Source organism: Sesamum indicum, linkage group LG7, assembly GCF_026168435.1.
Source record: "Sesamum indicum cultivar Baizhima isolate 11 linkage group LG7, ASM2616843v1, whole genome shotgun sequence".
NCBI lineage: Eukaryota > Viridiplantae > Streptophyta > Magnoliopsida > Lamiales > Pedaliaceae > Sesamum > Sesamum indicum.
In genome coordinates this window covers 3,722,625-3,788,934 of record NC_142663.1, presented here as the reverse complement: position 1 = coordinate 3,788,934, position 66,310 = coordinate 3,722,625, and the positions used below count along the sequence as shown (strand labels likewise).

At 35.9% G+C, this 66,310-nt stretch overlaps 2 long non-coding RNA genes across 2 annotated transcripts; both read right to left on the bottom strand.

Annotated features, from left to right (window-relative positions):
• Positions 1–17,880: 17,880 nt before the first annotated feature.
• On the bottom strand, positions 17,881–19,562 carry LOC148787477 (uncharacterized). The gene is made up of 3 exons (XR_016066463.1): positions 19,508–19,562; positions 18,933–18,997; positions 17,881–18,133 (listed from the first exon to the last, which is right to left on the bottom strand). It is a non-coding gene; the product is annotated as an uncharacterized LOC148787477 (long non-coding RNA).
• Positions 19,563–51,043: 31,481 nt separating this feature from the next.
• LOC148787476 (uncharacterized) lies at positions 51,044–52,479 on the bottom strand. Its single transcript, XR_016066454.1, has 2 exons — positions 51,886–52,479; positions 51,044–51,713 (listed from the first exon to the last, which is right to left on the bottom strand). It is a non-coding gene; the product is annotated as an uncharacterized LOC148787476 (long non-coding RNA).
• Positions 52,480–66,310: the final 13,831 nt, after the last annotated feature.

Genomic DNA, 66,310 nt, shown 5'->3' with positions numbered 1-66,310 from the left:
GGCATTTATTTTGTTTAAATATCTTGGAATGCTTGTTGGAACACAATTTAAACCTTTTATTGGAATATACTTTGGAACGACTGTATCTTTTTATTTGGAATACAGTTTGGAAATATTGTATGATTTTTTTTGGATCGAATCGTTCGATATTTAGTCATTAAATTTGGAACGATTTTTATTTTGTTTAAATATATTCATAAACCGTTAATAATCTCATTCCTAAATTATTACAAATTATTTTTTTTAAGTTTGAAATAATAATTTGATAATTATATAATTATTAAAATTAATTATTTTGCTTTATTTTGATTAATTAAATAAATATTGAATAATAGAATGCAATTAACATTAGAATATAAAGAATTACCGAAAATATTATATTAATATAAAATTGTACATTTACAAATTAGAAAAAAAAACTTATTATTATAGACATGCATTTTAATCGACAAAAATAGAAAAAAAATATAATTAGTTAATAAGTACTGCATGTATTTTAATTGATCAAAAGGGTTCAAGTTGTTACACGATCAAAATAGTTTCAAAGATCAAAGAAAGTTCGAGAGATATTGAGGAAAAAAAGAGAGAGAGTGTAAGAATGCAAGAGAGATTAAGAATAAATAATGTGAAAGCAACATATTATAAGAAAAAATTGGAATGAGAATGGAAATGGTGTTTGAAAATTCAAAAATAGTCGTTAGAATATAGCCGTTGCACCACACTTAGGAACGAGTATTGGAATATGTGTGGGAACAACAAATTAGCCATTGTAATGTAACAGGTATCGTAATACAACATTTTTTAATCTAGTAAAATCCATGCCAAATTATAATTCACTTTGGAACGGTACTTCCTATTTTCCACGTATACCATATTTAGGAATAGGTATTGTAATACAAGTGTTTTTAAGTACTTAAATCGTCTCAAATTGTATCTCATTTTGAAATAGATTTTCAACTGTCCCATATTTCAATGGACTTTAGACCGCAATTTCAAACGGTACACATCTCCAATTGGCAGGCTGTTGCGATTATTATAAAACTGTTCCAAAATGTGTTATAATATTTTTTCGTTCCGACTTTGGCATGATAATAGGAACACAACTTATAATATTTTTCGTTATCCCATAATCAGAAATTTCCATCACGATGGGTGCCCATCTAACAACAGTCCATGACATTAAAAATTAGGTGAATGTTGAAATGAACATTTAGGCTCCTAAATACCGGTACAGTCCTTCTGTCAACTGTATGTAGTTTTAGCTTAGGGCATAGAATTAGGGTGTCAGTTTTTATCCTGAATTAGGTATCTATGCTCAATACTCGAGATCATGTTTGCTCCATTGATTGACATAGAAAACTATTTTCTATTCAATCAATCACTGTGGCCCTAGATTCTAAGAGCTTGAATGCATCTCAGACCGCTTAGGAGATACTATTGTCTCATGCTTATAGGGGACGGATCCTCATCTTAAAACCAATATGTCGATTGCACTAGATAGCTTATAATGACCATGTCCAAGATACAGTCACCTCTCGCCAAATTCAAAATATAGTCATCACACGCATGTGACTGCCATGGTTCCTTAATTCTAAATATTAATCTCGTACTATTAGAGTTCGGGAATTTCATCCATACTGACAAAACCTCCAAGACTTTAATGCAACGATTCCCTGCGAGTTAGGTAAGTAGGTTCAACAATCTTGTCAACCAACCCACTAAAATTGCATAGACGTCCCATATTTGTCGCCGATGAAAATATTTAGTGCAAGTCTCTATAGAACATTCGATATCCTGTCTCGAGATCCTCGACTTAGAACGTTTCAGACTCAACCTTCAGAAATTGATTTCATAATTGTAATCCAATTTGCAACTCAACTACACGGGTGGTTAATTTGGTCCGTAAATTTTGTTGTGATGTTAAGATAATTCAACATGTATAAGTACAATAAAAATTATTAAATACCACGAACGAATACTTATTTTATTCATTAATATAATATTACATTACATTACGTTCAAAATTATCAAAATAGATACATAAAAACCAATTTAATTAGCTTTCTAATCACCTATTCTACCAGGTCCAACACCCTGATACATGAAACCATAGCCTCGAGTTGATTTGCCTCTTTCACAAAGGTATTTTTTAGATTCAGTTCTAAATTAAAATTATTAATTTATTTCGTTTTAAACAACATGAAACAAAAAGTAGTTGTTCCTTAGCTGATTTGCCTCTTTGCCAAATATTTTTCCAAACCCTCATAATATTGGTCATTTTTGGCGCATATATTCCAAAGAACTCATTCTCTCAGTTTTTTGAAACAAACAATTTTAATTTTAGCACTTTGATAAACTCATTTTGATGCATATGGGAAATTAGCTAATTCGCAAAACTTTATTTCAAAGTTTTAAAAACAAATAAGGGATTTTGATGGGTAGAATATTATTTTATTCGAACCCCTAAATTAATTTAAGATTCAGATTCAGACTCAATGAATAGTATTAGACTCAGATCCAAATGAGTTTGGGTAGGGTCTCTACCCATCCATACCTATGATTTTAAATACCCAATTTGGACCTAGAAAATATTTTTTTCCCAATTCAATTAAATCATTATTTTTCAATTCATGTACATTCAAGTGAACAAATCTAAAAAAATTAAGATATTATAATATTATTTATGATATAATTCTTTAACTATGTATATCTTTTAATTAATAAATAATTGAAGAAAAAAATTTGGATCTAGATCCTACCAAAACCCAAAACATTGGGGCATTGGGTTTAGAGACCACAGGATCTTGAGGGAATAGGTAAGATCTGAATACTCATTATTTAAAAAAATATAAGTCTTTTATGAATATGAATTTGAGTAAGATAAGACCCTATTCATTGATATCCCGAATTTGTACCGAGCAATCAAATAAGTCAAACCACCGCTTAGTCACAAAAAGGTTCTTGGTTGAACTGCGAAATAAAAAAATACTAAAAATCCGTTATTTTTTGGAAAAAATTGGTAAAAACCGCACTTGAACTGATAAACCGGTTGAACCATTCATGGGTCATCAAAATCGGTCGGTTTTAATCATTACGTTTAATTAAAATAATTAAACGCTTATTTTTTCACTATCATTCTTCTCAAACTTATTTTTATATTCCTCACTTTCCCCAGCGACCTAACCCTTCTCATCGCTTCATATTAGAAATTCCAGTCATGGTATCTCTTAATTTTATTCCCCCATTTTTTACATTATATATTAATTTTCTACCTTCTAATATCTTTGGGTGAATACCACTTTATCCCACTGTGATATTGAAAATGAGCACATTATCCCCCTATAAAAAAAATATAACAATTTATCCCCCTGTACTTTTTAAAAGTCATAAGGGGATAAATTGTTATATATTTAAAAATACAATGAGGTAAATTGCTATAATTTGCTCATTTACGATATCATGAGGGGATTGTTTGTATTTTTTCCTAATATCTTTTATTACTTGAAATTGATTTTAGGAACAATTGTTTAATTTAAAAATTATCTTTTGAAATTTAAATTTATCAAATTTTCATTTCTAAAAAACCATAACTTATAAGATGTATTCATTTTCAAAACAACAAAAGAAATATTGCTTTTCCTATGGGTAATTATCATAGTTAAAAGAAAAAATTATGATAAATATTAATTAATTGTGTTGCGCACGAATATTACCCATTGTTTTTGCAAGTGATATCAAACGTTTGTTACAATTAAAATCTATGACAAATACTTGGTTCATAAATAAAGTCATAACAAATATTGGTTAACCTGATAAAAATTTAAATCTTGACATTGCTTCTCTCTGACCGTCGTAAATAATATCAATAATATCAAATACACTAAGTCTAACCGACACCTACTATTACAGTAGAAACAACATCCTCAGTTTCGCCGACTGAACTAGGTCTTATTAGCTATTCATTGTGTTGTCTTAGTGAACTAACTTACTTTAGTTCTAATTTAAATGCATCAAAACGTACATTTTATCCTCGGAGTTTTGATATATTTTACATTTTATAACTAATTGGTCATTATTGATATCATTAATGTATTTTAAATATTTTTTTATTATTTTTTCAAAAATGCTCGGCTCGCATAGCTGTCTTGCCGGTCTACATTTTAAAACATTGTTTTATTTCTGTTGATGCCAATGGGACTGAGGAATTGAAGAACATTTGACACCTCTCCATTCACAAGGGTAAGAAGAAATTGATATTTTTAACTTTTAATTATTTATTTGAGGAATAATATTATGAGTTGATGGTTACTTTATTGACAACAATGAAATTTTCAGCTCTGGAAACTGCAAATATCAAGTCCATATTGTTAGAAAACTAGCATTGGAAAGACATATTTGATTATGGATTTTAAGGGTTCTTCAATAACAAAAAAGTCATAGGTAAAAGCTCTTAAAATTAAACTATTTTTGAAGATATTCTAATAATAATATAGAATATATTTGTTTTCATCTTGACAAATAAAAACTATTTTAACAAGTAAACCTTAAAATTGTGAAATAAACTTATATTTCAGCCACTCTAATCGTTGCACGGCCGTATCTGCAACGGTTATTTGATATTAATCATAACAATTAGTTATAATTACATGTTATATATTTTGTAGTGCTCGATGGCCCAACTCGACACAAAAGGGACGGGCGTGCACGTGCGTGTGGCTTCTCACCAAAATCCATCTCCCCACACGTTTTAAGTGAAATGCAAGAGGAGACTAATATGAAAGTAACGTGGGATATAAAAATATTTTTTTTTTTCTAATTAGTCATTCCTTACACTCCCAATATCTAATTTCTAAATTTTATAAAGTCATTTTCTAGAAATAAAATATAAAATACTTTATAATATTTATAAGATTCAAACACCATATAAAGTGTTCTGAACAAATAAATACCCAACTCAATTTACTAACCGAACAAAGGCAATTAAATAAGTAAATACATCTATACTATCTTCAATACTGTGTACTGGTTATATGAATGATTTTTACGTAACTTCATTTTGTCTTCAACTAGATATTGTAGCACACTATTGCTTTGTGTATTTAATAAATAACTATTTATATTTTAAAATATATTATAAATAAAAATAAAATATATCTATTTAAAAAAAAAAAATAAATAAAATAAAACTAATTTAGAGATATTATTGACACAAATATTTTTTGGTGTGAGTAAAATTTTCGTATTATAGTATAGATAGTGTAGATCATATAGATGAGAAGAATAATTTGAATAGAGGGTGGTCAAAAATACACACAAGCTTTTGTGGCACGTTGTTTATACGTGCATATAATAAATAGCTTTTTACACTTTAAAATATATTATAAATAAGAGTAAAAATAACTTAGTTATTTTATCATGAATGACATTTTTGACTTCACAAAGAAATGGTGCGGTGGTGTCATTAACCACCGTTTGTGAGTGTGGAGGGGCTTTTCTTTTTATATTAGTACAGATACCATGTACTCCCATGTGATATGTGAAATAAGCAAATACCCCATGTGACAAAAAAATAGCAAATTACCCCTCCCCCCCCTCCATGTTGCAAAAATAAATCAAATTACCCCGTTCATAAAAAATATCTCAGCAAACTATGACCTATCAATGGTTTAGATAAGGGGTAATTTGCTTCTTTTTCCTAAATAAGGGGATAATTTGCTATTTTATTTTTTATTGAATTTTTTTTGCTCGTTTCTCATATCACAAGAAGGTAAACTGTAATTTTTCCTTTTGTCTTTCTATGTAGTATAGATATTGTGTACTGGTTATATAGATGGTTTTCACGTAACTTCATTTTATAGCATGTAGGGTGCGAAGCCAAGCAAGAAAGGAGAGGAAAAAATGTACACGGAATCATGTTAGGTTAAAGCTTAAAAGAAACAAAGGCCGATGAAGACACACGTGGAAATACTTATCAAGAGAAAGAAGGGGATGTGGATGTGTATATCACTTTATCCCATCGACGGAGCTGAGAGGCTTTGCTGGTACACATCCACAACATGGTTACAACCCAACCATTCCAAATCAGACAGCCTCCCCAAACGTGGAAATTGACTCTTTTGTTGGAATTTGACACCACCGTTTCCGGATCTTTCTGCAGTTGACAACTCTATTATTAGCACGCCATGGCATAATAATTTGGGTCCAGATTACTTGGTTTTTAAATTGGGATGTTGATTGCTTATTGGACTTATTTCATTATCAATTGAGAAAATGAACAATACTAAGTTTATCTTATTGTCTATATTCTATATTGTTAAGGAAAAAATGCCTGTTATATTGTAAATGAGAAATTGTCATGCTATAAAAAAATAGGAATTTACTTTTTAAAGTATAAAAACTTATCCCTCTGTATTGTGTAAAAATGAATCAAATTTATCTATTTAAATAGGGAGGTAAATTGTTTTATTTAAAAAGTATAGGAGGGTAAATTGATATTTTAGTATAATTGAGAAATAATTTACTCATTTATAATATTATAAAAGGATAAATTGCATTAAGCCACGTATGTAGATATAAAAGTGCCAATTCTATTGAGAGTTTTTTTTTTTTTTTTTAATTTTTCCGAATTAATTACCTTATCATATTAATTGTTTGGGTGATTGTGTAAACGGTGTTACTTATTAATTCATATTAATTGATTTTTATGTTACAGTATTTGCTTTTATTAATCATTGTTTTTATATTATAATATTTAGTCTTATTAATTATTGTTTTTACATTGCAGTACCTGCTAGAGTGAAAAAGTACTTCATAGTAATTGAATTCGAAAAGATTACAAAAAAATAACCAAAAATTGATGAAACTTGTGTAAGTTTGATAGGACTTGTCTAATTGACTGATTTGATTTTCTCCAAGACATGCACTGAAATGATAATTATGAGTATGATGCTATTAAAATTAGGGATAAAGAAAATTTTATTCCTTTATCTTTGTCACGGATTAATTTTGGTCCTCTAACTTTGTCAGTATTAGATTCAGTCCTTTATCTTTAAATTTGGCGTAAATCTGGTCCTTCAGCATGTTTTATGACCATTTTTCCCTTTCAAAGGAAATAGCTAGATAATCCATTTTCATGCTCTTAAAACGGCCCAACATGCTTCCGAAATAAATTAAGACCCCATAAATTCATACATTGCTTTTACCGCTCTATTTCTGAGTATTCCAAGTCCTCGATTTTATGGACTCTTTCCAACCACACTACGGCAGCAGATGGTTCGCAGGAACTTGACTCCTTCAGTAACAAAACAACATAGCCCTATTTCGTTTCCTACCTTAGAGCGTAAAAGGGACTCCAATATAGGGAATTAATAAATTTTTGGACAAACAGGTTGAACAGAAGCCTAACTTTTATTGGAGAAATATATAGAGAATATTACATAGATATTATTCCTCCGTTGGAGGAGACAACTGGTTTAGCCTCTCATGGTATAGAGGACTTGACTTGTTGGGGCCATAAACTGGTAATTTAAAATACTACAAAAGCTTGAAAAATACTTAGAACTCTAATGCTTTAAAGAGTAGGAGAAGTTTTCTGATGTCCCCCTTCTGCTTCATTACATCTTTATTTATAGGCGTCCGCGGACTTGAAATTCGGACTCCAAACTTGTTTTGTGATGATGTCATTGCGTTCGTCATCGCCTTGTGATTTCCAGCTGTCGGTCACATGATTTCCAGCTGGCTGCTTTGCTGACTGTTGGCTTTTGTTGTTTTCTGCCGACAGTTTTATCCTCTCGATTTTTTACATCGTTTAATTTTTACTTCTTTTGGTAAAAAATTTTCTCTTTTCCTTGTCTTGGCCGGGTTCGGGTTTTTTTTTGTGACCCGAATATTTGTTCTGAACAGGGGCTTTTCTTGTTTCTCGCAGCAAGGGCACAAATGGTTATGACATTGCCCAACATGCAACATGTTGGACGTCTTCATTCTTGTGGCTTCGGTCACTAGCAGCTTATTTTCCCAAATTAACATCCTCTTTTTCTCGAATAAGCTTTCTGCAAACTCATTACTTTTTCTGTCATGGAATTTAACAGGAACAATCCATTCACTTTATTTGAGAAGATTTTGAACGGATACTTGACCTTGTCTATCTCCGTGAGACAGACCCATAAACCCCAAGCTCTTCTGGTAGAGATACTACCTTCAGTAATGGCCGATACCAGGGGAGCTTCACCTGAGGCAGCTTTGATTTTGTTGAAAGCAACTATATCTAGCCACTGCAGCTTCATGAAATAGAATGCTGGATGAGACCCCTTTCCTGCAGTTCTGGAGCTACTGAAAAGAATTTTATCTCCAGAATGTCGCCTCTCTTTAAGTGGGGGTTGTTTTGCCATGAATCAAAGACCGCCCCACTAATCTACTCCAGAAGTTTTGAGATTTACGGAAAACTCGGTGACATAGTATAAACTGAAGCAAGAGCTTCAAAATCATACCATTCTCGGACATCTTCTAGTTTAGACCCCTCTAACATCAGACTCTGTTATATTTTGCGGACGTTTCGATAATGGTCTTGCCTGGGTTTACTCCTTTGCGGGAAATTAATTTTTTCCACATACGCCGGTAGTCCTGCCAAGTAGAAGAAGATATTAACTCGTTAGTATTAACCTTAGAGGTGCCCGTCATCGGCCTAAGGTTAATCTCTCCCTCCTTAACCCCAGAGGTGCTGGGTTGACTTGAATTAACAGGAGTTTGCACTTCCTGAGACTCAATTATTGCCGTTTCGCCAGAGTCTGGTGATGGCTTTGTACAATCAGTACTTGAATCCGACACTACAGGTCTAGAGCTCTGTACTCTAAAGGCATGTTTTTGGTCATGCTCCCTCAACTCGTGAGTCATCCCTGAAGGTGACGCTTTCCGAATTGGTTCTCGTAAATCGTTCCATAGCGAGGTGGATGTTAATAAGGAACTCCTTATTGAGACCTGGACAGTGTCTAGATCGGCTCTTTGAATTTGTCCGGCAACTTGGGCATTAACTGCTAGCTGTCCCAACTTTCTGTCAAGCTCCTCGAGGTTTTTTCGAAGGTGCCTGAGTCTCAACATGATGGAGTTTGCTTCAGATGCCTCCATCTCTCGTCAGGAAATCTGCAAGAACGTTTTCATGAGATTTTATAATGTTAATATTATAATATTGGCATTCAGCTTGCCATCTCATAATACGAGCTTTCTCTATTTTTTATTCTAATTTATTCTTTAAGAAAGCTTTGAAATACCTGCAAAATTAACAACTCCCAAGAAGCTCTGCAGATGCTTCTTGTCTTTGAGCACGTCTGGAAAATTGCGGATTTTCTCCACAATATGCTCCTGTAACTCAATCCCTGTTTCGTTAATAAGAATTCCTAAAAATTCAATTTTATTGACAACAATAGTAGCTTTCTTTTCAGAAAGCACTAAACCTTCTCTATGGCATGCATCAGAAAATATTTCAAGATGTTTAATATGTTCTTTCATATTTTTGGATGCAATTAGTATGTCGTCAATATAGACAAACATGAACACAAAATAATCTTTGAAAAGATTATCCATTTTTCTTTGAAATATCTGTGGTGCATTAGCTAAACCCATTGGAAGCACATTCCAAATATACTGTCCCTGTGGTGTGGAGAATGCAGTAAATTTCTTTGATTTATTCTCCATCTTAATTTTATAAAAACCAGATTTGCAATCGAATTTAGAAAACACTTTTGCCCCTTTAATACAATCGATTAAGTGTTCTCTACTAGGAATGTAATAACCATCAAATTCTAATATCTTATTAATACCTTGATAGGTAATAACCAACATGGGTTTACCTCTCTTAATCTCACCATGGTTTCTTACCAGAAATCCATAGCTACTGTAGGTAGAGACTCCGGGTTCAATGAGTCCAAGACTGATATGCTGTTTGATTATAATCTGCATATCCTTCTTATCCTCCATGTTCATTTGGATAGGTTTGTATCGAATATACTCGTATTTGCATTCATCTTTGACCTTTAGAGTAGCTTCGATCTTGTTCCTATCCCACCAAGCCAGAGGATTTTCATTGAAGTTCCTCTGGATAAGCCTCTTGACATTCTCAAGAGAAAGCCTGCTCTCTTCACTGATGTCTAGCGATTTCATTTCCAGTAGTGCTTCTTTAAGGTTCAGAATTTCCTCATCAGATTCCTTATAGAAGCTATCGCTGTCTATAAGTCCCTGCTGCCTAAAAGACAAAAAGACCTTACCAAATTTTCTCTTATCCTGCATTTTTGGATGAGTTAATTTGGCATCAAAATCACCATGTTTGCTGCGAATCATTATCCTGTTAAATGCCTTTTCTCTTTGCAACACCTGTATCTCACTACCACAGTTAGTAGCAAAAATTAACAGATTCCTCTGATTATCCTACATATATCTTGCAAATGTTTGAATGAAATTGTTACCTAGCAAAATATCAACCCCTGTATTATGAAAGTATATAGGAGGTGTTTTTACCCTAAACCAGGGTGATCCAAATGCTCTTCCAATCATGATTTGGCTTCTCGTATTCCCTTATTAAGTATCAGGATTTTTTGCGAGAAATCCCTTCCTGCAATAACGGGTAAGGTTTCCCTTGCTTCCTTAGGGAAAACTCCAGGTTTTGCCGTGCAAATTCCTGATCCTGATCAATATAAGATGCAAAATACTATGTCTTATATTGATCATACAACATACCAATAGATATGTATATAGAAAAGGGACTCGTCATTCAACCCTTATGGTAACACCATCAAGACTGAATTCCATTCCGTTACCTTTTCTTCCCTATGATTTATGATTTTCGAGGAAACTTAACCCTAAAGTCATACTCCCGTTTTCTCGCCCCGCAACACCTGCAACTAAAATTTCATGGTATGCTATTTCTAGCATGCCCTCATATTTTCCAACAACAGGTTGCTGAAAATGGTATAAGTCATCACAAGGGAAAAAATTTTCTTTCTTAGCGATGTCAAATATAACTTGTATTTCTTTCCATCCTTCAGGGTATGTAAGTTTTACGTTATCTACCCTAATTTCTTGAGGAGTTAAAGCTTTTAATAACTCTTTATCCTTACCTCTGTAGCCTGTAAGTCTATCTTCCGAAAAGGACATCCGACTACTAAACTCAGTCATAGAGCTAAGTGTTCGATCTAAAACTGGGTAATCTTTTATAACAATATCAACACCACCTATTCTAAGTATCGTAATAGGATCTGGTGTCATTACCTTGGCGAATTCTTTGAAAATTCTAGCAATCTCAATATACTCTTTTTTAAGAAATAAATTTGAATGATACGTATTGGAAAGGGCATAAACTATTCTATAAGTTATAGAATATGGTCTATTACCTTCTTTCATTAGATCTTTTCTTTTGAAATCTTGATGAAGGGTTAAGACTCTACTAAAATATTGGTCTGCTAGGTTGTATGCAATCCTAGGATGAATGTCAAACATCAGTGTTCCTGCATACAAAATTCCTATCATTGTTCCAAGACGACCATATCTCAAGTTATTGATTCTTCCATCCATTATCGATAAATGTATTTCTGAATCAATTCCTTCCTTAAAAGTTGCTTTTATTACTACTTCAATATTTCCTATGTGGATCCATTTCATAGTAATAGCTACTTCTTCTCTAAGCTTACTTAATTCTTCAAGAATTTCTTCTTTCGGAATCAATTGCATCTCCATCACATTACCAGTAAGTTCCATGGGTGTAGCAAACTCACCTGAACTTACTTTGTAGATTATGTGATTGTTCCTTTGGTTCAGTCCTATCTGGTTCAGAACTTTTCCAATCCCTCCAATCCTAAATCCATCGTATGGGCTGAAGTTGGAATCTTGTCGCATGATTCTTTCCATGATTTTGTTTGACACCGTCATTCTGGAAAAGACTCCTGATAGGCTTTCGGAAGTTTGAAGCCTATCTCCCTTGTTGTAATTTTTCTGAATCGATTGAATATCCATCCAAATCAGTCTCTATTTCCTCCTCATAGACACTTCCGTATGAAGGAAGATCTTCGAATTGGTAGATAGGTACCAAATCGCCATAGTAAACAGCATCTAAGATATCATCCGTGGCTTCAAATTTTCTCAATTCACCATGTTTCTGCGGGCAATCGGAAAATATATGTCCTTTTGCTCCGCAAGTCCAGCAATTGCAGTCTTTGAAACTTTTATTGGCTCGGGTATGAGCCCATCTGAAAGTTCTTCTTGTAGGGGTTCTTCCTGTGGATCTTGCATCTCTTCGTCTGGATCCTTGGGATGAAGCCCTTGTCGGTCCTATTCTCTATCCCGATTTGTATGTTCTGGCTTTGGACTTGGACCACCATGATCTCCGTCGAGAAAAGGTTTTTCTAAAACTCCTGGGGAAGGAGTCACTATTTTGCTTCCTCCTTTTCCTCGGCTCGATTGATTCTCCTATCATAGTCGAAAAATCATTGTTATCACAACAGAGAGGGGTTCGTTTGATTTTACCTCTCAGTCTTTTCATATTCTTTTGAATGGATGCTTGATAACACCAATCCTTCAGTTTATCTTTAAGGAAAGACATTCTTCGCGCCACTGAATCTAGCTGTCCTTCAGGTACTTTGTATGACTGGATAAACATTTCCCTCCATGGACTGCATATCTTTGCGAAGAACATTTGAGCTGCTACTTCCATTGCTACTCCACTCTAGAAGAAATACTTGCGAAACCAATAGATGTATTCATCTACTGCGCAAATACTCCTTAGTTCAAGGCTGAAGAGAGCCTGTGCATATTCTCTAGCCTTTTCTGCTCTACTTTCTTCGAAGTATAAAGTGTATCTTGATAAGTCTACCTAGCTGGTCCGCTATCGCGCCTTTCGAGTCTCTAGCAAGGATGCTGGCCTTGGTATCTTCTGGGGTATTATCCCATTCGATCTTCACAGATCCCTCCAAGCTCAACTCCACAAGCTTTATGAAGTTTTCTTTGTCGAGCTCTAGGGTAGTTGCTGCTATCTTGATTGTTGCAACCCATTCGTCTATCAATTTCTCGGTATTTCAGAAATCGATAATATCCAAGTTCAGTATAGCGCCATATGGATGTAAGAGCTGGAACATGGTCCTCGCCCAAGGTGTATTCTCCAACACTCTTTTTGGATTTCTTCCTAGATTTTCCTTTAGCCTGGTCCCCACAAACGTTGGGGTGGCATTAGTGTGGAAATCTGCACTTTTTCTCATTGGTTGATCCTGTGGAGGATCATTAGAACATGTACTTCCCTCCGGCGGTGGTAGTGCTGGAGTGATCTCATTTGTTTGGATATTGACTAAATCCACGATCCCGAGTTGGGAAAAGGATTCCACCAATTCTTATAGATCTGATAGATCCACTCTTTTTACTTCCATTATTTTATAGATCTAATAGAAGCAATAATCAGATCTTCTCTTGACTTCGGCTTTGGAATCTCCGTGGCCTTCCCCTTCTGGTGTAGAAGAGGTACTGTTCCAAGGGTGTCCCTGATTCGCTCCTGTCTAGATCTAGATGTCTCAGGGCTCTCTCGTTGATTTCTCTTCAGATCCGTAAGACCCTTGTGTGGATCGGGTAGGATCTTAAGGACCTTGTCCACCTTTTGGCTCAACGATTCTATTTTCATAGGTATCTGGATTAACCTATGCCCTTAGTCTTAACCGTCTTTTGGATCTGCCTCAGATCTTGAGAGATCTTTGATGTTTCCGGCTCGAGTTCCTTCCAATCAGTCATAATTTTTAGAACTGAAATTATGTAGAAATTTACCCGTTCCGCTTCTCCTGGCTGGGATTCTACTATGGACTTTAGTGGAGTGTCGACGCCTCACTGCATTCCCTGATAGCACTTGTCGAACTTCAAAATTTCTCAACCATTCTTTTTCCTCTTCCGGCTTGAGAAGTCTTGGATCAATCCTCTTGGGACCGTTAAAACACTTGTCAAGAATTTCCATGAGAAATTCTCTTCTTTGTATTTCGAGAGTCTGGAAATATTCCTTGTTTTCAAAGTAACTCGAACTTTTGTTCGGTTCCATTTTTCTTAAAGAGTCTCCTCCATTAGTGGATAAATAATATCGAAATATAATATAATTATATATTTCTTCAATAAACCTAGGCTCTGATACCATTCTAGTCGAGCATGGGAGAAAAAATAGAATTTTGGTGTAAATGGACTAAAATAGCTCTTTTAAAACTGTTCGAGGGTAAAAATGTCCAAAAATCTGTCTGTGGTCCCGATTTAAGTCATTTTGAAATTTATCGAATTAAATTAAAAATGCGCAAACTTAAAGTACAAAAATTAATCGTATGAAAACTTAAAGGACCAAATTGATCTTTCTCCCTTAAAATTATTGGGCCAAACTCATAGATAACTAATTCCCAAAATTGTAGATAGATTTGGCAGGATTTTAGTCCAACTCATGTATCTCATCAAATACTGATTCAAATCACCAATGGTTTGTTGTAGATGACAACCAACTCAAATAACTTTCTAATGGCGTATGGAACTTAGCAATTGACCTTGTATCCAACTCTGTACAAGATTATAAATAGAGGCCTTGTGCAGGCTTATGGTAACATCATTCTTATTCTCAATTCTTATTTTCTTACACTATTCACTCTTAGGTTTTAAGCTATTCAAAGCTTATAATCTACACTACAAACGAATATTCATCATTCCTAATTAAAGCTGACCATTATTCACACTTTATTTCAAATTTTCCATTTATTTCTTCTCTAATCCATTACTTTAGAGTGCTAACCTTTATTTTGTAGGGTTAGTCCTTCAATAATCTTAGGATTTTTTTGAAGAAAGCTAATTGGATTGGTAGCTTAGGGAATTATTGAAAAGATAGTAATATTGCTTTGATGAATATGGTAAATATTCATCTTTGGTGAATGTGTCTGTTGTGCTTACTAATTCTGTTAAGCATAGGTTTAACATCACAACTGATGCCTACACACCATTTAGATAACTCATGTAGTTGGGTTGCGCATTGAGTGGTGTCTATGAAATCAACTTCTGAGGATTTGTCTAAAACGTTTCGAGTTGAGGATCTCGAAACTGGGCTTCGAGAATCCTATTGAGACTTGCACTGAGTATTGAATTCATTGGATGAGTGCCGTGTTTCATCAGCGACGGACGTTGGACGTCTATGCAATTTCAGTGGGTTAGTTGACAAGGTGGTCAACTGACTGAATTGACTTACGGGGATCGTCATATGAAAACCTTGGATGTTTGGTCGGTATGACTTAAGTAACCGACTTCGATAGTACTGGAGTAGTCCTCAAACTTGAGGAACCATGGCAGTCACGTGCGCATGATGATTGTATCTTGGGTATGTGCGAGAGGTGATTGTATCACAGACATGATCACTATAAGCTTTGTCTAGTGTAGTTGGAATGTATAGCGAGGACGGTGGGTTCTAAGAAGAAGATTTGTCCCTTTTTGGTTTGTGATAGCAGTATGTTCTATGCACTTGAAGATGCGTTTAAACCTCACAAACTCTGTAGCTATAGTGGTTGATCGAATAGGAAATGGTTTCCTATATCAAGAAATTATGAGAAATGCAGTATCTAGTATTAAAGTATAGTTGCCTAGTACATGATGGGAACTGACCATCCATGCCCTAGGCTAAGGTTGGGAGACAATAAACGGAAAGACTGTACATGTACGGAATCGGGGAGTCTAAGTGTTCACATGGATATTCTCCTAGTCTTTAGTGCCATGGACCAGTGCTAGACGAGACTCTTGGTAGCAGGCTTCTTGTTCAATGGTTGATCAAGAACGATTAACTAAATTGGATTTAATTAGTTTGTAGTGTTGGATACTAGCCCAAGTTTAGCTCAAATGTGAAAGTAATGAGTCACACACAAATCACCATGGAAGGACTAGAAATTAATTGCAAAAAATGTAAATAGTTGGATTATTTACATGTGGGATGATCCATTGGATGGATAGCCCAAAAAATAAAGTAATTGGATTAATTTAATTAAGCTTGTCTTAATTAATAAATTGGATTTGTTAATTAAAGAGAATTGGGCTCATGTCTTTAATTGAATTAAATGACATTGGGCTTAATTTAGTAAAATTTTATTAAATTGAATTTAATTAAATTCATCGGGTTTTGAATTTATTTTAATTTGATTAAAATGAAACCTAGTTCACTAAATTAATGCCTACTAGCAATAGAGTTTATTTCTATTGTTGGAAGGAGGGTTGGTCAAAATTGCACTTTTGAAAAGTGTAGATTTAACCATGTTCAAAGCCCTTCTTATATAGAATGATTGGATCATACCATATATGAAGGAGGTTACATTGTACATAGGTAGAATGTATCTAGACACATTTCCACATTCCCATACAAAGTATACATATGTATGTTATCATAATTATTCACATGATAAGAACACGTAGTGAAAAGTGTAGAGAACACACACTCCAAGTCTCCTCCAATAGAAGCTCTCAGCCTCTCCCTCTTTCTCACCCTCTCATCCCAATAATTCTCCAACTCTCCTTGATGTAGGATCAAGAGTAGAGTTGTAGAGAATTTTTGATGAAGAGAATACCCTAATTAATAGTATAATTCTTTTTCGTCATCCTCCAATTAGTTTTGATTTCTTCTAGCAAAGAGATCAAAACCTCCTTGCTATGGTGCGGTGTGAATAATTTCTAGAGGCCTCCTACGTTGGAGCATAGGGTGAACAAAGGGACGCAACGAGTGCCGGTTAGAAAATAAATGAGGTAAAGTTTTATTTTTTTAAATACCATATCTCTTTCATTAGATTTATCTATAGCCTTTGTATGTTTGAATTTTGTTATTTTATGTTATTCTTAAGTCCATATACTACATCTAATGCCCGGGACACTAAGGGTACACTCCTTGGATGGTCGTAGAATATTTTTAACTATATTTTTTTTATTTTTTCCCCGTGACTCCGCTCTCCCGTTCTTGGGCTGGTCAGCCTCTTTTAAGTGGTATCAAAGCTCGATTTGATGTATAACTATAGATTTATATGTGTTCTTTATTTGATGACTATGAAGAACATGTTTACTGGGTTTTAAAGCATGATTTTATTGCTTTAATTTTGATGATTATATGTTAGAATTAAATTGTTTAAATTTTGCAATTATTTTTGGACAGCTGGTGTATTTAAGAAATTGAACTTTCTATAAATACATGGATATTTATTAAAGTATAATTTGCACAACTAATATTAAAAAAAACTGTTGTAGCAGCATGCTGCCGCCGGTGTTGAGTAGTGTGCACGTGGTCGAACACGCACAGGCGAGAGCCGCGTGCAGTCTGGTCAGCGCGTGCGCAGGCCTGGACGCAGGTGGGCGCTCTGCGAGCAGCGCCTACACGATCGTGTATGCGTGCTGCATGCTGATGGCAGAACGATTGGGCCATTTTTTCGCCATTTTTTAAGAAAATTAGATTTTCTAGATTTTTCATATTTTCTAAAATAATTAATTCTGCTAATTTAATTTTTGGATTAAATTAGATTTTTTATAAAATTAAATTGCTTAATTAATTGGTACATTTTGTGCATTGGATGCATATGGATTTTTTTTTTAAATTTTCTGTTGGGTGGGGACTGCTTGCTTCTTTGTTATTTTTATACCTTCTCATATCTCGTTTTATGCTTTGAAGTAATAAGACTTGTTTTTTCTCCCTACTAATGTACTTCTCCCTGACTTTTGATCAGGGTTTCTTCTCGAGTGTAATGAGAATATATAGGATTTTGGTGAGGTTTAATATTTTGAAATTAAAGAATGTAGCACCCCCTTTGCTACAAGAGCTATATCTACCCTAAACGTCATACTTATAGTAATTCCTGTGTTTATATATATAAATGCACATAATCATCTAATCAATATGCATACGTAATCACAACGTCATAACGACATAGTCAACCCACAACATCACATATATACAAATCAAACACCCCAGGTGATCCACCACAGTTGATCGCTACGTCTATGTTCTCTTTGTACAAACAAAATAAGATTTGTACTCTAGCTGAAAAGAGGAGAAAACAACATACTGGCCCGACCTGCCTGAGTATAGTGCGTAGACCTATTCTTCAACAGTCAGACACCTCAAAGTCTACTCCTGAAAGAAAATATCAACAGAGGGATGAGCTTGCCACTCAGTAAGTAAATAATCAGCCCTATCTATATATGTATATCAAACACAGCCCAAACAAGACAAGTAGGCAACATGCATGGGTTACAGTCAATTTAACTCCAACATAATCAATTGTAGTACACCACATAGCTATCTCACAATAAAATAATCAATTAAACTTCCTTTTTCCTAGTTTGCTTACCAGAAGGTGATATCGTGTTTTTCCCGTCAACTCAATCTCACCGTTATATAAATTTAAGTGAATCCCCTTGACAGCCGGCTCATCAATCTCATTTCGCATCATAGCTCTTTCAATTCGCATCATAGCTCTTTTATTTCGCATCATAGCTCTTTTCACATCACATCTTTTTCATATCGCATCAAAGCTCTTTTCATTTCATTTCTTTCTCATATCGCATCAAAGCTCTTTTCATTTCATTTTGCCTTATAGGCTTTTCAACACATCAAGGGGTATTCACGCCACAATTATATTCAATTTCCACTACTCCCTCATTTCCACATATCACCATTCTTGTAAGCAACTAGTAACGTAAAACAATATATCATTATATTCTCATTTTCAGACACCCACAACACAACATACAACAAACATGATATTCAACATATTTTCTCATTCCACGTACACAATGCCATCAATCAATTCAAATCATTCACCACGCATATATTTTCAGATAAAACAATATCAGCATGAACCACAAAGTCATATAATAGTAATACCACAAATAAAAAGAACATATATAGATAATACTAATTATTTACTTACCTCAACCTCACAACGTTTCTTTCTACTCAATCGCTAATTGTCAGTCCTTTCACCTCACCCCAATCCTATAATGAGTTATACCACACACCATTAATATATCGAGAATATCGTAATTTCTTTTAAATATAATATTAAATATTATTTGTACAATTTCTAATAATTCTTTAATATTTCACTTCTATCGAAGTACAAATCTTCGTTTTTCCTCTTTATTAGCATACCATTTATTAAATTATAATTTTCAGAATATTTCTACGGATTTCTCATCAATTTCTCGCTATTATATAATTTAATTAAATAACAATACGTAGAATTGCATATTTAGTTAACAATTCCGATAGAATTATATAAATTGGCTATAGCAATATTCAAATCTAACGAATTTAATAATCTAATTAACCAACGACATCCTTTTTATACCCGATTCTATATTTAATTATACACTATTTTAAATAGCCAAACCCGTAAAATATTCCGATTAAATGGTACATCGCTTAATATAATCAACATTTAATAAATGAACTAATTAAATAATATAATTATATAAATTAATAAAAATTAAAATAAAAACTTACCTCCCGCCGCGGATTGTCGAACAGAGAAGGAAAATTGCAGATTTTACAATTTGTGAGATTGTGTATTTGGTTCACACATATATATATATATATATGTAGGGGGTGGGGCGGTGGGTGAGGGCCCACCCCCAAACCTTTTTCCTTCCTTTCTTCCTTTTTTTTTTTTCTTTTTGGCTTTTATATATATATATATATATACCTATGTTATTTACACATGTATATTATTAGTAATATATATTTTATATATTATTATTATTATTATTATTATTTTATTATTTTATTTATTTAATTAAACTTTTCTCTAAATACCATTTACGTCCTTCCTAATTTTCTTAATTAATAAAAATTGTCCCAAAATATTATAACGAACTCCAATTTAATTCATTCAAGTGTTATTATATTCCATTATGACCCATAATTTAGTGGCTAATTAACTATATTTCACAAAAATTTATCAATTAATCCTACAATTATGTATTATAATATTTGGGACGTCACAAAGAAAGCCCACGGAGAAGAAGTCACACGATGGACGGAGGCCCAAGGCAGAAACATGGGGAGATCCAAAAGAGATTACAAGGATAATGGGTAAATAAACTTTGTAATAGTATAGGGCATCCTAGACAGACCATAGATCCACTACGGGCTCAATGGGTAGCATAGGTAGGGCTCGTAGTCATCCAACAGGGATATGCTAGGTTTATTTGTATTCAACGCATTTATTTTTAATGCTTTTAAATATTTGATATTTATGCATGCAAAATCCTAATGTGATGAGGTCTCAGTCAATACATAATCAAACTCTCACTTGGTTGCACGAAGTAAAGTGTCAGGCCCACAATGGACTTAGATCAAAATATTTTTAACTTGTCTAAACTTTTCATCCACAATAATGTGGTGAGAAAGCTGCCGCTACCCAAATGTTGTCAAATGAGTTATGACACATTTGGAACAGAGGCAAGCAGTACCATTATTGTGAACAAAGGAACATTCTCAATTTTTCCCTGTCTCACGAGTCAGGGTGGTGACAATTGAGGTGTGATTTGGTTGATGGGTTGAGTTTAACACTAAGTAAATATTAGGCCCGTAATGGACTTGGATCTAAATGGTTTCGATCTGTCCAGACTTTTTTCATAACAATGTGATGAGGAAGCTACTGCTATCCAATGTAGTCTCACGAGTCGTGGCACATTTGGAATGGAGGTAAGCTGCACTATTGTTGTGAACAAAGGAACACGTTCACTGTTTTCTTGTCTCACGAGTCGTGGGGGCCGATAGTTGAGGTGTGATTTGGTTGATGGATTGGTCTAATACCGAGTAGCATGATCCGCTTGGAGTCCTCACAATCATGTGAAGAGGTGAGACACAACATCTTGGGAATCTTATTGAATGAGAATGGTATTAGATACCTCCTATAAGCCTTTTTTCATGTGAATCGTAAAAGTGGGGCATGCTAGATTGTGCTTGTGGATCCCAAACCCACTAGAAAATGATTTTTCAAAATTTCACTTGAGAGTGGTGGGCTTTTGCAGAAATAGTAGGAGGGGTTAATGATAAAAATCAAGTTTTAACTTGAATGCAATACTACTATAATCTACTTAGTTTTTTCTAGTTTACATTTTAAATGTATGTCTAAGATCCACTTACCATCATCTTTTTTTTAGATTCACTAACTTTGATGGAACAAATTAATTTGCAGAAAGATCTGAGGTATGCCCTCGATTTTGGGAACCTGGCTTGTATCATGGATAAGCCACTTCCATTGGACTTGCGAAAGGGGTCCTTCCCTAAAGAACGTTTGACGTTCAGAAAAAGGCATAAGGACAATCGCAAGGTCCACAATATCATACTTGCTTTCATGACCAACGAGCAGTATGACAGGCTGAACGCTGTTGGCTCGATAATTCTCCACATAAAATGAGTTTATACCGCATCGAACTAGCATATTGGATATGCTGATGGAGGCATTTCTCGGGGCCAATATGATTGAGGGTCCGCTGTACATAACCTTGGGGTTAAGATGCTATCCCTTGTGGAGAAGCTCACTGACCTGAATGGTGATCTTGAAAAAGAGATGTACATTGATGTGATCCTTCAGTCTTTTCATCCTTCCTTTGACCTATTTATGACCATTCATGAGTTGATAAATATGTTGGACCAATACGAGGCAACACTTGGAAAATTTGCACTGTCGATATTGGATTGGGAGACTTCAACGTCAAGAGCAAAAGGTAAGGGTGCTGGAAGTTGGAAGAGGAAGAAGGATGAAGGAGCGACAGCCATTGCAAGTGCCTTGAGTGCTGCTATTAGTCCATTGGGCAAGGATAAAGAAAATAGGATGATGGTTCGGCAATCAAGAATTGCAAATGATATTTTCATAAATTGTCAAAGGGCATTTGAAGAGGGAGTATCATGAACTCCTCTGCACCTAAGGTGTTGCATTTGTTATGAGCAATGTGAGTACTAATTATACTTCCTGGGTATTGGGTACTTACTTTAGAAGCACAATTCTACAAATGGCTTGAAAAAATAAAAAACAGTTGAAGGTTTAGACATATAGGCCCAAAGCTAGGCGATGGCAAGAATATTGCTGCAAAAGCTATAAACCCAAGTGGACTTAGCCTTTAGTAATCATGTTAGGATAGTATACAATTATTTAGTCCAGCATGATCAATTTTTTATTAGTCAACTGTTGGACTACGAACTTGATCAATAAAAGATTCTTTTATTTGACGATGAGTCTGTTGAGTTACAAATTACCATACTCCATGTCAAAAATGGATTATGTACACTAAAAAAAATGCTTTAATAGATAATCAAGAACAAAACTTGTAGAAAACAACAACCATAAGCTAAGACATATTCCTATAGTTAGGATAAATAGGTTGGTAAATTTAAAGAGTTTAGGAATAGATAATTTGAGTTTACTAACTTATAAATCCTTCATGAGAAGGAAGAGAGCCATGAAAGTACTTTATAGGACAAAGTATGCTTGCCAAGCAATCTGTTCGATTAGATCTAAACAGAATTTTGTAAGTTGCTAAATACATAAGAACAGTGAAGGGTTCACAAGTCTAAGGACCGTAGAAAAGTTCAGGGAATTAGGCTTGAAGTGGAGAGCCAAACTGGTCGCTGATTCAAATCCTTTGATTGGATTGAGGTGACGTGTATATAGTGGGAGTTCTTGTAGTATCTTAATGAGAATGGAATTCTCATTAAGTGAAATTCTTCCTGGAAGATATGATGTTAAACTGTCTCTGGTGAGGAAGAAACCAAACCTTAATTGGATGTGGTTAGGTCAGTGTTTCATTGAATTACTTGGCCCATCTGGATATAGACTTTCAGAAATTGTCGAGTTGGAAAACATGGCATCTCCTTAAAATCGTGATCTAGATGCCATATTTGATATGGATTTGGCAAGCCAGTATTCCACAAAAAATTCTTCAGTATGAGGATGGTCCCGCATACGTTAAGGGACTAGTGGGAGACAAATTAGACTTGAAATCTGGTTTGTGCAAGCTCATTACAAAATAATGCATATATCATTTGTAATCTATATTTTCACTAACTATATTCCAGTTCTTCGAAAGAGACGATTAGAAATGTCAGTACGAGTTTCTAAGTGTAACAGGACAAGAAAAAGTAATGTGGGAGATCAATTTGGATAAATGGCTTGGAGTCATAAGATCCACTATGGAGCTCAAACTAGGTCTGAATGTCTTGTTTCTGGAATATTTATTTTGACAAGTTCATGAGGTATATGACTTGGTCAAGAACAAGGTGGAAGGTCAGTGGGAGTTTAATTATGTTCCTAGTATTTTAGGTGTTAAAACATCTTAATCATTTGAAATGATAGAAAGATATTATGGAACACTGAAACACGAATATTATTCATGAAATTCTCCATGAAAGAATTAGATTCCTATTTTATGGTAAGTTGTCTAAGACTTAGTCATGGTAAACTAATGAGGAGTTTAAATGTTTAACATTCCCTACGTCTCTATTATAAGTAGCATGGAAATGTTGTTAGGTACACTAAGCCTGATGTTGTTTACGCTTTAAGCATACAATAAATATCGGGTGTGCACCAACGAGGCACTAGAAAACTGTTAAAGGACTATCTTTAATACTTGAATAAGGATTGAAGAAATATTTTTGACGCACGTTAATGGAGAGTTGATTTTATAGGCTATAACGATAATAGCTTCCAACATCATATGAATAATCTTTAGTGTCAAAGCGAACATACGTTTAGACTTTATGATGATGTGGTGACTTGGAAAGGTTCTAAGTGGAATATCAGAAGGAGTATCATCATGAAAGTTGATCGTATGGAAACTTTTGAAGTTGTATTCAAACGTGGTTTGGATTGAAAAGTTACACCCAATTTTTGGGTGTGGTACCTAGCATGGTCGAGCCAGTGGTGACCTTGGAGGATGACAACTAGGCTACGACATAAGCAAAAAGGGTCTGAGATCTCATCACAGATTCAAGAAAATCTTTTACACATCACCATCTCGTTAGGCGATGGTAGGAGGATGTGACACGCGGTTGGACCGCATAACATCGACAGAAGTTATGGTAGACCCATAAGACCTAGCTGGTATTGCAGATTATTCATGATAAAATTGGTTTGAAAACATGGGTAATTGGCTTTAAGGTCAAGTGGGAGATTGTTGGAATAGGTGAGAAGAAAGCCAATTAGATTAGCGGTCTAGGGAACTATTCAAATGATATTGACTAAAGTAAGACTATGGTAAATATTCATCTTTTGTACATGTGTCTGTTGTGCTTACCAATTACGTTAAGCATAACTTTAACGTTACAATAGATGCTCACAGACCATTTAGACCCATGTAGTTGGGTTGCGCATTGGATGGCAGTTGTGAAACCAACTTCCAAGTTGAGGACCTCGAGACTGGCATCGAGAGTCCTATTGAGACTTGAATTGAGAATTGCATTCATTGGATGAGTCTTGTGTTTAGTAGTTGATAGATGATGGACGTCTATGTAATTTTAGTGGGTTAGTTGACAAGGTGGTCAACTGACTGAATTGACTCGGGGGGATGGTGATATAGAAATCTTGGAGGTTTGATCGGTATGACTTGAGTCCTAGGCTATGATAGTACAGAAGTAGTCTTTAGACTTGAGAACCATGGCAGTCACGTGCACATGATAACTGTATCTTAGATCTGTACGAGAGGTGATTCTCACAGACATGATTATTATAAGTTTTGTCTAGTGCAATTTGAATATGTAGTGAAGACAGTGGGTTCCAAGAACAGGACCCGTCCCCTGTTAGTATGTGACAATGGTATGTCGTGTACACTTGGAGACGCGTTTACGTCTCACAAAATCTATAGCTATAGTGATTAATCGAATAGGAAATAGTTTCCTATGTCGAGTAATTAAGAGAAATGCAGTTTGAAGTATTAAAGCATAGTTTTTTAGTCCAAGATGAAAATCGATATCGAATTCCATGCCTTACACTAAGGTCGGAAGACGGTAGATGGAAGGAGAAATACCCATACGGTATTTGGAACCTAAATGTTCACACAGATATTCACATGGTCTCTAGTGTCATGGATCGTTGCTAGACGACACTCATATTTCGGATTTCTTGATCAATGGTTGATCAAGAATAATTAATTAAACTGCATTTAATTAATCGATAGTGTTGAACACTAGTGCAAGTCTAGCTGGATGGTGAACCTAAAGAGTCACACACAAATCATCGTGGAAGGACTAGGAATTAATTTTGAATTAATTCTGAAAGATATAAATAATTAGATTATTTATATGTGGGATGATCAATTGGATGGATATCTCAAGATTAAATTAATTGAATCAATTTAATTGGGCTTCTCTTAATTAATAAATTGAATTTGTTAATTAAAGAAAATTGAGCTTATGTCTTTAATTCAATTAAATGACATTGGGCTTCATTTATCGAATTTTAGTAAATTGAATTTAGTTAAATTCATGGGGCCTTGAATTTATTTTAATTTGATTAAGATGAAATTCGATCCACTAAATTAAAGCCCACTAGCAATAGAGTTGACTTCTATGTTGGAGGGTTGGACAAAATTGCACTTTTGGAAAGTGTAGATCTGACCATATTTGGAGCCCTTCTTATATGCCATGATTAGATCATACCATATATGAAGGAGGTTGCCTTGTAGGTAAGTGAAATGTATCTAGAGACATTTCCATCAACCCATACAAAGCATATATGTATGTTGTCATTATTATTCACATGATAACACATAGTGAAATGTGTAGAGAACACACACTCCGAGCCTCCTCCAATAGAAGCTCTCAGCCTCTCCCTCTTTCTCACCCTCTCATCCCTCTAATTCTCTAACTCTTCTTAATCTAGGATCAAGAGCAGAGTTGTAGAGAATTTTTTATGAAGAGAATACAGTTAACAGTGTAGTTCTTTTTCATCATCCTCCAATCGGTTTTGATTTCCTCTAGCAAAGACATAAAAACCTCCTTGCCATGGTGTGGTGTGGGTCATCTCTAGAGTGCTCCTACTTTGGTGCCTACGGTGAAAAAGGGACGAATGTACGATTGCAGGTTGAAAAATAAACGAGGTAAAGATTTATTTTTTTCAGAAATACCTTATCTCTTTCGTTAAATTTATCTATAGCCTTTGTATGGTTGGATCTTGTTATTTTATTTTATTCTTAAATCCACATACTATATCAAACGCCAACGAACACCAACGGTACACCCATTAGATGGTCGTAGAATATTTTTTATTATGCTTTTTATTTTTTTCCCGAGTTTCCATTTGCATGTTTGCTGGCCGATCTGCCTCCTTCACCTTGTGGTGTGGCCTAATTTTATACGCTTCATTGGCGTCATCTGTGGGAACACTTGAACTTTAGCGTGAGAAGTAACTAATTCAGATAATGAAGGTGACAGCGGATCCTCTGAAGGACACTCTTCCCTCCCTGTTGTAGTTGGTCCCGCTGTTCCACCTGTAGATCCTGCTACGATAGCTGCTGATGCTCCTGCTCTAGATCTGAGCTTAAGAGCCAATCCTCAAACTCCAGCTCTAGCTCTGGACTCAACAGCTATTCCTACTGTTATGAACCCGCACTTCTGTGAGCAGCTTCGTCAATTCATCATGGAGACCATTAAAACAACCTTCCGCTAGCGGAGTAGAACACTCTTCTCAGCTGGAAAGAGGTGGAACACCAGGAAGCCAAGGTGTCGACAAGCAGATTCCTATTGGGCTCCAGTATGATTGATGCATTCCTGTTGGCTTCATGAGCAAGGAAACAGCCCCCTGCAGCCCTCTGAAATCTGGCAATTATTGAGAAAAGAGGTGGTGGAGCTTCACCTACAGGAGCAAGGAGAAAGCAGAGGATCTCTACAAGGTTTTCTCGATCATCAAACGCTTATAACCTCAGGAAGTTTTATTCCTCAAATTCCAACTCTCTGTTTACAACTTGCTATCTTTGTAATCATGGATTATCTCACATTAATAAATGCAATTCTTACTTCCCATCTTGTTTACTTGGAAGTTCAGTTTTCAGCACCTAGCTGACTCCAAATAAGTCACCATCACCAGCTGACACATACTTTAACATAACTCGTTCCGAGCTGGTATACACATTTACGTAAGCCGCCACTAGCTAGCACATCCTACTAATAAGCCTCCCTTAGCTGGTGCATGCTTCTACATAAGTCACCCCTAGCTAGCGCATGCTTCTCATAAGTCGTCCCTAGTTGGCGTACGCTTCAAGTAAATCTCCCCTAGCTGGTGCACGTAGTAACATAAGCCGCCATTAGCTGTCGCATATATCCAACTCAGCCATCAGCAGCAGACACATATATCTTACAAGCAGCTACCAGCTAGCGCACTCACTTTAGTTTCTAGCTGCCATCTGTTGGCACATCTGTTTCAACATAATGCTAATAAAACCTGCTCAGACCAACTTACTACTTGAGTTCTATACTTGCTCATTTAATATCTGATATATTTTCTCCAACTAACGAAATCACATCTTCCTCGCTAATGAGAAGAGTAGCTGGAACAAGTACGCATGCATTAGTTGAGCACAACAGGTCAACATTTCTAGCCTTATAACAGGTTGCCTAAACCTACAACTTGTCTCAGTAAAGACCTAGCTACTTAGATTAAAAATTATCTTATCATACCTAGCATTACTCTAACACCTGCAAGGAATATTGTTACATACCAACTAAATTGGGTATTCATCAGCCAAGCATTTATATTAACCTGCACGAACAACAAAGCAAAAAGACTCTCCAGCTAGAGTTGTTCAGCAGGTCGGCTTACTCAAGAAGCTCAGCAAGATTCTCTTGTGGATGAGCAGGAAAATTCTTCTCTTTTTTGTAGGACAGACACGTATTCCAGGAATCCAGCTCTACGATCTGCATTCCTGGAGTAGGGAGAGTGATGATGCCTACTAAAAGGGCCAAGCCCACAAGCATTAACAGGATGAAAGTCCATCAGCAGAATTGATAAAGTCCACGAGCAACATGGATAAAGCTCATCAACAGGGAAGAAAGGCCCATGGGTTTACTTGTTACTTTAATGAACAGGCAGGCCCAAAAAATAAACCCAATTCTGTCGGCCACGTCATCACATAGCTAGGAGGGCACATCATATAGCTTGCAACACATTTGTACATGTTACTCTAAAATATCTCTAGGTGGTTCCAGGTAAATCGGTAGATAATGAGTTGAAAGATCTAAGAATAACCAATTCTCAAAATTATAGACAGATTTGTAGGATTTAGTCGAGCTCACGTATCTCAGCCAATACTTATCCAAATTACCAACGCTTTGTTGCGGATGATAGCCTACTAAAATAGATTTTTAATGACATACAGAACTTAGTAATTGACTTTGTATCCAACTTCGTATAAGCGTATAAATAGAGCTGTTATGTAGGTTTATGTAACATCATACTCATTCTCAAACTCTTGTTTTCTTGCACTGTTCACTTTTGATTTTTAAACTATTCTAAGATTATAATATGCACTCCACACGAATATTTTTTATCATTCCTAATGATATCTCACTGTTATTCTCACTTTATTTCAAGTTTTCTTTTTATTTCATCTCTAATCCATTACCGACTTAAATATCAAAGTGCTAACCTCTGGTTTGTAGGGATAGTCGTTCGATAATCTTAGGATTTTCTTGAAAATCCTTCGACCTATGTTATGTGACCAAATTTCTGATACGCATCAGACTACATCACGGGATGATTACATGTAATATTTCCATTTCTAATTTAGCTATCGAGCTTTAAGCCACAGGATGCGGTGATGGATTTTTCCAACGGTATTTATGTCAGTGACAAAATCTTAATTTTAGAGATGGAACTTTTCGTCTTCGGTACCCTATTGTCTTATAGCGTGTCATCCCAAATATAGAAATGAAAATTAAGATCATAGAATTAATTATAAAATTTAAAAATTCTATATGACACTAAAAACAAAAGATAAAATAGAATATAATTAAAATTTAATTAAAACGGCCATTACAATAAATATATTTCAAAGTACTTTATTGTCTAAGTAAAATAAAGTAACTAACTATTTATTTTTTCGCCTTCCCATTTTTTTTTTAAAAAGAACAAAAATCTTATTTCAAGAGTGAAATAATTTTAAAACATGGCGTAAATTGTATGGTGTTTCTTTGTGATAAATATATATAATGATGAAAAGTAAATATTAAGGTAAAATATGCTTTGCCCTTCTAAACTATTCTTAATGTAACATTTACTCCCTAACTTAATAAATGTACCACTAACCTCTTGTTTGGACAAAAATGTCCTTTATACTTTGAATAATTATAATATTATTCTCAATATATTTTACCATTTTACATATTAAATACCATCAAATTATTTATTACTTAATTATTTTTAATAAGAAAGGTATTTAAATCAAAAAGAGAGGTTGAATTTAATATATATAGTAGATATATAACAAATGTAATATAACCAACAACTCATATATGCTTTTAAAAAAACATTGAATAATATATATATATTTAACTAAAAGTAAAATATTTTCATAAAAAATAAATAAATATAAATATTTTATCATACTTTTTTAAAAAATATATTCAAAAGATTGATATGCAATTATTCATTTTTATCTAAAAGAATAAATAGTTAATAACTTAATTGTATTACCAAATTAATAAATTTTCTGGTATGAATTTATTTTTGTGTATTTATTATACTCATTACTTAATTTGAATTTGTAAAATATAATAAAATTCAAACTATTTATCTCACTAATTATATATTACTTTATTATAATTAAGATGTAGTTTTTCTTAAAAAAAATTAATCAAACATAAACTGCAAAATTGTTAAAAACAAAAAAGAAATTTTTGGAGCTATACATATAATATAAGGATAATATTTTCTAAAAATTTAATTGTAAGGGAAAAGTTTTATATTTATTAGCTTAAGGGGTAAATATTACATCAAAATTAATTCAGGGGGCAAAAGTGTATTTTATCCTAAATATTACTACAGAAAAAATTAACATAGAATCTACAAGTTCAATAAAATATAATATTAAAATAAATAAGACTATCAGGCCTTCTATATATATAATGTAGATTTTCCCATCTTGAATATGGGGATGCAAAATATATCTTAAAGATAATTAATTATAAAAGTTTAAAGCTCTAGTCATAAGTTAAGAAAAGCCAAAAACTAAAATATCAACTTTTTTACATTAAATAATTAAGTTCAGTCCAAAAATAATTAAAAAATATATGTCAATCAAATTTTTTACCCAATATTATTAGCTCTATGATCATGCTATAAGATAGATTTTTCCAAAAATTATATTCAATGATCTTACCAAGTGCTTATGCAAATTTACCAATTCATTTATACATGATATTTTTTTAATTGAATATTATATAATTATTTTAATATAAACTTCAATCTACAATAATAGCTATTCGATCTTATAATAATAAAAATATTTTCTCCATAGAACAATTTAGTAGACGACAGTACAAGAAAATGCATTTTTTTCATGGCTAATTTGAAAGGAGTGGATCCACCCGAGAATGCAGTGGAAGCGGGAAAAATGGAAAAATTAAAATAGTAAAAAAATTAGTCAAGAGGTGTATTCTTGATCGTTCCCGAGTGTTCAATGTAAATTATGCAGATTTAAAACATACATATGAAACATGAACATTAGGCTCATGGATGAAAGAAATAACGAGAGATGTGAAATCATTAGTGGAGCATTACCTTTGTTGCTTTCTTGTATTGGGTACGTTCTGTCGAATGTCCACATTCGATATTTCAACAGGATAATCACGATTTTGGTCCCTATATTTGACCATTTATTCACTTTTGTTCCTCATACTTTCGCCCTTCACAGTTTTAGTCCTCAAACTTACCATTTTTTAATACTTTTCGTTCTTGCTATTAGTTGAGGTGTTAAAATAGATGGAGGTTAGAGTTGGAGGTTAAAAAAGTCTCCCCCCCCCCGGTTGGTTGTTTCATTATAGAGTTTTAATAATTAACATTCCACCATTTTTTATTCAAAAAGAAGCTTTAGTTGAGAAAATTTTGACATCTATATACAATTTTTGCAAAAATATGAACAAAAAAAAATTATCAAAAATTTTCCAAAATAAAAACTCCACATCATATACACAAAATCTGCCAAAAACTTGACCAAAATCTACCCAAACATTGACGAAGTCCTGAAAATAAATTTTGCAAAAATTTGGTCTCATAAACATCTGTCTTTAAAACATAAACACAATCCAACCAACTCTGTCTGAAAATAACAAACATCAAAAGTCAAGTAATTAAACATCCAACAACAATCACACAAATAAAACTACATGTTCCAATTCCACATTTGATGGGGAAAATACAAAAATTACCAAAAATACCCTTCATTAAGGGTATTTTTATAATATGCTTCATGCAAAGACCCGTGTCCCATTCAAGCGGGTCGGTCAGACCCGCCCATCCAGAAAAATCCGTATCGGCAGAGAAGCTGTCTAATCACAAGACATCACCTTATAAAAAAATGACACGTGGCTCGAATGATAGCATATCCCCGAGACTATAAATATTCCCTACAGCTTATTTATTAAGGTAACTGTAACCTATAATTTTCGACCTACTTGTCGAGTTCGCATCATTTTATTTCAAATCATTCTAATTTGAGCGTCAGAGGGTCATTGTCGGGGACACACCCGACGAGACTCACGTGCTTCTTTGTCCTCAGGACCCAACTTCATCTTGGAAGGAGAACGTGGCCGTTCGGACAGAGGGGTCGCAGATTTCGACCAAGATCATCTGGCGCCGTCTGTGGGAAATACTGAGGATTCAAGTAGGATGGAAGGAACGTCAAGAGGAAATGCGCATGTTGAAGACATGCCGATACGAGGGGAACAAACCATACAATTAACCAGAGTGGAGCTGCGGAACATGACAGAAGAAGCAGGTCAAAATGCTATTATCACATATGAAAAAAAAGTAGCAACGCCGCAAGAAAAGGAAACCACTTAGAGGCAATTATTCAAGAGCGGAAAAATGGAGAGAGTTTCAGGAAATGCAAGTGCAAGGGAACTCGCGAGAGGTTGTAGCTTAACATCTTCTGAAGCGGGATCCAGTAATAGAGGGATGAAACGACGAGAGCCAGCCATCTCCAAGGCAGAAGTCGACCATGTGGGTAAAGAAATCGCTTCATTAGCCAAGCAAATTGATGAGCTAAAGAAGAGAGGAGAGCTAGTGGCGCAAAATCGGAACTCGCCTTTCGATAAGAAAATACTGACGCAAGTAGTGGATCCAAATTTTAGGATGCCGGACCTCCCAAGATATGACGGGATGAAAGACCCACTGGAGCATGTGTCGGCTTTTGAGTTGGTAATGAACTTATACGGACAGCCAAACTTGATTATGGCTAAACTCTTTGTCACTACTTTGACAAGAAAGGCCCAAGAATGGTTCACTAGCCTGCTTTGTGGAATCATCGAGACCTATGAGCAGTTGCTGCAAAAGTTCAAATTTCACTTCGCCAGTAAGAGAAAACAGAAACGATCTGCGACTTATTTGTTCACTATTCGACAACGAGAAGATGAATCACTTAAGAGTTTCATGGGGAGATTCAATAATGAAACACTGGAAGTGCAGGACTTAAGGATTGACATGATGGTAAGCATCTTCATACACGGTTTGAAAAAAGGATCGTTGGCCTCAGTGCTGGCTCGCGATCCACTATGGATGTGGAACATATGATGGCGATGGCTCAAAAATACATTAACGAGGAAGAGATGAACGTCATGAAGGATGGGGAGTAGCGGAGCAAAGGACGCGACCACACTCGTGACTTCGGAAAGGGAGGGAGCAAACAAGCGAAGTTTGAACGAAGAAAGGAACGCCCCTACCGTCCCAAGCACCATAATTACACCGCACACACGTCGACACGGACAAAGGTACTAATGATAGTGGAGAAGGCGAATGTGCTGAAATGGCCCCCGCATACCAGGTATACTCCCTCTAAAAAGTTCTCTAACAAATATTGTAAATTCTACAGGGAAAGAGGACACGATACTGAAAATTATTTCCAGTTAAAAGACGAAATTGAGAGGCTAGTGAGGCAAGGCTATTTCAGAGACTTAATATTGGGGGAGCATAAGAAAGAAAAGTGCAATAGAGCTCGGTCCAGAAGTAGAGAAGATTTTGCAAGTCGAACCAGAGAAGAAAAGGGGGACCACAGGGAGAACACCCTGTGAAAGGGGTAATCCACACGATTGCAGGAGGACCAAGTGGGGGAGACTCGAAGCAGGCTAGGAAAAGATATGAGCGAGGAGAACAAGCACACAAGAGAGCAACACTAGTGATGAATGTGGATCGAGAAGTGGAGATCACTTTTGGAAGAGATGATGGAATCGAATGTGAGTCACACACCGACCCATTAGTGATAAAGATGGACATAGCGAATTTTACAGTACACAAGGTATTGATCGACAACGGTAGTTCGGCGGATATAATTTTCAAAGATGTGATAACAAAGATGGGGCTGAACGATGCGAAGTTGGATCCGGTGAGAACACCCTTGGTAGGTTTCGAGGGGAGCGAGATAACATCTTGTGGCACTATAGAACTTCCAGTGTCCATAGGGATAGAACCCAAAAAGAAGACATTGTTGATAAATTTTTTGGTAGTAGACACCCCGTTCACTTACAATGTAATCCTCGGAAGACCCGAATTGAATCTGTTTCGAGCGATCGTATCTACGTTTCACTTAAAGATGAAGTTTCCTACATAGAATGGAGTAGGAGAGGTCGCATGTGACAGAAAAAAAGCAAGAAGATGTTATAACCTCTCTTTGAAAGCAAAATATGCGAGTGAGAAAAGGAAGAGAGAAGAAATAAGCGATCAAGAAGACAAATCGGTTGAAACCTAGTGAAGAGCATAAAGAAGTTGAGTTGGTGGTAGGTGAGGTCGGCAAGACGACCAGAATAGGAGCACACCTAGGGGACCATTGGAGTCGATGATGATAGATTTCTTGAGGAAAAACACAGACATATTCGCTTGGAAACCCTCTGACTTTAAAGGGATCGACCCAGGAATGATTGTTCATAGGTTGAATGTTGATCTCGCGGCGCGACCTGTCCAGCAGAAGAAAAGAATTTTTGGGATAGAAAAGAACAGAGTCATTAAGGAGGAAGTTGGCAAACTTTTAAAGGCAGGCTACGTTAGTGAAGTGCAGTACCCCAAGTGGTTATCGAACGTTGTGGTGGTTCCAAAACCTTCATGAAAATGGCGAATGTGTACAGACTTCACGGATCTGAATAAAGCTTGCCCGAAGTATCCATTCCCCCTTCCTCGGATCGATGTCCTGGTCGATTCCACTATGGGCTTCGAGCTATTCTCCATGATGGATGCTTAGCAGGGATATCACCAGATTTTCATGGCTGAGAAAGATCGATATAAGACCTCATTCATAACTAATGATGGCGTTTTTTGTTATAATGTGATGCCTTTCGCTTTAAAAAATGCAGGTCCAACATATCAAAGTTTGGTCAATAAAATATTCAGGGACATGATCGGTCGAACCATGGAGGTCTATGTTGACGACATGCTGGTTAAAAGCGACAAGTCTGAAAGCCACCTGGGACGGCTCGAGCAAGCTTTCAGCATAATGAAGACATATGTGATGAAGCTGAACCCTGCCAAATGCACCTTTGGAGTAAGAGGGGGAAAGTTCCTGGGCTATCTGGTGAGTGAACGTGGGATCGAAGCCAACCCTGAGAAGATAGAAGCTATTAAGAGGCTGAAGTCACCCAGAACAATCAAGGAGGTGTAGAAGTTAACGGGTAAGCTCGCTTCTCTTAATCGCTTTATTTCGCATTCAGTAGATCGCAATTTGAAATTTTTCAAAGTATTGAGAAAAGCGAAGGATTTTGTGTGGAATGACGAATGCAAAAAAGCCTTGCAGGACCTAAAGACATATCTAGCGACCCCTCCCCTGCTCGCGAATCCTAGGAAGAACGAAGACTTGTACTTATATCTTGTTATCTCAGAAAATGCTTTAGTTCAGTGCTGGTGCGCTAAAACGACAAGGTTCAAAGTCCTGTGTATTATGTTAGTAAAATGTTGCAAGGGGCAGAGAAAAGGTATGCAGAGATTGAAAAGTTGGCGTTAGCTTTAGTTGTGACAGCACGAAAATTAAGACCATACTTCCAATCTTACAAGGTGATATTACTGACCAACCAGCCGCTAAAATACGTAATGTCGCGACCGGAGGCCTCAGGAAGAATGATAAAGTGGGCAGTGGAATTGGGGGAATACAAAATCGAATTCCAAACTAGAACAGCAGAAAAGGGTAAAATACTTGGAGACTTCATGGTCGAATTGACTGAAGAGCCCCCACTGGAGACCAAACAATGGATGTTACATGTTGACGGCTCCTCTAGCTCTAGCAACGGCGGAGTAGGAATATTGATACATGGGCCTAAAGGTGTGAGATCGAGGTCGCTGCAAAGTTAAACTTCCCTACCACGAACAATGAGGCTGAGTACGAGCAATGATATTAGGACTCGAATTGGCATGTGAGGCGGGAGCCAGAAACCTTGAGGTGTATACAGATTAACAATTGGTAGCAGTGCTGATCGATGGTACTTACGAGACGAGGGAGAGGACTATAACGCTATATCAGAAAAACGTAACTGAATTGATGAGTGTTTTTGACAAATGTGTCGTGCAGCAGATTCCGCGATCAGAAAATGACCGAGCAGATGCCTTATCCAAATTTGGTGCCATGTTGACTGGGATAAGGGGTAGGAAGGTAACTGTAATAGTAAAAGGGAAAACAACAATCTCAAAAGAACTAGAGATTCGAACGTTGAAGGAAGTGGAAACATGGAAAGATGAAATTTGCCAATACCTCATGAATGGCTCGTTGCCAAGCGACCCCATACGGGCGAAAAGAATAAAACTCAAAGCAGCACGCTTTACATTGCTATCTGGCCAGTTATACAAAATAACAATAGACAGGCCACTGTTGAGATGCCCTAGTACCAAAGAGTCGAAATATGTCATGAAAGAAATTCACGAGGGATGTTGTGGGAATCAGTTGGGGGTGCGATCGCTAGCTCAAAAGATCATCAGGCAAGGCTACTTTTGGCCGAGCATAGTCAGAGACACTAAAGAATACGTCAAAAAATGTGAGCGCTGCCAAAGGTATGCGCCCTTAATTCATCAGCCGGCAACCATTATGGAACCAGTCAAAATTGCATGCCCATTCGATCAGTGGGGGATCGATATAGCGGGACCATTTTCTCCGGCGCAGGGACAGAAAAAGTTTCTAATCATGGCCGTCGAGTATTTCTCAAAATGGGTCGAGGCAGAGGCGGTTGCAAAAATTTCAAAAAAGGAGGTAATCAGCTTCATATGGAAAAACATTATCTGCAGGTTCGGCATCCTAAGAGTATTAATATCGGACAACGGGACTCAATTTCAAGGAAAAGGGATAGTCGAATGGTGTAAAGAGTTGAAAATTCAGCAACGTTTTACAATGGTTGGAAACCCGCAGGCGAACGGGCAGACAGAGGTCACCAATCGAACCATTTTGCAACATTTGAAAACGAGGATAAGCTCCAAAAGGTCATGGGTCGATGAATTGCAAGGCGTCCTATGGGCATATTGTACCACTCTGCGAACGGTAATAGGTGAGACCCCATTTTATCTTGTCTATGGTACTGAAGCTATTATTCCTGCAGAGATAGGAGAAGAATCTCATTGAGTGATGGCAAACGATCCTGCTAACAATGAGGAAGAAAGGCGATTCGACCTCAACACAATTGATGAAAGAAGGGATGCTGCGTACGCAAAGATCATGCACCACAAAGGACTAGTGATGAGGGGTTATAATCGGCGGCTGAGACACCGATCACTACAAGTGGGTGACTTAGTCCTAAAAAAGATGGAGGTCTCCCGACACGTGGGCAAGCTTGATCTTGCTTGGGAAGGACCATCCAAGGTTGTGGAAATAAAAAAAGAGGGAACATACAAGCTGCAAGACCTCGAGGGACGCGATTTGCCCCGATTGTGGAATATGAGGAACTTGAAGAAATTTTACGCCTGAAGGAGGTAGGTCGCGGTAGTAAAGGAAGGAGCCTGAAAAAGGCCGCATTTTGTAAATTGATTGCTTCTCTTTGAAGACTAAGGAGCCTGAAAAAGGCCGCATTTTCTAAATTGATCTCACCTTATTGAAGACTTGAGCATTAAAAAGGCCAGCAAATTTGATCCTAAGAGGATCGAAAAATGCGATCTGAAAAAGACGCTTGAAAGACTTGAGCCTGAAAAAGGCCAGCAAATTTGATCCTAAGAGGATCGAAAAATGCGATCTGAAAAAATCGCTTAAAAGACTTGAGCCTGAAAAAGGCCAGCAAACTTGATCCTAAGAGGATCGCAAATCTAAAAAAGACGCTTAAAAGACTTGAGCCTGAAAAAGGCCAGCAAATTTGATCCTAAAAGGATCGAAAAATGCGATCCAAAAAAGATGCTTAAAAGACAAGCCTGAAAAAGGCCAGCAAATTTGATCCTAAGAGGATCGGAAAATGCGATCTGAAAAAGACGCTTAAAAGACTTGAGCCTGAAAAAGGCCAGCAAATTTGATACTAAGAGGATTGAAAAATGCGATCTGAAAAAGACGCTTAAAAGACTTGAGCCTAAAAAAGGCCAGCAAATTTGATCCTAAGAGGATAGAAAAATACGATCTAAGAAAGACGTATAAAAGACTTGAGCCTGAAAAGGGCCAACAAATTTAATCCTAAGAGGATAAAAAATGCGACCTAAAAATGCGATCGAAAAGAGGAGACTGGAGCTTGAGAATGTCGAAAAATTGATCTGATTCAACAAGCGACCAGTAATAAAACGTTCGTATTCTAATACATTCTGGAGGACAACAAGCATCAAAAGGTCATTAGGCGTGACAAATCCGGCAAAAGAGATCTCGTTCTAGTTAATTTGCGATCCAATACAATGCCAAAAGTTAGTCAAGGCTATACAATCATTCGAAACCAATGACGCTTGTTGACTTCTAACAATTAATAAGTTCAAAAAAGAGTGAATCTCAAAAATAACCAGCTAGCCTATTTCATGGACTCTACTTCTTCTAACAGGACATCGAACTCGCCTCCTGGTTCGGGGAAGTCTGGAGCATCTTTGTACGGTTGAAGGTCTTTGTCCAAGCCAGGGTTCAACTGCCCTTGATCGAAAGTTGCAGCGAAGGCCTTCAGAGTGTTCACTTGAGCTTTGCATGTGTTGAACCCATCACCAAAAAAGCGCGCGGCCTTCATCTCCACAGCTATTTGAAAGGCTGCAGACCTCAAAAAATCACGAGCAGCTTGAAGTCGAGCCTGCACAAGCAACTTTTTGTGCTCTTCGATATGGATGCGATCAAACTTACCTTCCTCTGTACCATCCAACCGACCCGCCTCGTAACCTTCCTTCATGCCTCTTCTCTACCAGCTAGAACACCTTCCTTCATGTGACAATCGGAAAAGGCATTGCCTTTAGCCTTCTCCAATTCAGCTTTGAGATCAGCGAGCTGGCCCTTCAAGCTCTCATTTTCAGCGATCAGTGTCTTCTCGTTGGACTCTTTTTCAGCAAATTGTTGACGAAGATTTTCTAGCTTGTTGATCGCTGATAAATGATTCTTTTGATGGCTAGTGCATTTCAGAGCCATATTGGGAGAAAGAGTTGCTGCCTACAAGATCGTGTAAAAGGTAATTAAGAGGAAACGAAGAAAACAAAATTGACCTCACAGAATGAACAAATTCATACCTGCATCAGAGCATGGGCAAGATGTTCCTTAATGCGAGTATGGGAGGTCGTCAATATCGAGGCTTGATCGCGAGGAAGGAGAGTATTACTGTAAATCTCCCAAGAGGTTTGACCGGCTTCCCCATACAAGACAGTGCTCTCTGTAGAGATGTTCCATTTGGGAATGAACTGATCCCCTTGAAGCTTCTCAATTTTATGGTGGTCGCACTTTAACTCCTTGCAAGCTTGCCTCCACCAGTCCTGAGCCTCCTTCTTCAGCTGATAATTGAGGTCAGCATTCTCTAAAGCAAGCTCCCCCCAAGAGATGGCTCCACTTCTTTAGCTTTGGTAGATTTAGAGGATTTGGAGCTCCCACTGCTGCCTTTCCCTTTGTGCTTATGTTTGCTTTTCTTGCGCTGCGTAGAGGGATCAGTGGATTGAGGTCGTTTCTTTAGATTAGGGCTCGGGGAGCGAACATTATCCCCCTCAGGGTCTTAGCCCTCATCAAGAATCCCAGGAGCACCCTAACCATCTGCTTCACCGCTATCAATCTGGATAGGTTCAGGAACCTCATGACCACGAATCGGGGAAGGAGTCACGGAAGGATCGACAGGGCTAGCGACTGTTTTAGCTTCTGTGGTATCCTGCGAGGCCAGAAGGCGAGCGGCGATCCAGGCATTCATGATGACCTCAACTGCCAACAATAAAGGGGATTAGCATAAATGTGAGCAAGCAAAAAAGAAAGCGAGCGAGATATTCACTCAAAGATTCTTTTACTTGGAGGGGCGCTGGAGTAAGACGAGCAAACCTCAGGACCTTTTCATCTAGAAGTACTTTCGGATAGTACCGATAAGCTGTAAGGCTATTTAGAAGATCGCCTTCCAAGCCCCCTCCCTCAGACCTAGGCTGCGGTTTATGTTTATTCCAGTACTTAGCCGGCAGGAGGTTGCAGAAAATAAACTTCTGTCGCTAGGGGCCAACGTTGGATTTCAAAGGTTCCAAATACTTGCACTCTCTCTTGACAGATAAGTAACAGAACCCCTTATCTGCGGACCTAGTTGAGGTCGTCAAAGTATATAATGACAAAAAATTATCAAAATTGGGATCTATACCTAGGGCTTTCATTACTATTACAAAGAGAACTATATGGCTTATGGAATTAGGGGAAAGTTGCATAGGACAAAGTCTTAGTCGCTGAAAAATCGAAGCAACTGGTAAGGCAATAGGAAATCTCAAACCGGCCGCAAAATGTGTGATAGAAAAAGCACAAAATCCTAATGGCGGTCGGTGCATACGCTCAAAAGATTTAGGGATCCTAATCTCAAAATCTAGAGGGATGTAAAAACGTTCCTGAATCTTTTTGATGGGGGTTTTAACTTCACTAACTACGACAGTCCAAGGTTTCCTCTTCAATCTAGCTCCAAATTTTTCTAGAGTGGGAGGATTTTCAAAGGAGACTAGAGCTTTGCTCTGGGAACGTTTGGATTAAAAAGTTTTCTTAGAGAAAGAATCACCGGAGATAGGAGAAGATGCTGGGTTACAGCCAGCCCGTGCCATCATTAGAACTGGAGTTAGAACTATAACTAGAAGAGGACATCGTACCTTATAGATGGAGAGCGACCCTGGAATGCGAAGAAGGAGAGATCGAAGGCTTTGGGTGCAAACGGACAAAAGAGTTTAAATGGTCAAGTCTACATATAGGAGGAGATTCTTGAAAGACACGCCCATAACCAAACCATCGGATGCTGGCACGTGGCACAAAAGCAGATAGACGTCGGATGATCAACGGGTGCGACTGATGCACTTCTTCAAAAGAAAATAAATTTCAGTTTTAAAGAAGTGGGGGAGTGATGATGGGGAAAACACAAAAATTACCAAAAATACCCTTCATTAAGGGTATTTTTGTAATATGCTTCATGCAAAGACCCGTGTCCCATTCAAGTGGGTCGGTCAGACCCGCCCATCCAGAAAAATCCGTATCGGCAAAGAAGCTGTCTAATCACAAGACACCACCTTATAAAAGAATGACACATGGCTTGAATCATAGCATATCCCCGAGACTATAAATATTCCCGACTGCTCATTTATTAAGGTAACTGTAACCTATAATTTTCGACCTACTTTTTGAGTTCGCATCATTTTATTTCAAACCATTCTAACTTGAGCGTCGGAGGGTCGTTATCGGAGACACACCCGACGAGACTCACGTGCTTCTTTGTCCACAGGACCCAACTTCATCTTCGAAGGAGAACGTGGCCGTTCGGACAGAGGGGTCGCAGATTTCGACCAAGATCAAGATTGAAATCCACTCTCATTCCTGTCTAGGATTCCTGTTGCTATTAGAACTTCCACCCACACCTTGACCATCAAGATTTGATGAATTGTCTGCTGTAATATTTGCTACGCATGATTTCAAGTTGGATAGTTTTATGAAATTTATCGCTCCTCTCTCAATCAGTGGAGTGTTGATAGTTGATGTGGATTGATTGATATGCACAAATTAAAACCACAATTATATCAAATTCATATGACAGATCTCATGAAATACAATCCATACAATCATCAAAAAATTCACAAATAAATCAGACCCTGCAGATTATCCATCCTCTCACAATAAGACCGTGCTCCCTGTAACTAAACCAATCCATACAATCATCAAAAAGTTTATGACTAAATCAACAATTTCATACAGAGAACACAGTTATATCCATAATTCATACATAAAACAACAATTAATATAAAAATCAACAATTTCGAACAAAAATCTAATTTCACACAACATTCACAATTTCATACACAAAATTTCATAATTTCATAAAAAATCATAAACCACTAACTGTAATTAGGCTCAAAATTGAGAGCATGTTTGCTCCTTCTCGCTGCTGCTCCTTAACTCCAAAATTCTCTTCAGCATTCGACAAATGCTTCATATGGCATTTCTTCAAACAATCAATTCTATCTTTAGGGTTTCTCACTTTCGGGTTTGTGGGATTTTTGCCAAAAAACACAAAATATTTAGTCGGCATTGCAGAAAAATGAGAGAAAAGTGTTTAATCGCTAAAATAACAAAAATTAATCGGTGGAATTGGGGACAAGATGAATGTTTTTGTTTTGGTGTTTTAGAGATAGACAGATAAAATTAGAGATATATAACTATGTGTTTTGAGATAGATGGTATATATGGATTTATGTTTTGATATAATATAAAATAATATAAAATAAGTGATGTAGGTTTGATGTTGGGATTTAAAAGACATGAGTTGCTGTTCATTGTCAAATCATGTGTTTGAATATATATATTTAGTAATATATATGTGTATTTATATAGTATTTTGTTTGTTAGTGAAATATAATATATATATATTTATGTTAAGTAATTTTTTTTAATTGAGGAATATCTTTTTATATTTTAAATATATAATAATAATTTTAATGCATAATTAAATACATTGTAGTATTAACTCCGAAATAATTTTGTTAGACTTTATCTTTGGAATGAAGAAACATAATATTTAAAATTTAAATAAAAAAGTTAGAATTAAGTACGTATTATTGGTATATTGTCCTCAAATTTGAAATATATCATTGAAATAGGAAAAATTATGAGTACAAAAGATTTAAATGGTCTAAGTTGAAAAAAATTGTATCAAGAGTTAAATGCACTATATAATATGTTGAAAATACATTCATTAGACTTTTATATGTGAACTGATAAATTTTAATAGATAATTGACGTAATAAAAATACGAATTAGGTATATAGTACTGATATATTATCAGTAGTGTATGCAACTGTTACAATATTTCCGTTAGTACATATCAATGGTGCCACGGATAGTAAATATCTTTAATATCAATGGTTTTATAAGTTAATGATTATTTTTTAGTAGTAATTATTGATTACATTTCACATATATTATATATTAAATAATACAAATAATTTAAAAAAAATTAAATCTCATTTGCTTTGGTGTTGAATAGATTTGTTTATATTAAATCGGTGTTTTGAAAATGATTTCATTGGCGTTTATATTCATGGTGAAAATATTTACTTGATAAATCGAACAATAAACACTTTTCATTACGCATGCAGTAATGATATATTGCCCAAATTGTTTGAAAATTTTACAAATATTTCATCATGTAAAGAACGATGTATTGAGTAAAAAATACTTAAATAGTTAAAGGTGAGTGAATTAGTATCGATTAGTTAAAAACAAAATAGAGGGAATATTTTTACTTGTACCATATAAAGCTGTCAATTTCTAGGGAATTGTTCAAATCTTAAAACACATTGGCACGACATATAAGAAGCGAATGCGTTTGACAATGACAAAATGCTCGAGTAGTTGTTCCATTTTTACTAATTAAATCAACATTTGACTTAGAATTTTCATATTCGGTCATTGTATTTCTAAGGACCGTCACGCCCCTGTGATCGGCGTGAGCGCGCTGTGCTATCTCCCTCACTGTACGACTGGGCTCCCCGATCAGACTGCACGCCAAATCGACGAATGTAATCAGTCCATGATCCAATCTCCCCACTTCCGATCACATGTCAAGGCTGCGTCGTGCGGCTAATTGGGTACTGCATGGCAGCGGTGGGCCAACATCGCCACGAGCTACATTCCACTGCATCCCAACTGGCAATGTGTGTATGCGTCTGCGTCGATGGGCCAGTAGAATCCGATATGACAATTGGAGCATGCTCGCCTCCTCTCACCGGAATACGCATGGTGTTACTGCTCTCGCTGCTCGGTGCATCGCCCTGGACCTCAGTAGGAACATCCGATAATATGATTGGGCCCCAAACCTCTAGCATGCTGGGATAATGTGGCTCTGGATACTGATAGTACCGTCTAGTCAATGGAAAATGCTGCAAAAGGGTCAAATGAAAGATTTTAGTGCGTTGCAAAATAATGTATGTAATTTGAAATGACAATTGTTAAATGGATGTCATAATATTTGAAATAACATGACGTACCCATGACGCGCGTGGTCGTAGCTTGGAGGGAAAGACCATAACAAATGATTCAATATCATAAAAAACCCCTGGTATCTGAGCGATGCCGTAGAACTGGCGAAATTAATTTTTAAACTCGTAGAACTTATCACGGACTTGCTCTCGTGTGTAGGGATATTGAAAATGTCTTCGTAATGCACGTGCCTAATGACCCATTTGTGCCTCTGCACGTGCATCGTCTCTCATGGGCGTTCTGGTGTTGTCGTCCAATATCATCCACATGAAGCGCTGCTCAACATTTAAAGTCTAGTAATCCTCCTGTGGAAATCCAGCACTCTCCAGATATCTACAATATGCCATGTCTGCAAAGAATAATGGTCAGAAAATAGCAATGTGCAACGTCGTATCACGTCATATTCCTTGCTAATGTATGAAATGTTATTTTTTCTTGGATTAATGCATCACCAATTTTATTCAATGTCAACAAAAACCACACATCATCCGACTCTTGATTACTACTAAATGATCTTATAGCATTAGAAGTTGAGGCAGAGTGAAAATCAGCTAAAGGTTTTAATAATTTAGATATAAATCAACATTTGTTCCATCATTCATTCTTAATTTGGATGGTGGGCTGCCCACATTTGTAGCGCTATGTTATCTCGGGAGGGCGCGTTGAGCTTCTGACTCAGAAGTGGTTGGATGTCCCCTATGGTAAAATGAATCCATATCAGGAGGAGTGTCTGTTAAAATTTGAAGTGTGGGGAACAGAGTACATTCATGGCAGTAAATTAGAGAAGGAAAAAGAAGGAAAATCTACGCTTTATTTATCTAAAAACTCAAGTCCTAAAGTTACAGAGATGTAAAACTATATATAAAGAATAGAGTTCTAGCTAAAGAAGAAAACTAACTCACTTTGAACTCTAGTTGGCAATAGACTAGACAAAAAATTAAATACTGGAATACTAATAAAGAAAAAACACTGAGAACAAAAGGATAAGTACGAGCAGAACTTGATAAGTACAAGCGAAACTTGGTACAGCCCCCCGTCAAGCTGGAGCCGAGGAAGCGAGGCCCAGCTTGCAAAGGAATCGTCCGAAGTCAGCAGCATGAATGGACTTGGTAAAGAGATCGGCAATTTGATCAGATCCAGAAACTGTAAAATAAGGGAACAAGGGGACATAGAACATAATGAAGGATCAGGAGCCTAAAGACCCAAGGCCTACTAAGACCAAAGGTCACAACCACTTCACGGTTGCACAAATCATTCAAAGCCACAAAGGCATATAGAACCACAAAGGCTTCACCAATATTCAAAACCACAAAGGCTTATAGACAAATTTCAAAGAAGGAAGAAGGAGATCATCAGCGATCAATTTTGTCGAAGTTCTGTCGATGAACGCAGTTTCATGCAGCGGCGCTCTAGGGTTTCAAAGGCAGCGAGCAAGTATGCCAGCGGTGGTGTGCTAGGGTTTTAAAGGCAGCGAACAAGTATGCCAGCGGCAGCGTGTCAAAGGCGCTTTAGGGTTTCAAAAAGCAGCGCGCAAGTATGCCAGCGGCGGCGTGCTAGGGTTTCAAAAGCCTCTATCTTTTTTTTTTTTTTTGAAAAATCCGCTCTGATACCATGTTAAAATTTGAAGTGTGGGAAACAGAGTACATTCATGGCAGTAAATTAGAGAAGTAAAAAGAGGGAACAACTACGCTTTATTTATCCAAAAACTCAAGTCCTAAAGTTACAGAGATGTCAAACTATATATAAAGAATAGAATTCTAGCTAAAGAAGAAAACTAACTCACTTTTGAACTCTAGTTGGAAACAGACTCAACAAAAAATTAAATACTGGAATACTAATAAAGAACAAACATTGAGAACAAAAGGATAAGTACGAGCAGAACTTGATAAGTACAAGCAAAACTTACTACATTCATTCGGTTCGTTGAATATGATGTCATCATTGTTGTATCTTCGGATGAAGTTATGAAGTGTGCAACATGCAATTACTATATCGACCTGGTGGTTTTGAAGGTAGCTCGGCATCCCCCACTATAATATTGGAAAACGTTTCTTTAGTACACCAAAATATCATTCAATTACATTTCATAACCTTGAATGTGCATGGTTAAACATGTCCTGTAGGACCTGATAGCGACGACCTTGTCCCCTCCACTCAGGTAAGTGATACCTTGTCCCTTGATAAGGAGACAAAAAACGTTGGTAGTTTGCGAAACCTGCGTCGACCAAATAATACTTACCTGCGTTGTAAGAAGACATTGTCATAAGAAGAACTGCTAGTACCACGTACTTTCTTTTTAAGCAAGATGTTCGATGCAATATAGCAAATATATTTCATCGTCTCACCGATCAGCGGAAATGAAAAATTTTGATCTTGTGATACTGCATGTCTTCAGGACCCGGGCATCGTCCGCACTTCCTTCCCACCCCGCATAGACATAGGTGAAATTAAAATCGAAATCACATATTGCTAGTACATTCTGTGCTAGGTGGCCTTTACGTGACTGGTATCGATTTCGATCAACTCGAGGGACCCAAGCAGGTACCAACATCCCATCCATCGCTCTGACACAATCCTACATCGAACGCGCAATGCACAATGTAGTTACATACATGAAATAGTACGTGAAAGACTAGCTTCCATTAATTACGCTATGAACAATGATGTGGAAACTGATATGTACCTTGAAGTATATGTAGAAATCACAGTTACTTGCCACTTTTGGATGTGTGTTTGTAAAATTCGGACGAGTTATTAGCTCTGGCGCCATTGCGCACAAGGCAGAAAGCACTCAATGGAATCTACGATGAATAGTCTCCAGTGCGTGTTGAAATCGCTCCATATTGTCCCGGTGTCTTTTATGCATGCCGATCGTCTGCATGAAGAGTGCAACCTTCTCGATTGAGGTAACCCTAGACGTCTGACCATGCGACAGTAACCCTCTACAAGTTAATGGATCAACCAAAGCATAGGAGCATGGCTTGATCATGCAAATGTTGTCACAAAAACGTCCTTGGTGTGGGGTGTCATTATCTCGGCAACCCACTCTACTCCCTGCAGTGTTGACGTGTTATGTGACACGTTTTTCCTAAATAATTCTGGGCATATTAAATCTCTAAATGTGTAAAATTCTTATGGAACATCAGATTTGTTACTTCCTGGAGTCCCTAGCGTCCCTAGGTTGTCGCCTGCGGAGTTCGATTCTAAACCTCCACCAGCATCCGAGCTGGCTGTATATCCAGTCGTAGTTGTATTGCTAAATAGAAACATGCAAAAGTAGTGGGTAAGTTACATAAAGTAGACGTCCGACGGCTAAGGACATGCAAATACTTAAGATTTTAGGTACTTGGTATGATTGCAAATTAAGTAAACCATACTAGCATAAATATGCATAAATTAATCAGTTTTTGATAATATTTTAACCATCGGGCATTATATTCACTTGCCCAATGAATACAACCAGCAAAGCTTATTTTCGTCATTAAGACGTAAGAAGATCGTGCGCATGCTCTGACTGTGTAAGCGCTCTAACGCGGTGGTTAATACGATGTCCGGCAGATCCTGAAACTTTGTCAACTCATCTACGCACCACTCAATCAATTCAGTAGCTTTGGGCCCTGTGCGGTCAATCTTCCCTTGAAGTGATTCATTCAACCTGTCCATTGTTTCACACTTCTTAGCGTTCAACTCACTAGTAGCACGTCAGAACCGGCAATCGCTTCCAGACGGTCCAGTAAACGCATGCGCTGATCCCCGTGAGGAAAAGAATTCTTCCTCGGACGTCATGGGCTGTGATTGAGAGAATGCTGTATCTTCTTACTCGTCTCGTGATCGACGACTGCCCGATTGAGTGTCATCCATTTGTTCATCATCTATGTTGTTGTTGTTATGGATTGTTCGGCGTTGCTGAGATGACGAACGAGCAAGCCCACCAGATGCAGTGTTCCGTGAGAACATTTGAGTGCATACGTCAAATCGTTGAAGGCCATGCTGAATAATTTTTTTATAGTCCGGATTTTCCTGCAATCATTCACCGATTGGCAGGACTTATTATTAGTTTGTGAAAGAGTACGTTCCTTGCATTCAAGAGAGCCTTCGTGCAAAAAGTAGATGGTTAAGTGAAGATAGAATGAGAGCACAATATTTTTATTACTCGATACAGCTCCTCCAAATGTCCTGCCTCGTCTGTTACGGTATTCCTTTTTGGGTCCCGATACAGCTCCTCCAAACAGACCCCAAGCACGACGCAATCTGTTAAGTTTGCCTTTTAACTGTACCATCGTAAAACGACAACCTTGGCCCATAATTGAGTTCATTCTGTCGGTTATACGAGCCCACACCGAAGGTGGAAATGTGGAGGATTGGAGCCGGTGTGTGATGAACTCCTCGTGCATTAATTCAATGAATACACGTTTCATTTTCGAGTTCCATATAACTTTATCATACCGAGATGATTGGGAGGAACCAGCATCGTTTGGGTATTGCATCTTTGTGGGTTTGCATATATCACAGTATCGTAAAAAATAAGCACGATAATTTATATATCCATAATGAGCAAAATTTATGATTTACAATTTCACAATCTTTTAAATTCTACATTTGGATTTTTCACATTTTAAATTTATGATTTACTATATCAATTAATTACTACATACTTGTAAGTAGGATTGTGATTGAGGCATGACCACATTGTTTGTATTTCTGTAACAGGTATTTTTTAATTTATGTCTTTTAGTAAATCCCTAAGAAGAATGGCACATTATGATATATTATTTAAAATGAAAACCAACTAATATATTACTGCTCTTACATTACTAATTGTTTTTTTTTTTTTTGGTAAATGTAAATTTCATTAATAAAGAGTAATGGTACAGTACAACATGTGGTCATCAAATGGTTTATCCCTCAACCCAAGGGATACGCCATAATCTATACAATGCTCGTGTACTGACTGACAAAGCTAAATCAACGCTAAGAATTCTCTGCCTGACGTCATCGACGATTAGCATACATTACTAATTGCTAATGTTTTTATGTAAAGATTCACAAAAAACATAGTACTAGTAATTAAAAATAGAAACGACAACATCTAACCACATTAAAAAAAAGCAAAATTTATTTTTGTAATATGATCGAATTGAGCACCGATTTTTGTAATTTACAAATTTTTGTAGTATGATCCAATTGAGCACCGATTTTTTCATACATATAATTAATGAGTTAGGAATCATTTCAAGTAATGGTTATTTAATTTATGGACCAAATTAAGTTTTCTACTGATGCTTTCTTTTTTTATATAGTTGTTGAAGTATAAAAAGCTTAAACAACACTAATATGTTAAATAATTTAAACAATGCTACGGTTTAAATAATATTCGGAAAAACAGAAAATAAATATTTATATCATATTAAATATAAAGAAATAATTGATTATATATTAATTGTATCATATCAAATATAAAGTAATAGATATTCTCAAAATATATTTAACTAAAAAGTAATATATAAATTGTATTTTTAATTTTTTTCCATACTTATTCTTAAATTACTGAATCATATTTTATTCTTCATATTTATTTTCTGTTTATTAGATTTATTTATATATAAATAAAGTTTAGTTAAAAGATAAGAATGAATTTTATGATATGTCCGTGCATATTAATTTTTGATACAAGTACGTTACAACTAATGAATTATATTTTTATTATATTAATTGTATCATATTTGAGAACAAACAGAAAATAAATATTTATAGCATATTAAATATAAAGAAATAATTTTGCATAAAATTATTATATATTTATATGGCTTAAATTGAACATATTATTTTTTAACTAAAATGCATGGACAGATTGTATCAATTATAAAATTTATTTTTTTCAGTAATCGCATATTAATAAAATTAACTATGTGAATATTAAAATTTAAAATAAAATTCATAGATTTATTGATATATATCCTTATAATAGTGATTAACATGATTAAAGGTCGTTCCAACTCGACTAATTTAAATTTTCAAAGTCCATAAAAGATTCAAATCCAACTTAAATGATATGATTTTAGCTCGACTCTATTCATTTGCGAACCGTCAAATATAAAGAAAAACAGACAACACCACTAAGAAAAGAAAATAACACAAATTAAGGGGTGCAAGACAATAAATTTAAAGGAAAACTTCTATCTTTCTCCAAAAGCAGAATCACTATATTCCTTTCTTTAAAATAAATTGCATTTTCTTCGTACAAATTAATTCTCTCACACTCTTCACTGCCAAAAAGAGTTGTAATCATTCGCAATCCAAACATGCACATCAAAAGAATTATACCAAGTCCTGAACTAAACATAAGAAAATACAGAATCAGAAAATACAAAAAAATGCTGGTGGCCAAACTCATCTTTCTGTGGGGCTCTTTTCTTGTTACTTTGGCAATCCATTGTACTTGGAAAAGGGACAAAACTTAGCCGAAAAAAGGAATTTATACAATTGTACTCATAAATTTCCTATATATATATATATATACACACCCCCTAATCAACAGGATTCAAATAACAACTTGTTGATGAAAATAAAATTAAAAAACAAACAAGCATCTCGAGTTTTAAGCACAAACATTGGTCTTAGCATACTGCACATGATCAAGCCAAAAGTCCAAAAATACGATGTTAGTATTCTGAAATAGTATATGAAACTAAACAACATAAAATCAGAATTACTGAAATTAAAACATGCAAGAGTGTCTAGCCAATTAGACTTCAAACATTGCGTTAAAGGGATTAACAAGTACCTTTTTCAACAACGTAAGAATATGATGGTTCAAAACTAGAACACCGACAAAAAGTGGAATGCAAGCTACCGTTTCCCGAGTGCAACACTATATTCGAATACGTAATCAATAACCAATACAAGTGTTTAAAGTTTGAAATTTAGATGGAGTAGTTTTTTTAGCAAACGATATGAATGCTATATGTATAGACCAAATAAGTAACATATATGTTATAGTTTGAAATATGACAAAAGTGTCACTGTGGCCATGTGAATCTCCACAGACAACTGGCAAACAATACGACTGGCGGTAGTCAATGTATTAAAAAGCAACACTGCCACACTGAAGCTTATCAGTAAATAAAAGGGGTTGCCAGTACAGTGCATATCAGTCATGCACTGCCATACTAAAGCTCATAAGTAAATATAATGCACTGCCACACAAGTCAAATTTTAGTAAATATAATGCAAAACCTATCAGTGAAATCTTAAATAAAAAATAGTAGTAGCACGAAATTGCAGTGTATAGTCACCGCAATTGATATACATTTCAATACTCCATGCAATAAATACTCAGTTATTGCCCTATCTATAGTGTGGCAAAACAGTTTCTTTATAGTGCACCACCACTACACACTACAACACAACCAAATCAATTTTTGAAAATATGTAAAAGAAAATTACAATGTAGAAATCAGTTAAAATGATTTCTCAATAACCGTTGTATTGTTGAGCAATATTTCAAAACTAATAGAAGTGGTTGATAATTAAAAACAACATCCTAAATTTAAAGAAAGAAGAACAGTGCGGCTGACCGTAGAGAAACATGAAAGGCGTGTGGATGTTGGTCTTAGTCTCCAACTCCATTTCAACACTCTGATTCTCACAATCTTGATTCCTCCTAGATCTCTCCACCACCTGCAAGACTTCATTTTTCATCTCTTCTTCGACCCTCTTAGCCATTTCCTCACTTCACACAAAAAATCCACCTCCAAAACTCAGCTACTTGGATCAAACTCTTCAACAGAAGCAAAGACAAAGAATGGTAAGAGATCAATTTTCCGATCTGTGGCCTCGCGCTGCAGACGACGACGACGTTGACTCCAATGGCGACGACGACACGAACAGCAGAGAAGAGGGCGCTCCAATTGCTGCAAATTTCACACAATAAAAGTTAGAGCAAACAACAAAAGAGAAAGAAAAAAACGCGAGGAAAAACAAGAAAAGAGAAGGAAAAGAAGATCTGCCGACCATCTGCCAAGAAGAACAAAAATGAAAGAAGAAGAAAGCGAAGAAAAAAGAGAAGAAGAAAAGAAAACCGACCGTCTGCCAAGAAGAACAAAAATCAAAGAAGAAAAAAGAGAAGAAGAAAAGGAAACCGACCGTTTGCCAAGAAGAACAAAAATGAAAGAAGAAGAAAGAGAAGAAGAAAAGGAAAGAGAGAAGAAAGAAGAAAGAAAAGAAAGAGAAGAAAGCTGCCGACATAAAAGAAAGAAGAGAGAGAGAAAAGAATAAAAAATAATAAAAAAAAGTAAAAAAAATTAAAATTAAAATTGCACACCTAGTGCAAGTGTGCAAATCACAAAACCAAACAAGATTTTGTACCAAAACACAAAACCAAACATAGGCCTTGTTTTTCCCTCTTTTTTCAACAGCATATGTAGATCACGTGAGGCTCTCCATCTATTTTAACACCTCAACTAACGGTAAGTTTGAAAAATGTTAAAAAATGGCAAGTTTGAGGACTAAAACTACAAGGGCTATAATATGAGGATCAAAAGTAAATAAGTGGTCAAGTGTAAGGACCAAAACCATAATTATCCCAAATCTCAACATTGAGATCCTTTAAAAATATACACACCACACAGGGAGTAATATCAATCCTCTTGCTAGAAAGGATTAAGCTATGAAAGAATATGATCTAGGAAACACGCTATGGATTAGTGTATTCCTTTCATCTTCTCAAGTTCTTCAAAATGATCCCAGATAAAAAAGAAGCCAGAAAGAGGGATACAGGGAGGAAGGCCGAGAGCTGAGAATTGAGAGAGAGTGAGAAAATGACCTAGTCATTATACCACTTAATCCATCCAATCAAACAACCTTCCATATGATATGATGCAAATTATATCATATGGAAGACTATGAATCTTGGTGAAAGCACAACTCGGCTAACCTCAATTTTCATGTAGGATGGAGTTCAACTCCTACTTTTTTGACAAAAAAGTCAACTCGGTTTTCAGGCCACAATTTAGTGGATTGGGCATCATTTTAAATAAATTGAAATAAGCCCATAGTCTAATAGGGTTTTAATTAAATTCAATTTAATTTAAGGATCAACTAAATGTGGTAAAATGTCATTTAATCCAATTAAAGATATATGTCCAAACTCCTTTAATTAATAAATTTAATATATTAATTAAAGTAGTCCAATTAAATTAATTTAATTTTGGTACAATGCATCCAATGGACTATTCCACGTATAAACAATCCAATTATTTATACATTTGGAAAATAATTTGATCCAATCATATTAATTCTCATCTTTCCAAATTAATTCTATCACCTCCTTAGTGATTTGTGTGTGACTCTTTAGATTCACCCTTAGCTAGACTTAGACTTGTGTCCAATACAATTGATTAATTAAATCTATTTTAATTAATTATTCCTGATTAACCATTTATCAAAAATGTCCATTACTGTGAGTGGCCGTCTAGCAATGGTCTATGGTACTAGAGACTAGGTGAATATTGGCGTGAATATTTAGGCTCCTGCGTACTATACAGGTATGCTTCTTCTGCCTACCTCTGTCTAGAACAAGCAATTGGATGTCGGTTCTCATCTTGGAGTAGGCGCGTATTCTCAAAATTTGAGATTGCATTTGCTCCATTATTCAACATAGGAAATCATTTTGTATTTGACCAATCACCATGGTCATAGATTCCCAAAGCTTGAACCCGTCTCAGAGCGCATAGGAGATACTTCTGTCATTACGGACAGGGGAAGGATTCTCTTCTTGGAACACACTGTCTTACAACACATTTTCATTGTACTAGACAAAGCTTATAATGACCATATTCTAGCACATTAGTAAAGGAAGCAGATGGGCCAGAGAACGCGTGAGCGAAAGCGTGAGGGAATTAAAAACGATACATATACACATAATTAAAATTATTCTACGACCATCCAAGAGGTGAACTCTTAGTGTTCTCGGGCGTTCGATGTAGTATGTGAATTAAAAATAAAACAAAATAGCAAAATAACAAAATCTAAACATACAGAGGCTATAGATAACTCAAACAAAAGAGACGCGATATTTAAAATAAATCTTTACCTCGTTTATTTTTCAACCGGCAATTGTGCATTCGTCCCTTTGTGTACCTTAGGCTCCAACATAGGAGTCCTCTACAAAATAATCAACAGCACATCATTTTAACTGGTCTCATTGTTAGAAGAAACCAAAACCGAACTACACTATCAATTATTGTATTCTCTTCATAAAAAATTCTCTACAACTCTATATTTGATCCTAGATCAAGGAGTGTTGGAGAATTAGAAGAATGATAGGATGAGAAAGATGGAGAGGCCGAGAACTTCTATTGGAGGAGGTTTGGAGTGTGTGGTTTTTTACACTCTTCACTATGTGTGGTTGTAATGTGAATAATTATGATAAAACACACACATATACATATGCTTTATATGGGTAGGTGAAAATGTGTTTAGATACATTTCTATATGGTATGATTCAATCATGCCATATAAGAAGGGCTTTAAATATGGTCAAATCTACACTTTCCAAAAGTGCAATTTTGCCCAACCCTTCTTTCAACAATAAAAGTCAACTGTATTGCTGGTGGTCCTTAATTAAGTGGACTGAGTTTTATTTTAATTTGATTAAAATAAATCTAGGGCCCAGTAAATTTAATTAAATCCAATTTAATAAATTCAACCAAATTAAGCCTAATATCATTTAATCCAATTAATGACATAAGCTAAATTCTCTTTAATTAATAAATTAGATTTATTAATTAAGATATGCCCAATTAAATTAGTCCAAATAATTTAATCTTGGGCTATCCATCCAATACATTATCCCATATGTAAATAATCAATTATTTACATCTTTTGAAATTAATTTCAAATTAATTCCTAGTCTTCTATGGTGATTTGTGTGTGACTCTTTAGGTTCACCTTTCAGCCAGACTTGGGTTAGTGTCCTACACTATCGATTAATTAAATTTAATTTAATTAATCGTTATTGATCAACTATTGATCAAGCAAGCCCACTACCATGGCTGGTCGTTTAGTAATGGTCCATGATGCTAGAGACTAGATGAATATCCGTGTGAACATTTAGACTCTCAATTCCATATAGGTATGGTTCTTCCATCAACAGTCCCCTGACCTTAGTCAAGGGCTTGGATTTTACTATTAATTCCCATCTGCAACTAGGCAAATATGCTTTAATACTTGAGACTGTGTTTCCATTAATTGCTCAACATAGAAAACCATTTCCTATTCGATCAACCATTGTAGCTATAGATTTTGTGTGGCTTAAGTGCGTCTCCAAGTGCATAGGAGATACTGCTTTCACATACTGATAGGGGATGGATCCTCTTCTTAGAACTCACCATGCCTCGCCACACATTTTGGATGCACTGGACAAGGCTTATAATAATCATATCTCTGACACAGTCACCTCTCGCACAGATCCAAGATACAACTATTGTGTGCACGTGGCTGCCATGGTTCCTCAAGTCTGATGACTACTTCCGTACTATTTGAGCTGGGGACTCAAGTCATACCGACCAAGCCTCTAGGTTTTTATATGATGATCCCTGCGAGTAAGTTCATTTAGTTGATCATTTTGTCAACTAACCCACTGAAATTGTATAGATATCTAACATCTTTCGCCAATGAACCACGACACTCATCCAATAATGAAATACTTAGTGCAAGTCTCAATAGGTCTCTTGATGCCCAATCTTGAGGTTTTCGACTTAGAACGTTTCAGAGTAACCCTAAGAATTTAGGTTCGTAGCTGCCATCTAATGTGCAGCCCAACTACATAATAAATGGTTTGTTGGCATCTGTTATGACACTATGTTAGGATAAAGTTGATTGGATATAATTAGGTAACCTAGTATGATCAAATTATGTTTTTCATTGTTGGAAAATTTTGATTACATGATTTTGATCAATGATGGTTATTTCATTTGACAAAGAATGATTTTTCTTGTCTGCTATGTTATTATTTCAACACTATCTCATAATTGGATTACGAGTGCTCAAAGCAAATGGTTAAAATGGATAATCAAGTTAAACTCACAGATCTGGCATGCGAAGCTAGTCACGTTTCTCTAGTTATGATAAGTATATTGGTGAATTCAACGAGTCTAGAAATAGACAAGTTGAGTTTACAAGTTTGCAAGTCCTTCCTGAGTAACATGAGGACTGTGAAACACTTTGTAGGACAAAATATGCTTGCTAATGTTATATTGGATTGGATCCAACTAGACATCTATGAGTTATTGAATACACAGAGCCATAGGGGGTTCACAAGTCTAAGGACCTTTGGAAGGTTCGGAGAATTAGACTTGAAGTGGAGAACCAAACTAATTACAAAACTAAATCCTTTGATTGGATTGAGATAGTGTGTACTTAGTGGAGGTTCTTGAAGTATCTGACCAGAATGGAATTCTCACTCAGTGGAGTTCTTCTTTGGAGTGCCACAACTGAACGATGTCTTTGATAAGGGAGGGACCGAACTTTGTTGGACTTGGTTCGATTGTTCTTTCACTAAACAAAACCTTGGCCATGTGGTATGGCAAGGCTGTTTTCGTAAATGTACTTTAGTATATGGATGGTCTTGCATACATTAAGGGACTAGTGGGAGGCAAACTAGATTTGTACAGGTTTATTTATTATCTTAAGGGAAATTGAATTTCATTGGATAACTGACGTGAGGAGTAGCTTCTTGAGGAATCAAGTGGAGAGACACTTCAATCAATTGTAGAAATCATTATTTATAATCGAATTCTTTCACTAACTCACTATATTCTAGCCTCCTGAGGGATGACTAGAACACTTTAGTTACCTAATAGATACAAGTTTCTGAGTCTGACCAGTCAATTAGATTATGATTCAAAGACATAAGGAGAAGCGATGTAGGACATCGGGTTGGATGAATGGCTTGGAGCCATGAGATTTGACATGAAGTAGAAACTAGGTTTGAAGCTTCTTGTATCTGAAATATTCATTTGGACAAGGTCATGCACGGTATGACTCAGGTTGAGAATGAGTTAGAAAGTGGGTGGGAGCTTAGTTGTATTCCTAGTGTTTTAGGTGTGAAACATCTTACTAATTTAGAATGATGTGAAGATTTTGGAAAATACTGAAGCACAAACATTATTCACGCAATTCTCCAAAGCATTTGATTCCTTCCCTTATCATAGGATTAAGCTGTCCTAGACTCAGTCTTTATGGACTGATGAGGAGCTTAGATAGATGTTTAATATCCCCTATGTCTTCTGCCGTTGACAACATAGGTATGTGGTTCATGCACTAAGCCTAATGTTGTGTATTCTTTGATCATAACAATGGATATTGGGAGTGCATCGAGAAGGCAACTGCATAGCAGTCATGATTACTCTTTAATACCTTAATAAGGATTAAAGAAGTGTTCTTGATGCAAGTCAATGGAGAGTTAATTCTGGAAGGCTATGGCGATACTACCATCCAGTTATAAGTGAATGGTGACTAGTCTCAATTTGAATGTACATTCAGACTTAATGATCATGTGGTGGCTTGGTATGATTTCAAGCGAGATTTTATTATGGTATTCACCATGGAAGTCAAATGTATAGTGACTTTAATAGTTGCTCAAGAAGTGTTTTGGATGAAAACCACATCCAATGGTTGAATATGGAGCCTAGCACGACCAAGCCGGTAGTTAATTGGAAGATAACAACTAGGCAATGACAGAAGCAAAAGGGCTGAGATATAATCACAGATCCAAGAAATATTCTTAGACGCCACCATCAGTTTGGGCAATGGTAGGAAGAGATGATGTGCGGTTGGATAATGTCATTTCGGCAGAAAATATAGTAGACCCGTGAGACCGAGCTGGTATTGTAAATTACTCACTCAGATAGGTATGAGAGATATGGGCGATCGGCTTAAGATCAAGTGGAAGATTGTTGGAAAAGGTGACCAGAAAGCCAATTGGATTGACGATTTTGAGAACCATTTACAATTTTTGTTAATGTGATATTATCTTGACCAATGTAGTAAGCATTCATATGTGGCACCATGTGTTTCTTGTGCTTACTATTTACGTTAAATGATTTTTTAACGTCATAACAAATGCCCACAGATCAATTGAATAACCCATGTAGTTGGGCTACGTATTGGATGGCAGCTATTAAACCAACTTTTGAGGGTTGGTCTAAAATATTCCATGTTAAGGATCTCGAGACTGGACATCGAGAGTCCTATCGAGAGTCCTATAGAGACTTGCACTAAATATTGAATTCATTGGATCAGTGTTGTCTTTCATCGGCTACAGACATGGGATGTTTATGTAATTTTAGTGGATTAGTTGACAAGGTTGTTAACTGATTGAATTGACTCGCGGGAATCATCATGTGGAAGCCTTGAAGGCTTAGTCGATATGACTTGAATTCTCTACTCTGATAATATAGGATTAGTCCTTGGATTTGAGGAATCATGGCAGTCGCATACATATGATGGCTATATCTTGGCTCTAACGAGAGATGACTGTGTATTCGATGTGGTCGTTATAAGCTTTGTCTAATGTAGTCGAAATATGTAGTGAAGACGGTGGGTTTCAAGATAGAATCCCTCTCCTATCAATATATGATGGATATATCTCCTATGCTCTCTAAGATGGTTTAAACTCTCAGAGTCTATGGCTATAGTGATTGGTCGAATAGAAAATAGTTTCTTTTGTCCATCAATAGAGTAAACGTGCAACACAGTTACCTGGCCCAGAATGAAAACCGACACCCAATTCCATGCCTTAAACATCGGGAGATGGTCGACGAAAGGAGAGTAACTATATGGAACTCGAGAGCCTAAATATTCATGCCAAAGTTCACCTAGTCTCTAGTGCCATGGACCGTTGCTAGAAGACCTCCCATGGTGACGGACATGTTCGATTAATGGTTAACTGAAAATAATTAATTAAATTAAATTTAATAAATTATTTGTGTTGGACACAATGTCCAAGTCTAGTTGAGGATGAACCTAAGGACTCACGCACAAATCACCTATAGAATTGGTGGAATTAATTCAAGAGGAAATGAATTAATTTAATTGGATTAATTCAAGGATAATATATAAATGATTGGATCATTTAATTAATAATCAATTTGATGGATGGCTCAAAATTAATTAATTGGATTTTTGGACATAATTTATTAGGTTTGGCTTAATTAATTGATTGGATCAATTAATTAGTGTTTGAGTTTAGATTTATTTAATTGGATTAAATGAATCTTGAAGGGAACGAGTGGCACGGCCTGGGAACGCGCTAGCGGAAGCCATAAAGAAAAATGCGTAATAACAAAAAACAAACGCGAGAATTGAACGAATCTAAGGGGTGTAGCATTGGAGTTCTCGGGTGTTTAATGTCCTAAAATAAAAATAAACATGGAGCTGATTTAAAAACATGAAATCAAAAAACACAAGGGTGAAAAAATGATACCTTTTGTTTTTTCACTTTCGCTTGAAATGTCCTTCACTGGAAGCTTCAACGTAGCAGGCTTCTAATTCGTCCACACGACACCGGAGTCAGGATCTCTACATCCTCTTTCCTAGAATAAATGAAGAGAAAATTTCACCCTTGTGCATTCTGAGAGAAAGGGACGGCCGAATGGCTAGGAAAAGAGGAGGGGGATTTTTTTTTTTTTTTTTTTTTTGTGTTGTGCAATTGTGAGTATAATTATTTCCCAAAAAATTATATTACACATATATATACCTTGTTTGATAATTAAAAATATTTCTAAATACATTCTATTATCTACTAGGTATATTTCTTTTTATTCAATTAGGAGTTCCCAAAAAAGGCTAGAATTGAACTTTCAAAAAATACGATTTGCTAGCCATTTATTTTCTTCCATGGATTTTTTATGGGCTCAAAAATAGTGGGCTTGGCTAATTTTTTTCTTTAAAAAATCATAAGCAGAATGAATTTTTATTTAAATCCAATTTAATAAAAATTCATTTAATTGAGCACAACTGGTATTAATCTAATTAAATACATAACCTCAAATTGTTCTTATTTAATAAGATCCAACTTATTAAATTATAAAGACAACCCCAATATGAATTAATACCATTAATTTATTCTTGGACTCTATTTCCATCCATTGGATCTTTCTTTGTTCCTTTTCAGTGATTTGTTTGTGACTCTTTAGGTTCACCTTTAAATTAGACCTGGGCTACAGTCTAATATTCTTATCAATTAAATTCTATTTAATTAATAAATCTGGATTATCCCTTAATCAAGAAAGCCAGTCATCATGGGTGGTCGTCTAGCAACGGTCTATGGCAATAGAGACTAAGTGAATTATCGTGTGAACATTTAAGCTCTCGAGTCATATGGGTACGGTCCTTCTGTCTACCGTCTCTCTGCCTTAGTCTATTGTATAGAATTAGGTGTTGGTTCCCATCCTGGACTAGGTATCTATGCTTAATATTTGAGATCGCGTTATGCTATGTTTTTTTCGGCATAGGAACCTCCTTTTCCTATTTGATCAACGACTGTCGCCACAGTTTTATAGAGTGTTAAAGTATGTTCAAGTGCATAGGAGATACCTCAATCATATACTGACAGGGAACGGATCCTCTTCTTGGAATTCACCATCATCGCTACATACTCCGATTGCATTGGATAAGGCTTATGATGATCGTGTCTATGACATAGTCACTTCTTGCACAGTTCCAAGATACAGTCATCGTATGCATGTGATTGCCATGGTTCCTTAAGTTTGAGGACTATTCCCACACTATCAGAGCTGGGGACTCAAGTCATATAGACCAAACCTCTAAGGCTTCCATATGACGATCTCCGTGAGTCAATTCAGTTAGTTGACCACCTTGTCAACTAAGCCATTGAAATTGTATAGACGTCCATCGTCTGTCGCTAATGAAATACGACACTCATCCAATGAATGCAATACTCAGTACAAGTCTTGGTAGGACTAACGATGCCCAGTCTCGAGGTTCTCGAGTTGGAACATTTAAAACCAACCCTTAGAAGTTGATTCATAGCCACCATCAATGCGCACCCCAACTACATGGGTTATTAAGTGGTTTGTGGGCATCTACTGTGACGCCATAGCAGTGCTTGACGTAATTTAGTAAGCATAGTAGATATATGTGCCAAAGATGGATACTTACCATATGCGTCGGGACAATATCGCTTAAATAAAGATTGCTTGAGTGGTTCTCAAAATTGTCAATGTAATTGACTATTGGTCACCTATTCCAATAAATCTTTTGGACTTAATTGAGCTAAAATTAATTTAATTAATTATTGTCCAATTGATTTTGGTTGGGTTTGTTTAATTTGATTAAATCAAGCTCGGTGCATACTTAAAATCCAAATCCATTTGAGGGAGGTTGGAGCAAGTTAAGAAGGAGTTGAAACTCCTCACCATGATGAACATGATGGAGTGGTTATTTCATCATAGTTGAAGATTATATACATGTTTGTGTATAGGTTGCCTTGGAGGCAAATTTGATAGTTATTGAATTTTGAATTCAATTATATGTAATACACAAAACTACACACATATCCTTGAGAACACACATGTAACGAGATTTGCTCCCATTTTCTCTCTCAAAATATTATTCTCTTTATTCTATATTGAATTTGATTCAAGTTAGAATACAAAACAATCCAAAAGCCCTAAACAATACGTTTATATAGAGTTGTTTTTTCTTCTTATTTTTTGTTCTATCTACCAGTAGAAAAACAAATATATCCATTCCGTAGTATGATGTGGACAAAGTTAGAGGGGTTCTAATTTGGATTCTGAAATGAATGAAAGAGGAACGAAAAGGGAAAGAACACATGTTGTTGCTTATCTATAGAAACAAAAGTAAAGTTCCATATGGTATATTTATACTTTTGACCAACATTGAACGACTGGGAATTTCAAAGGGAACATCCATTTGAACCATTTTAATTTTTTATTTCACGCTTCCACCGCATTCCCGTGCCATACCGATTATTTCACCTTCAATCTCTCTCTCTCTCTCTCTCACACACACACACAGGTAGGTCATGAATATTTTCCCGTACTCTATAATTTTCATGTTCTCCTTAAACTAGGTTCAAGTTAAAAATGAGAGAAAATTGAATACACTAATTAATAGTGTCATTGGAGATTCGTTTCTTCTATGGACCTATCTTTGCCTAATAATAGAATAAATTTACTATCCTTGGTGTTGTGTGGACTTGCGCTAGAGGAATTCTAAATGTAATCATCTAAGTGGACGAACTGGCGGAGATTCAGAATCAATGCATACCTGAACAAAAATCGAAAAAGAATTTTTTGTGGTTAAATTTCTGTTCTTCTCCTTATTCCTTAGCCACCTTAAAACGCATGGTTTATCTAAGGGTACACCTTTTTTATTCGGTTAAATTAGAATTAATTCCTTTAAATTTCATTATTCTACGCTTTTGCTGCATTTTCAGGCCGATCCACTACCTTTCACCAACACCTCCTTGACTTGGTCTCAAGTCAACAAAAACTGGCTAGGGCTACCTATGGATGGTTCAGATGTTTAATTAAATTAAATTAAGCCCATCCAAGGCCCATGGTTAAATTAATATAAATAAATTTAAATCCTTCAGAAATCAAGTTATTTATTTACTCTAGTTAAATAAATATAAGTTTGATCACTAATTAATTAATCGAATCAACTAATTAGATCAAAATTGATTAAATTAATATAATTAATTTGAAAGGCCAAACCCAGATTTAGTTAATTCAATTAATTAAATTTCGGGACTTCCATATAATAGACTTTCTTAAAAAAATGTCTAATCATTTATATTTTCCATGAATTAATTTAATCTTATTAAATTAATATGTTTTTTCTAGAATTAATTCCACCACTTCTGCAATGATTTGTGTGTGACTCTTTTGGTTTACCCTCAACTAGAATTGAGCTTATATCCAACATAATTAATTAATTTAATTTAATTTAATTAAGTAGTTCTACTTAACTATTAATCAGGAATGCCTACCACCATAGAGAGTCGTCTAGCAACGGTCTATGACATTAGAGAATAAGTGAATGTTGGCATGAATATATTAAGCTCACGAGTACCATACAAGTATCAGTCCTTCCCTTAGATGACAGTATGAAATTGAGCGTCGATTCTCATTTTGGACTAGACATCTATGCTCAAAACTTGAGATGTATTTACTCGATTAATTGACATAGAAAATTATTCCATATTCAACCAATCGTTATGGCTACAGACTTAAAGAGCTTAAACCATCTCAGATCGCATAGGAGACACAAATGTTATATATTGACAGCTGAAGGATTCTATCTTGCAATCAACCATCCTCACTGCATCTTCTGACTATATCAGGCTTATGATGACTACATCCAAGATACGATCATCTCTCACCAAACCCAAAATACTACCATCATATGTATGTGACTTTCGTTGTTCTTCAAGTCAAAGGACTACTCCCATACTATCGAAGTTGTGAAGTTCCAGTCACATCGACTAAGCCTCAAAGGTTTCCATATGAAGACTATCTGCGAGTCAGATCAGTCGGCTAGACAAACTTGTCAACCATCCATTAAAATTGCATAAAACGTCAAATATCTATTGTCGATGGAACATGACATACATTTAATAAATGCAATACTTAGTACAAGTTTCAATAAGACTCCCGATACCATGTCTTAAGGTCCTTGACTTTAAACGTTTCGAACTCCATCCTTAGAAGTTGGTTTTATAACTGTCATCCAATGCGAAATCCAATATATGGGTTGTTCATTTCTTGTGCTCTGTTATGATGTTAAAGTAGCTAAACATAATTAAATAAGCACAACAAATACAATTATCATACAATTAACACTTTGTTCATGCAATTATTATCACATTACACTGGAATTGTCAAATAAATTACAAAAAAATTAATTTAATTGGCTTTTTTTTTTATCACCTATTCTAATAGAATAAGCATCATATCTATGAAAATATGAGCAAATTAAAAGAAAATCAACCATACAATTTCGGCTAATCGATTATCTAATATGGTGGCGCTTGTTGTAAAGGGAGGTGACAAATGGCAAAGAGGCATTATCTTACGAGACTTGAACATGGCATGCTCAAAAGTCAAATGACTTCAACCTACTATTATGTCAGTAATGCCCTTTGGACTCAATACCGTTGGAGAAATCATCCAGCTATTGGTGGACAAAATTTTTAGGCACTGATGTGGTCGAGATTTTTATAAATGGATAAAATTGAAAATTTTATTTACGACACAATTATACACTAAAGTGAAATACGATTTTCGAGAGAAAACTTTTTATAAGAAAAAATGTCACTTTCAATGAATAGTGGTTCCTTTAAAAAATTAATACTTTCAGTATTTATAATAGTGTTGGAAGTTATATGGTGTGGTGGATTGTATTAGTTTAATATGTGCCTCATATACGTTAAATTACTTTTTTACCCTTATAAATTAATATTTTTGATCAATATACATCATGCATCACTTTGTTAAAGACCTTGTCCTCAAATTTGCTCCTCGGTAGTTTTCTTCACCAACTGTTGCTGATAGAATTATCCAGGTTTAGCCGCAGGGTAGATCCTGGACACGGGCTGATATTGGAGCATCCCAACCTTTTTCTTTTTTTTGTCTCCATACAATCAAATTACATTATGATACATGAAAACATCATTCAACACTTAAAACATGATAAAGTTACATATATTCGAACATAATAAATAGACCACAATCATATAACAAACAGAAGTACATTTAAAAAAATATAGAAAAATACTCGCATACATAGAAGTGAATGGCCAAAACCTTGTTCAAAACAAAAACCTTCCAGGCTCATCCTTTTAATTTCATGTAAAACAAAAAGGACTTGTACAAACTAAAACAAAAAGGGTCTAATTTCAAGTCCAATATTGATCTTTGGACTCTTGGTCTTATTGCATAAGCCTCACAAGATCACAGAGGAACAAATCAGGAGAAAAATACAAGTGTTCATCAGAGGATAGTACAAAACGATGGGGCTTTAGAATCGGCAGCAGCGCTCCCGGTGGCCGAATTGTCACCGGAACTGACACCCGGCCAGGAATTGCAGTGGCAGTGTTGACCTTCCGGGATTCGTTTGTACACCGCTGGAACGTGGCGGCCGCAGCCCTCCCAGGTTTTTTTGCCGCAATTCGGGCAGTTCACTTCGTAACACATCTTCCTCTCTTCTTGTGTTGTTGAATTCTATGCAGCTGTCTTCTGGCAATGGATTTAAATATATACGAAAACAAGCCACCAGATTGTTTTATTATATTTGCTTGCCGACTTGCTTTTATTACTATATTGTATCCCACCTCGGGCGGCGTCAAGTTTGAAATGTTGGTAGGCGCAACTACTTGCTTGTTCGATGTCTTCAAGGCTAAATATTAATTTTTGTCCCTCAGTTTAGGTATTATTCGGGTTAAATCCTTTAAGTTTCAGACTCTGTCACATTTGGTCCCTGACGTTTGAAAATTCCATTAATTATGGTCCTGATCATAAAAAATTCATTATAAATTAAAGGGTAACAAAATTCCAAATAAAAATTGAGAAGATATAAACCCCACTTCCGCATCCAGAGAATCGAACTTGGACCACTACTGTTAGAGAGCAGTTTGATACCACCTATAATGCACTTTTGCTCAAAAACATCATCCAGTGCAATGTCGAATATAGACATTAATTTCAGTACACCTCCGACATAAATGTAATACATACGTTGTGTGAAAATATAACATAAAAATGAAAAAACAAGATATCCGCGTATCTAACATGCTTAGAATTTTTATCTTGATATTTTTTATATAAAATATATATAATAAAAAATATAAAATAAATTGCAGTATTTTTTCTTAATGTTTTGAAATTATTCATGTCGTTTTGTCGTGTTGTGTCTGTGTTCTATGTATAATAAGATACCACTAGACCAAATGCATTTCTTTGCTCCCATATACACCAGAATCGTTACTTAAACTCATATATGCACGTAACACAAATTCATAACTCACATTGTCAAAGAAGAGTTCCAAAGTCTATTGAGTAAAAGTTCAATATATCCTGACTGGCCACCCATTTCTCCTTTCCTCGTACTTCTGCTTCATCCCCTCCTACGACAAGGACTTCTGCCTCTATCATGGTGGCGGTGATCACCCCTTCTCCCTGAACCATGACGCTCTTGTAGTACGTTGTGACGACGAGGACTACGGCTTCTGCTTTACTGCAATCATGCCTCTGTCTACATTTTGGAAACAGTCGTTGTCTCGGTCCTCGATTTGCGTACATTTTCATCGTATTGCTTGCCTCACGGAAGTCGGTCACAGGGCAGAAGTCAGCGATGATGGGCCGTCCTAAGATTATTCCAATGATGACGTTCTTAAGTCAGAATGGAATCAAGTAACTACTAGCAAATTAGTGATGTCAGTGCCAATGCCAGATTTAGG